This window comes from Microtus oregoni, unplaced genomic scaffold (assembly GCF_018167655.1).
Source record: "Microtus oregoni isolate MIOR12 unplaced genomic scaffold, Mior012 000007F_ref0000211, whole genome shotgun sequence".
NCBI lineage: Eukaryota > Metazoa > Chordata > Mammalia > Rodentia > Cricetidae > Microtus > Microtus oregoni.
In genome coordinates this window covers 18,240,376-18,312,464 of record NW_024543066.1, presented here as the reverse complement: position 1 = coordinate 18,312,464, position 72,089 = coordinate 18,240,376, and the positions used below count along the sequence as shown (strand labels likewise).

Below are 72,089 nucleotides of genomic sequence, written 5' to 3'. Positions count from 1 at the left end.
TCTGCTGGTGGGCTATCTCAATGAAGATGAACTCTCACCTGCTACAGGCTGGGAAGAGGGAACAGAAACTGACCAAGTGTCTGGAGAACAAGAAACAAAGTTACAGATCTCAGCACTGCAGACCGACTTTCTTTTTCACCGCCAGCCCCAAATGATGACGTGGAAACTTCTTATTCATTATGAAAGCTTGGCCTTTAGCTTAGGCTTGTCTCAGCCAGCTCTTAGAACTTAAATGAACCCATCTGTATTCATCTGCATTCTTCCACATGGCTGTTTACCTCTCTTCCATCCTGTACCTCCTGTTTCCTCTCCATGACCTCTTGAGTCTCTCTCCTGGGCCGAGATTCATCTCTCCCCCTTTCCCTCTCTCTCCTGGAAGTTCGGCCTATACCTCCTGCTTAGCTATTGGCCATTTGGCTGTTTATTAAAGCAATCACAGTGACATATCGTTATAAGTATAATCAGATATCTTGAAACATTCTCCCTCAACACAGCATCATCTTAGCTTGCTAACCAAAATGAGCCAACTGAAGGACCTTACTGTGCCCCGTGTATCAAAACCTCAAAATGTCAAGAGCAAAAACTAGAACATTTGGCAAATGACTTCTTTAACCTTGTGCTTTTCCTCTTCCAATCAGAAACCCATTCACCAAGCCTATGGGGGCTGCTAAATCTATGAAAATCATAAGTAAGCTGTGTGTAATAGGTAAGAGGCTTAGATGTTACTTAATAAGCCAGTATTAGCTCCTTCAAAGACATACAAAGTTGCACACGATCAAACTCTTTACAACATTTTTCATTGACAAAAAAAAATCCCTAATCTTTTTAAAAAATTATTTGGAAATCATATGTATTTCTCTCAGGATATGCTCTTTAATATATTATTGCATTTCTCAAAATTTTACATCAGACTAGATTTACCATGTGCACGGCATATGGCAAGCAGAAGAGAGGTTGTGACTATCCAAGTCTGGGTTGGAAGGCTGCACATAATGAATGATGTATGAACTGCTTTATTTCTCTGTAATCCTCAAACTAGTCTGAATTCTGGCTCCTGGTAGTTGCTGTTACCCTCCAGGTAAAGTCTGGATGTTCCAAGTGATGGCCTAAGTCCTTTTCATCTGACACAAGTAACCTAGGTGTCCTTTGCAGTAGTGCCTCAGTAAGTTGGGGATACACATCACCCCAAGTGGAAGGCACCTCAGTGGGTTGGGGATACGTATCACCCCAAGTGGATGGCACCTCAGTGGGTTGGGGATACACATCACCCCAAGTGGATGGCAGTCAACAACCTTTTTTGGAACAAGCCACATTCACTACCTTTGAATTCCACATATCACACACACACACACACACACACACACACACACACACACACACACACGGCGTGTGTGGGGGGGGTGCTGATGGGACAGCTTGGGCTCTCTTAAGTTAATGGCATGGAACCTAAGTGGGAAATTGTGTCTCAGACCCTGAAAGCTCACTCTAGACACAGCCCTCTCTAAGGCATGGTCCTCAGTGTCTCCTGGCTCTGTAAACACAGACATTTGGTGTATTCTGCTTTCCTTCTGGCAAATATTAATTGAACAACCTCTGACAACTGCTGGATTCTTTTCAAGCTGAACTGAGACTGTGCCTCTGTTTCTCACCTACACGGTTCTACATCCTAACTCCTAATTCTAGAGACCCATCAGTCGAGGGAGAAATAGGAGGTTCCATCGGGCCACAGAAAAGTTCCTGTCTATGAGGTTCAGTGCTGATCAGATACTAGCCACAAAGCCTTCTACCACTGACCTTTCAACTAATTGGTTCCTTTGCCTGATGAGGAAATACTACAGGGTGCTTCTTCAGGCTGTTGCCATCCACTGACTTATAACCAGGCCCATTGAACCAAGCAACCAAACCTAGACTTGAAAGAGGAATGAGGGTGAATAAGGGTCCCTGCACTGAAAATGGCCCAAGACTACCAACTTAACCTTACCACTAAGACTATTAATTCTCTGGAAGCAGAAGCTGCCTATGACATCAGAGCTCCAGGGTACATACCACACAGCAGAAACCTCATGAATATTAATTAAATTAATAGGAGGATGGGTGGTTGCAGCATGAGTTCTTCTTAAGCTTCTCATTTGTACTGGCTGCTTTTTCCATGTCAATGTGGACGCAAGCAAGAGTCATCAGAGAGGAAGAAGCCTCAGTTCAGAAAATGCCTCCTTGAGATCCAGCTAAAGGGCATTTTCTCATTTAGTGACCAATGGGGGAGGGCCTCATCCACGGTGAGTGACCCCATCCCTGCGCTACTGGTCCTGGATTCTATAAGAAAGCAGGCTGAGCAAGCCACGGAAAGCAAGCCAGTAAGCAGCATCCCTCCACAGTCTTTGCATGAGCTCCTGCCTCCAGGATCCTGCCCTGTTTGAGTTCCTCTCCTGACTTCCCTCAGTGATGAGCAGCAAGACTCAAGTGTAAGCCAAATAAACTCTTTCCTTCCCAATTCGCTTTTTGGTCAAGGCAATTTGTCCGAGCAATAGAAATCCTAAGACATCATTCTACAAGGGAAAGGACCACTTGTGAGCCAAACCAATATACGCATGCACATAAATTATAACAAAACAAAACCGCGTGCCGTTTTGTCAAAAGGCAGTTGTATGTAATTCAAGGCAACTTACAATTTTAAACTTCAAGGCTGCCTGTCTAGAGGGGTTCCTCAGCAGGGACTTCAAGACCCCTGCTGTGGAGGAAAGGTCTGTGTCCCCCTAATGCCCTATCTGCCTCCAGCAGCTTCTGTACTCTGCCCTGTACAGGTCTCAGCAAATAACACCTGCAGTCACCCTCCAAAGCGGCTGGGTCAAGGAGTCACACTTGAGGTCAGGGGGGCTGAAAGGGCAAGAAGAGGCACCTGACAGCACACTTCAGGTTCCTGGCCCGGGATGTATAAGTCCCCAGGAACTCGAGGTAAGAGCAGCCCTTCCAGTATCTCTTGTCTGGCACAGACTCAGGACTTTTCCACAGCCCCAGAGCGTGCGTGCACTCACCAAAAACCCCACCAGGTAGAGACAGAGCAGGAAGCGGCGGGAGCCCACTGCACCGGAAGCTGCTGTTGCCGTAGTTGAGGTCTCCAAGGCTAGCCCCTGCCCCGAGGCCCCGTGTCCACCGTGGAGCCCTAGCGCCATCCTCACACGCGCAGGGGGTGTGGACGACCCTGCCGATTGCAGGCCACGCCCCCGCGGTGGGCACGCTCAGGGTTGGCCACGCCCAGGGCGGAAGCGCTAGGTGTGCGCCTGCGCATAAGGAAGATAAGGAAGCTGTGGCGCTGGCAGGCTGCTCCTCTGCTGCTGCGCTTGGAACTGCAGGTAGCTTCATTGGACAGCGTTCACAAACGTTTGTGAAAAATGAATGATACCGTCTTTCCTTGATCCCTGATGGTGTAAGGCAGGAGGGGATGTGTCTTTTTGCTAGTAGTAAGTTTTCCTCCGTGGTAGCCCTCTTTGGCTTGAAGTAAGACCCAGGGCCTTACTTTCTGTTTGGCTTAACAAATTTGGAGCAAGTTAAGGTGGCTGTGGAAGTTTCGCTGTGCACTTGAAAAGCCATGGGTGGTAATGTAGACCGACTTCTAGATCCGTGAGACGTCTATACAGGATTAGACAACACTTTGTCACTCTGCAAGGAAAACGGGACAAAAAAAAAAGTGTTCTGAGTTGGGCTTACAGCCTCACGGAGTAACAATAGGCACAGGAAAAGCTCGAATTACGAATAATAAACGTACAATAGAGAAACAAAGTTATAGGACACGTGACATATGGAAGGGTGGGTCTTGGTGTGCAGACCCACAAGGTAGAGTCTGGAATGCCAGAGAGAGGCTCTTTGGAAGAAACTAAATTGTCCAAGCTGAGAAGAGTTGCAGCAAGATGGGTGTGACTTAAATATCCGAACACACATTTGAAGTAGTTGGGGCTTCAGTCACACCTAGAACCTAAGAGGCCTCAGCAGACCTTTGTGGTTTCATCTGAGAGCAATGAAAGGAACCAAGTGATTGTGTGGTATTAAATAGTGTACCGTGACAGGAAGTAAACTGTTAACCATTCTTAGTACCTCTTATTTATTTATTTATTTATTTATTCATTTATTCTTTCTTTCATTCTTCTCTCATATGATACATCCCAAATGCACCCTCTTTTCCTTCCACTCCTTCCAGTTCCCTACCTCCCCTCCCTTCTCCCTGTGATCCATTGTTTCTCCATTTTCCCTCAGGAAAGAGCAGGCCTCCCAGTGATTTCAACTGAACATGAGTAGCCCCACTTCGTGTGTGTGTGTGTGTGTGTGTGTGTGTGTGTGTGTGTGTGTGAATATCAGGTAAAACTTGGCCTACGGGAATCCTTGGCTATGGCTGACTGGCTGTGGGATCTGTGGGGATGAAAATGTCTAAATTTTGTCAGTGAAGAAACCTAGAATTAGTAGTTCCAAGTCTGACTGATTCCCCACGATCGAAAAAAATCATACCTGGAATCACTCAACTACCTCAAATCAAAACAGAGTCTTCTGGTTGGAGAGACCAGCCAGGGTCTTGTAGCATTCACATGACTCCAGACCATAAACCTTCTCACTTAAAACTCACAGCCCCTTAGTAGTGTGACTTTGTCAGTTACCTCTCCACCATCACAGCAGAGTGCCTGGGAGAACTATGAATGAGAACCGATTCCTTAGGCTCATAGTTTGGGATGTTTTAGTGATCAAAGGCAGGGATCTGGGTTCAGAGGGCACTGGCATAAGTGTCCAGGTTCTTGTGTCCCAGGACAAAGGTTTGCACAGGAACACATAATTACAAATAGAAACAGAGAACATTTATTGAGGAAGGAAAAAGGAGTGGCCTAGAGATGTGGAGAAAAGCCTATGCTCAGAAGCACCGGGCCATGAGGTTTGTGGACTCACGATTGTTGACACGGTGTGTACCTCACCCACATTTTTATGGCGTGGGCTTTTCTCATTCAAGCTGTTTGCTGTATGTAACCAAGGTGGGAAGACTTTCCAATCTTTTTTTCTGGTCAACTGGCTCCTTTCATCTGGTCCTCTTGGTGTGGCTCTTTCAGTTCCCGTTCTCCTGACACTCTAGTCCAAGTTCTGTTGACCCTGTCGCTCAGGTCATCAGAGCAGAGTGTGATTGAGCAAAAGTGAGCAAGGAGAGTGCTAAGGTCCCACAGTCTCACAGGGGGCCTTCCAGGGACATGCAGGAGGCAAACTACAGCACCAGCAGGGAAGTGTGTCAACAAGAATGCTCTGCTTCCATGGAAATTACTTGGCACCGGCTTTGAATTGGCGCTTGTTCCTAAGGACTCAGGGTGCTGTTGGGCTCCAGCCACCATGGTAGATCCCCAGTTCCATTTTCTCAGATGCAGAAGTCTTCTTGAAGTCACAGACTACGTAATGTAGTTGACTTCTGGCTTAATTTCATTATGTAAAAACGATACAAAGCCTCTAGTCTTCTTTCTCTTGCTGTAGTAAACATGACTGAAAGCATGGGGTGGAAAGGATATTTCCGTTTATAGTACATCATATAGGGCGGCGATTCTCAACCTGTGGGTCTCAACCTCTTCGGGGGCCACATATGAGATATCCGGCATATCAGAGATTCACACTACAATTCATAACAGTAGCAAAATTACAGTTATGAAGTAGCAGCAAAATAATTTCCTGGCCGGGGGTGGTCACCACAACATGTACTAAGGGGTTGCAGCCTAAGCATGGTTGAGACGGTTGAGAAGCACTGCCCTGGAGGAAGCCTGTGCAGTAATTCAAGCCACTCTTATTATCTGGGCTGCATAATTCAGTAACAAATAATACTCTTTACAGTGCTGCTTAGTTCTTTTGTTAACCCCTGCGATGCGATGCACAGGGCAGTTCTCTGAGGTGTCCTGGCAAATACGCGCTTTCTTTAGTAGATCCATATTCTTTTGGATTGCTTGGATTCCTTCTCTAGCTTCTGGCGGGTCACTCAGTTTCTTGACTTAAAGCTGCATTGTCTAATCTTTCGTGTGTGTGCCCCATCTTCCACTGTCTCCCTCTTTTAAGGTGGTGTTTGATCACATTTAGGGCACACTGGATGACCCAGGTTAATCTGTACTAGTTAGGGTCAGCTGTCAACTTGACACATTTGAAGGGGTCTCAGTTGGAGGTTGCCCAGACCACATTGGCAGTCAGTGGGGGAATTATTGATTCTTTATGAATACCAGAACATCCATTCCACTATGGATGGTGCCATCCCTGGGTAGGTGATCTGGTCCTGGGCCGTAAGAGAAAGCAAGTTGAGAGCAAGTAGCATTCCCGTATGGTTCCCGCCTCTAGGTTTGTGCCTCAAATTCTTGCCTTGACTTCCCTAAATGGTAGGTTATAACATGAAAATATAAGATGAAATAAACCCTTTGATCAAATTGTCTTCGGTTCCCTCACCATCATCCAGAAGAGACTGTCCTTACTGTGTATAATAGTCATTTATGAAAGGCTCTGTAACAGAGGCAGATGGAGAAAACCTTCTTTAAAAAATGGAGTGTATCTTGTGTGGGGCATATAGAATGTGCTTTGGATTAGAGATCATTTGTAGTCTGTCTGCTACATAGCCACAATCCATGAGTTTGAACATGAAAGGGTGCAGTGAGTCCTTCGAGCTTTATAGCAAGCAATCTATTGGCAGACCGTGACTCTCCACCCTAACAGTGGTGAGCTCTGCTGGTTCCCAGGGTGGCAGAGCAAAGGTTGAACTGAATTAGAGGATAAGACCACAATCTGGACATTGACATAGTGGATAAGGTTATCCTATGGGCTGGTGTAATAGGTTCTAATCACAAAGAAGAAATTGAGTTCACATACAACCAGGGAAAAGGACTACATCTGGAGAATGGGCCTTGGGGAGGCTGGGAAGGGAAAGCACTTGCCTTGAAAACCCAAGGAATTCTCTCTCTCTCTCTCTCTCTCTCTCTCTCTCTCTCTCTCTCTCTCACACACACACACACACACACACACACACAGACTTTCTGAGTTTGTACACACACACACACACACACAGACTTTCTGAGTTTGTAACTTCTTGGTGATGAAGCAAAGATGGATGGTTCTCTGGGCTCACTCCTTAGTGAGTTCCAGGCCACTGAGAGTCTATGTCACAGGAAAGGATGGCCTCTGAGGAGTAGCATCCTAGGTTATCATCTGGTCTTCACACGTTTATGTGCACGTGTGTGACACACACACCCAGGAACATGCACACAGACATACAAACCTAATGAAAGCAGAAGTGTTGGAGAATCATGCCTTTCCTGAACAAAGGCCTGCATCACTCAATGAACTGAGTTCCATACAAGCATATGGAACTTTGTCTGAGGTCAACTGAAGAACAAGCTATGAAAGGAGCGATAGATATGCCCTCACATTTACTTACAGAAGTAATCATTGCTAACTTTCCCATTTTGTTTATTATACACACATGCTTATTTATAGATGTTAACGACCTTCCCCTTATGTCTTCTTCAAAATATAATTTTATACATATGTATTTGGAGTTTGACTTTAGTTTGGTGATGAGGTGAAAGACAATTCCAACTGACCAAATAAGATTTTAGCATGTGCTATAAAACATACTTAAAAAGAATTTGAGGTTTTTTAGCAAGTATGAGGTCTGCCTAGATCCTGTATTAAGAAAGCAGAACATGAAATAAAAGACATAACGAGATAATGCATTTGGCAGCTTCGTAGACCAAAGATGGCCAGTGGCGGTTATCAGTTGTCCTTGCCCTCCTGTGGTACTGCAGCTGGTACCCATCCCTTTCACCTTTGTACAGTGGTGTGGTGGTGAACTTGGCCAACAGGTGGCGCTGTGAGCAAGTGTCTGAGCAGGGTGTGCATCTAGCTCTCTGCTTCACCCAAGTGAGGCAGCCTTGAGAGCAGAGCCTTTAGTGATTCTTCGTCTCCAGTGGCTTTCAGTAGCACCATGCAGGCCACACAATTTACTGACATGCCAGCTATTTTCCCAGTTAGCTCCAGCCTCCAATTATGCCCAGAAAGTAGATCCAAGCGATTTCCACAGGCTTCCCGTCTTTGGTGGCTTCCCAGTGAGTTTGTCACTGCTCCTGATGAGTGAAATATGCAAGAGAAAGACAATGAATGAATAAATGAATGCCAAACAAACAAATTATAAATGTTTTAATCTGAAAGAAGAAATAGAAATAGAAATAGAAATAGCAAGTTCAAGGAAATCTGCAAAAACATTGCCCTAAAACTAACAAAGTAAGTGAGGTAAAGTTGCAGAGCACTGCATTGCAGCTTTAGGCATGGGTGCAATCGGAGTTCAAAACCACAGTGACAACTGGGTAGAGAGAAAGTGACAAAAACAAGCAATTCATGGGAGTGCATCACAGACAGCAAATGTTCAACTTTGCTGCTGCTCCTCGCAAAATTGGCAGTTTTGATGTTCATAGCTGCTCATGTGATGATTATTATACTGGGTGGTTTGTGTGTCAGCTTGACACAGCTGGAGTCACCAGAGAGGAGGAGCCTCACTGGGGAAATGCCTCCTTGAGATCCAGCTGTAAGGCATTTTATCAATTAGTGATCAATAGAGGAGGGCCCAGCCCTTCCTTTATGGGTGGTGCCATGCCTGGGCTGGAGGACCTGGGTTTTATAAAAAAAAAAAAAAAAAAAAGGCTGAGCAAGCCCCATGGGAAGCAAGCCAATATGCAGGACCCCTCCATAGCTTTCTGAATCAGCTCCTGCCTCCAGGATCCTGCCTTGTTTGAGATCCTGTCCTGGCTTCCTTCAGTGATGAGCAGCAAGGCTGAAGTGTGAGCCTGATAAACCTTTTCCTACAAACCTTTTTTTTTTTTTTTCAGTCATGGTGTTTTGTGACAACAATAGAAGCCCTGACTAACACAACTATACACCTTATAGCTGTGAAAGATGAGGCGATGTCTCTCCCCCTGTCAGGAAAGAAAGCCGACTTCCTGTTTAGAAGAGGATCCTGGATCCCCATGACAGTAAGCTGCTCAGTTGTGAGCCATCCATGGCATGCATAGCACCCACCGGAGGCTGCTGCATTACTGACAAGCCATGTGGAGGGATGCAGTACAAACAGAAGCGTTCATTCTTCTGGCTGCGCTGTGAAGAAGTCTCTTTTATCTCTGACCCTGTGGTCTCATGTTTTCTGCTGCCACCTATGACGTTATAGCAGGCTAGTTTTAACTGATTTTGTTTTATTTTTTGAGGCAGGATCTCCTGTAGCCCAGACTGGCCACTAACTCATCATCCTTCTGTTTTTACTTCTCAGGTATTAGGAAGGCAGACACTACCAGACCAGGATTTCTAACCTAGTTTTTAGTAATTATATGATCAAAATAAAGAGACTACAGGCACCTGTACACTGAGCCCTGCAAAATGTTGGAAAGAAATAATTTAAAAGACCAAAATAAATAATGTATGTAGAATTATGATGACAGAAGATTGAACATTATAATAGCCATTCTTCAGTTTTTGAAGTTTTTTTTTAATCATTTGCCTCTGTGTGTATGAACACATGAGTTTAAGTACCTGTGGATCCCATACGAAGGGGGTCAGATTCCCTGGAGCTGGAATTTCAGGCAGTTGAGAACCTCCTGACAAGGATACTGGAAAACAAACTTGGTCTCTCTCAAAAACTAGTTCAAGCTCTTAAAGGAGGAGCAGTCCCTCCAACGCCTACAGTAGCCATTATTGTTTAGAGCATACCACATCAACAACTTGTTTTTATTAAAGTTGAAAAGATTTTATCTAGATTTGGCAGGATCTGCCACTATTGGTGGGTATGTAGAGTGGCAAAACCAGCTTGGAAAGAAATTTGAAATTTCTTAAGAAGTTCAAGTTACACTAGCCCACTAGAGCATGTGGCTCTGAAGGGACATTGGCCACTTGAGCACGTGGCTCTGGCAGGCTTTGCCCTTCTCATTCCCATTGCCTTGCTGAAAACCATTAGATTACACTCCTAAAGCTAGCCACCAAGCTACTCCTTTATTTGGCCAATTCCTCCTCCCAAGACTGACTATCAAGATCTAGCTATCAAATGCAAAATCCAAGAATCAGAAGTCCCCTTTGACTCACCTAATTAACATGCCCAGTTAAAATTAAACTCCTCATCTAAAAAGAGTTTCCTTTTTTACCTTTATAAACCACCATTTCCCTATGAGCCACACCTGTCTCCTCTCTATCCAGAGGCTTTGTCTAGTCCCCCTATGACAAACAATCCTTTATCCCTCTCCATTGCCCTTTTTCTCTCCTCTCCCTTGTTCCCGTCCTCTTCTCCCTCTTCCTCTGTCTCCCATCTTTGTCCCTTATCTCTGCCTTTTGTGGAGCAAATAAATCTTTTTTGTGCTGAGAACATGCTCGTAGGCTATCTTGAACTGACATCAGGGTTCCCTACACTTACCTCATGACATACTACTATACCTTAATGTGTTTACTTTATCAAGGTGTGCACACAAAAGTGTGCACATAAACAAGGCTTCATGTAAACACATGTCCATACAATCCTTATCTGTATTAGGTCTATATTGGAAGCAACCGAACTATCCATCAGCAAGTGAATGGATGAACAAAGGTTGTAGACCTGTAAAACTGAGTGTTGTTAACAATAAAAATCATTAACTCTGAATTCCTGTAACAGCATGGATGTGTCAACATAGTTATACTGAGTAAAGAAGCCAGATCAAAAAGAATACATGTTCTCTGCTTCCGTTCATTTAAACAACAACAACAACAAAATTAAACAAAAAACCAGAGGGCTTCTGGACTCTGCTCTAGCACATTAAGAGCTTGGAAGTTCCATTTTCATTCCTGCAACAAAAGGAGGAAACAGGCACAATGAAGATAGGCAGCTTCTCGTAGCTTTATCAGAGAAGTGTGTCACAGGGCAATCCACCACCTGGAGATCTTGAGAAAGCCTGACAGGATTACAGCCAAGCTTTGTGGGAACAGAAGCTGCTGCAGTGACTGTGTAGCATGACTTCTTCCATGATGGTTTGATGAAGCACTGGAGGCTGAACCCAGTCAACTACCTAGGACCAGTGCGGTTCGGGATCTTGAGGACCTACTGCCGCCTCTTTACTAGACCAGCATAATTCCTGTGTGCATTCTAAATACTGACCCTTAAGTTCAGATAAGTGAAGCTCCCAACCCTCGCCAAAGAAGCTTCTTTTTGCAACAAAGATCATTAAAGAAAGCCACATCTGACTAAAATACAGATAACAACTGACCCAATAGTCTATCTATAGCCCAACTCCTGCTGAGGGGTCACTGAAGAAAGGGTGTGGAAAGACTTAGGAGCCAGAGGACCAGGGAATCTGCTGTGAGATTGTGTATCCTAGAACTGACAGGAAAGCCCTATGACACCTCATCATACTTCAAAAGTATGGCTTCCTGAACAACGACAATCATAACAGATATGCTAACATGGAATGGGGAGTTCTCAGCCCTGGACAAAGAACTACAGGCAACTAAGGGATGCTGAGAACAGGAGAAATGGTCTTCCCCAAAATGAGAACCCCATAGTCGGTTGTCTAACATGAAGTGCTCATCATTAAAATCATGTACATGGATGTGCAATCAACACTGAATAGACTCAGCAGTTATTCAAGAAGTGGCAGGCAGGAATTTGAGAGGGACTGTGATAGGGAAACATAGAATGCGTTGGAGGGAAGAAGAGGAATGGGGGGAAATGGTGCAATATTTTAAAAAGAAAGGAGGGAAGAAAGAGAGAGAGGGAGGGAAAGGAAATTATTAAGAGGCAGTGGGGAGGGAGCAAGTATGTATGCAGGGAAGGGGAGCTAGTGCATAGCATATAAATAGTTAAAGGGGAATAATGGAGCTGGAGGTGTTAAACTGGGTAAGGGAGAGCAGGGTAGAGGATGGAATAGAGAGAGGGACAACTAACACTAAAGATCTTTCAAAGAAGACATTATGACTTTAGAAGCTTCCTAAAATAAACATAAATATAGAAAGAGTTTAAATAAAATTACCTTATAAAAGGGCAACAGTTCCCTTACCACACACAACAGGCTAACAAATAAAAAAAATCCAGTGCCAGGAATGGGTGAGCTATTGGAATAACCCTCAATTCGACGGAGAATAGTATGAATTACTGAAGTGGATGTCTAGGACCCTTGCTGGAGTTGTGTTCAAATGTAAAAATCTCCCCTGATCCCAGCAAGCAATAGGCTGCAATATTCACTGATGACCAGCAGATGGCAGTGCTCAAGTCAAGGCTAGTCAATATCAGCAAGATTGACAGTTAAGGAATTGCTGAGCGATCCCTTCCAGATTCATGCCTGGTGTTAGAGATGCAGCAAGACAAAACCAGAGCCAGGGGTTTGCCTCTGAAAAGTTTATTTGTTGTTGTTTTATCATAACAATCAGTGAAGAGTACTTAAAATGCATATGATGTGGTCGGAGTAGGGCAGGGGAAACCAAGGTCTCCTTGCAAGTTCTTAGTCCCATTAATAAAAGAATTTTAAAATTTAATCAGAGAAATAGTCAAGGACAATTTAATTAAAATTTCAGAGGAAAACACTAAAACAAGCAAGCTGAAGTTTTCGGCATCTTCTGGAGCGGGGCTGGGTGTAGAGAAAAACCCTTTTAAGATAGGCATGGAGAAATTGCAAGAAAGCCCAAAGCAGTCTGAAGCCTTAAGCTGGTGTTTGAGAAAGATTAAGAAAGAAAAAGGGAAATGATGCTCACACTGAGTTCAGAGGACACCTGACTCCAGGTGAAGGACTTCACTGTGGACACATGGTTAGAAATACACACCGTCTATTAAAAAGTAAAAAGCACGCCAGAGAAGGGGAGCAGAGAATGTGAACACAGGAACCCAGAGAAACATTGGAGCATGAGGCATGCAGTCCTTCCAGGACCTTTCCAGGGCACTTCCCTCTTCCCCTTGTATTCTGATGGCTTTCTCATGCATACTCCTTTCTTTAAATGAAGCCCAGGGGACAAACTGTCTTTCTCTGCAAACTGATTTGCATCAAATAGTAACTTCAGTTTTTAGGCTCCAGTGCCTATTCTACCACAATGGAGAAGAGGAGGGTATTGCACAAGATGCCTTAACTGTGCCACTACTGTAGCCATTGACATATCCTGCCAGGCTAGTAATTGCTGTAGTTTGTAGAGTTCACAGTAAGGAGTAACAATAGCTGCTTTCTGCTTGGGCCCATAGGCCAGCAGGAAGCCATGCCAGCTGTTGTTACAAACCTGGCCAAGAACCCATGGCTAGGGAGCTCATGGGCCCTAGAGTGAGCATACTGCTGTTACAAAATGCAAGGAACTACCCTCTCGATTCTTATTTCTATATGAATAGATGAGCATATAGCTCTCAAACCGCATCAGGGAAGCTGCTTCTTGCAGTAAATGGCCGCAAACACAGAGACCCACAACCAGTTTCAGCGCTGAGAGTGACAGCAGTGTTCGACCCTAAAGGGAATATCTGTATCACAAACCCCTCCTCCCAAAGCTCGGGGATCACTGAGGAAGAAACCAGTAGGCCAGTAGGAAGACTGTAAGAGCCGGAGGTGGTGGGTGACTGAATGCAAGGAGACAGTGTCTGTGGACACACTGGGGGGCACTTGTACATATGAGCTCTCAGCCATTGGGACAGCATGCATAATCCTTCAGCAAGGAGAGAGAGTTTCCTTCCTGTCATGCAAGGATCCCTGTGGTCACATGACCCCACCTGGCTAAGGGAGCATATTGACAGATCAGGCAGCAACTGCAGTGTCTGTGTTTATGTTTACTTGGTCACACTTCAACTGGATGCGTGTAAAGTGTAGAAAAAAATCAAAGCAGATATTTGAAGCAGTCATGATCTAAGGATGCTTAAAGGAACAAGTCACTGGCTTAGAAAAAACAAGACTGGGATGGGTGAAGAGACTATGGTTTAAGGGTGAAAGAAATAATGAAAGGATGCTTATTATCATTAATTGTTATTCTTTCAGTTCTGCTGCCATGCCTATAAATGATTTTTTGATGCCATTTGAACAGATGAGTTATGAACCTAAACCAAGCCTAGGTTTCCTCTTCCCTGGATGTCCACAAGTAATTAAGAAATAAATTACAAATCCCATTGTTTTTGAGAGCTCTTTGTGGCTCCTGGGAGTGGTGATCAACATTTTCAGCGGCCTCTCACGTTTCTCGAGGTTGTGGTGCCCATTTTAGACTAGGAGGGACCTGTTCAGACACTCAAGAGGAGGCCAGAACCCAATGGCTTCCTTGTGGTTCCTTGTTCTCTCCACTTGTATGGATTACCCAACAGCGAGGATGATAATCCCAGCCTGCTCCAGCCTGGTTAGTCTCTTTATAGTCAGGGGAAGGTCAGCTATTTTTTGATCCCCACGGGAGAAGAAAGCTTCTCAATCAGTATCTTAAAATAGCCAGCCATTCTCAGCTGCTGGGTTGGAGCCCCTCCAGGGAGAGCAAAGGGACAGGGTGGAAATGAGAAGCCTCCACAGCTCGAGCGAGGACCTACTCCTGAGGTCTTGCCGACTCAAGAGTGGCATTCTTTCTTTGCTGTTGTTATTGAGAAGTTGACTATTTACAATTTGTTCTTTTATTTGAAAGGAAACTAGTCAATTGGAAAATGAGACTAAATGTTGCCATTTTCTTTGGGGCCCTCTTCGGAGCCTTGGGGGTTTTGCTGTTTTTGGTCGCTTTTGGATCGGATTATTGGCTTCTCGCGACTGAAGTGGGCAGGTGTTCAGGTGAACAGAATGTGCGTTTCTTCTTCAAAATTTCTCCATTGAGGGCAGCCTTGGGCACTGTCTTGAAGAGAAGTCGGGGGTGGGGTATCTATTTCTTCATAGGGAGCTCTGTAGGGATCTAGTGGTCATCATTATTGGAGATCACAGATATTAAGGCACAGCAGACTTGATTATACTCTTGGGGTTGACTGCAGGACACTTGTTTTCTGTGTAGATAGAGAACATCACTTTTCACCACGAAGGATTCTTCTGGAGGTGCTGGTTCAGTGGCATCGTGGAAGAGAACAACTCCAACATCTGGAAGTTCTGGTACAGTAAGTGCAGCCAGCCTTGTTCTACCCCCTTTATCTGAGACAAAAGCAAGCAACTTCTTATTTAGTACCTGTCCCATTCAAGTGCATTGGATTCCTAAGTGTGCAGTCACTGTACGATGTCACCAAAAGGGTCACGAACAGAATCCTTTACAGGAGAAATGTCTCTAGCGATAACTTCTCTTCCTTCATAAAAGGAAGAGTCTGAATACATATAATAAAACAGGAGTGCCTGCTGTTTCTCTGCCCATATTTAACATATACTGCCTCTAATTTAAAAAAAAAAAGCAGATTTTGTCCATGGTAGTTTCTTTTCAAGTGTCTATTATTGGTATGTTTCAAATCAGTGTTTTGGAAACTCATTTGGCTATAAACTGAAATTTCAAATACAAAAGCCCAGAAATAGAGGTATTATTTTATATTCATAGCTTAAAAGTTTTTTTAATCTATTTTTTTATAATGAAACTTAATTACCAGTGGTAGCAGATGAAAGCCGCCTTAGTTGGGCTTCACCCAAGTTTGTAGGCAATATCAAGAAATGCTTTCCTTTTATGTCTGTGTTCTTCTAGGGAAATGTAAAGTTCCCGTTTGAAGTCCAGGAACTTGAAGAGTATGGTGCTTTTCTTGAACTGTGCTTCTTCTGCTGTATTTATCTTCGAGAAACAATTCATTGGCTATAACTAGCAGCCTCTTTATTATCTTCTAAATGAAAGAACTAGTCAGCCTAAAGTCAGCCTAAAGCCTAGGGAGGATTGAGATTATTGTCTTATTTTCGAATCCTCCTGTCACCCCCCTTGCTCTTTTTGTGTCCTGCAACTTGTCACCAGATTGTTTAGGTCTCCCGTGACTTCATACCTTTCTTAGATAGTCTGTCATCTTGACCCCTGTTAGAATACAGACTCAGACTTTGAAATCTAAATACACATGGAACAATTGACGCTTTCATAGGCTTTAAAAGTGATTCTTGTGGTTTCCGCAAATGCGGATATTTTGTTTGAATTCTTAATTTTAATGTTCCCTCATTTGTATCGTTTCCCTAACATTGGGGGTGTAGAGGAGATTGTCTGTTCGTCTGAACTAGTCAAGGTCAAACCTAACTTTACTACATTTCTGAGACAACCGTGTTTTAATATCTCCTGTGTGCCAGGCATCGTGTTGGTAGGAAGAATCTGTGAAAACAGATACAGCACTTTGCCTGTAGTCTAGGTCTCGTGGGAACTCGTGTTCCTCCCATTGAATTCTAGTTGTTTTTGAAAACCCTCCTTCCAAGTTCCCCATGCTTTCCAGCAGAGTGTGCGTCTCTGGCAGCTCTCTGGGCTTGTCGGTAGGTAGCAGTTTTCTTTTGCTTCTGTGTCCCTGGTTCCTGGGTTCCCATTCCATTAGGCATGAGTCATCTCTGAATCTTCAGTAATGGACAACATTCCTGTGCCTTTCTCCCTAGCCAATCAGCCGCCATCCAAGAACTGCACACACGCGTACCTGTCTCCGTACCCCTTCATGAGGGGTGAGCACAACTCTACCTCCTACGATTCTGCTATTAGTAAGTATCCCTGAGCCCTGGCTGCAAAAGTTTTACAAACAATTAAAAATAATATGACATCTGTGATTATAATGCGTCATCTGATATTAACTTGCTAAATATAAAGCATTAATATTTTAACACACCATTTGTACATTTAATTAGAATACAGCTTTGATTTAAAATTGGAGCTATTGTGGTTCACTCAAGATTCAGGCTAATCATTTAAAATGTGGTTTTGAACTGGAAGACAGTGATGTTTACCAGGAAGAGCTGCTTGCTACATAGGTATTTTAGTATACATCCTACTTAAATTTTCTTCTGTAATTGTTGTAATTGTTGAAATGTGATTATACTACCTTGTTCATAGAAAGTGACTTAATTCTGTTGGGAATGTTTGACCATCAACAGAATTAACTGGAAATCATATTAAAAACATTGTTTTTGATAATCAAATGAAGGATGGGTACCAACTATCAGTACTTGGAAGTGTCAAATGTACTGTTCTGAAAAGGAATCCTAATTTGTGTAATGTTTTGTATTAAATAATATTAACCACAGTTCTATAGAGCAGAACCAATTACATATCTATCTCTTCCTGTATGCTTGGTGGATTGGTTCCAGAAACTCCCATAGAAATCTAATTCCTAAGGTATTGAAATCTCACATATAGTGTGGTATATAATTTGCTTATAACCTGGTCACTTCAGTCTTTATACTTTAGGCCATGTCTATATTTTTTATAATAACCAATAAATATTCAACTGCTATTTAAATACTTGCTATGCTGTATCATTTATTGACTGACAAGAATAAGATGTGTGGGCATGGTTGGTAGGGGCATATTGCTTTTCTGAGTATTTACAGCTCACAACTTGAGGAAGGAGATATATATATATATATATATATATATATATATATATATCCTTAATATAACTTAAAATAACTTAGGGTCATTACATTATTATGAGTATCATCATTATCATTAACAGGTTAAGATCGTTCAGTGAGAGAGGCATTACAGACACCATCTATTCAAAACTTATGAACCTTAAGGACATACTGGAGAATAGAAGGATAAAGTATCATCATATGTACAAAATAATTAGGCTGGAGATGGAGAGTAAATGCATGTCATGGAAATCCCACTGCAATTATGCTTAGAATTATTATGTAGCACCACGTGTAATTATTGTGCCAGTAATTTGGATCCAGTGACAAAATTATATCCAACTTTTAAAAAAATCACCAAACTCTTGCTTGGCATCCATATGTAACTCTGTATCCACTTTAAGCAAATTTATTGAACACTGAGTAAGAATGGCTAAGTTGAACAATGATATGTTCTAGAACAGAAATAAGATATACGTTTCAAGCCGGGCGGTGGTGGCGCACGCCTTTAATCCCAGCACTCGGGAGGCAGAGGCAGGCGGATCTCTGTGAGTTCGAGACCAGCCTGGTCTACAAGAGCTAGTTCCAGGATAGGCTCCAAAACCACAGAGAAACCCTGTCTCAAAAAACCAAAAAAAAAAAAAAAAAGATATACGTTTCATTTCTTCTCGTAATGATGAACAAGAGAATGGCTTAGATTTCCTGAACAGCAGCCAACCTGACTTTTGTGTTTGTGTTTCCTAGTTGATGAGACTTGTCTTCCCCAGACCCCACAGCTATTTTGTAGGCAGCTCTATGTAGCTTCAGAATTACCAGGTATTACAGTCATTTTCAGTAAATTGAAGGAGGTATTGTTTATAAAATTTGAAACATCATGGCCTGGAAAATTGTTAATATGAGTTTCCACTCACCCGAGCTTTTGGAAGGACACTTGGTCAGTGTTGCCTTGTGTGTGCGGCGCATGCTCGCACAGCAGGCCGTTGGCGGAACCAACACCAAGACCTACGTCTCTGACTTCTGTTTCGCTGCAGTTAGATAGAACCACAGTGGTAAGCACAGCTGCTTAGGGTGATGAGCCATGAGACTGCGTTTGGTAGCACTCCTCTGTACTCGGGAGGCAGAGGAACTCTAGACTAGTCTGATTGACACAGCCAGTCCCCATCTCAGAGGGACAAAAAGAGAATCAAATGAGCAGCAGTAAGAATGTGTGCTTGCTTCTTCTTCCTCTGACCTGAACCTGTGTATACATTTGGCTCTAATTCAGTGTTTCCTTTAAATACTTTTTAGCTCTCAAAGACATAGTCTGAGAATCATTCATTCTCAAATTTATGTAACAGAACAATTGCCCACGCTTAGTGAGGTTGGCTTAATTCTCAGTGTTTGAAACAGGCTCGTGAATTTCGAAGTCCATTTAATAGCCTGTTGGAGATCTGCCAAGGTTTAGGTTTTCTGGCTGTTTCATGCTTACAGTCATCCTGGTTCACTTATTTGTATCATCTGGTGATGATTCAGTTCTGATTGTATTGTTATTTCCCTACATTGGTGTCCCCGTAGTCTCCGGCACCCCTCCCCATAGCTAAGAGTTTGTTATTATGCTTGGTGTCATCACTTCCCTCTGCTTCTTCTAGCTCCACACTAGCACAGAGCAGAGTAGTCTACTTTATTTTCTATTTTCATTTTTGTTCATATTGATGTCTCTAGAAATCAATGCTTCATAGCTGGGAAATGCTTATAATTTTGTGGAGAATTATTACTCTATATCAAACTCACATTTAGAAGTTGGCGGCTCGGCTCGGTGGTAGAGCATATTCCTAGTGTGTACAATCATAGATGAATTGATCAAATACTTTCAGTAATAAACCACTTTCTTTTCAGGTGAAAAAAATTAAAACTGAATAACAGACTTGGTTTTCTTCTTTTTCGTTGTTGCTGGAGCTGTATATATTCTAGGCTCACACACTGCCACAGGGCTACACATGGGCTCCCTTTCCTACCTCCTTCCTTCCCATCTCTCCCTCCTCTCCTTCCATCTCATCTCTCTCTGTCCCTCCCTCCTTTAGTCCCTTCCTTCTTTCCTGTCTTCCCTCCTTCTCCTCTGTTTTTATTCTCTCTTTCTGTGTCTGTCTATCTGTATACCCTGTGGTTTCTATTTATTTATTATTTTACATATCAACCACAGTTTCCCCTCCCTCTTCTCCTCCCGTTCCCTTCCCCCATTTCCCTTCTACCCCCTCCCATCCAGTCCTCTTTCTCCTTTCAGAGGGGGGTAAGGCCTCCCACGAGAGTCAACAAAGCATGGCATATCAAGTGAAGACAGGATCTCTGCAATAACAGTCAGAGCTCTCAACTGCTGAGCCATCTCTCCAGCCCATTTTTACCTAGTGATTTCTCAAAAATGTAAGCATTTGCTGCTGCCTGTAGATGAAAAACAGTTATATGTCTGTAAAGTTTATCATCATTTTAGTAATTCTTCAGATTATAGTTCCAGGTCTTTGAGTGGTGGATCAAAATATGGAAACAGGTTTTCTTTGTTTCTGCTGTTAGGTTGTGTGGCCAGGTGCCTGCCCACTAGTACTGAACACCAAATGACTTCAATTAAGGAACTGTGATAGGGACAGAACACGAGGACTGAGAAAAGGGGGCATGTTTAGAAGTGGAAGAGGTGTCCTCAGTTTGAGATAAGATGTTATTTGAGTTGGTGGTGGAACCATTTGGAAGTAAGTAGCTCGAAATACCAAGTCCGTTCCTAAAATGTATTGATTAGCACAGCAGTTAGTGGTGAGAAAGGCCTGGAGAGAGTTCTGATATTATGAGCAATCTTTCAGAAAATAATCACAGGCAGGATGTTTAAGTTGTACATAGGGCAAGAAGCAAAAAGGACAAACAAGAGAAAATGAGGGGACATCAGAATTGCAGACACATTTGCAGTCAGTGCAGTGCCTTGTTCGAGGGGCCAGCAAGTGGGGCGAGCAAAGGGGCATGATCCTTAATGAAGAAATCAGAATGAAAGGGGGGCAAGAGGCACAGGAAAGAACTGGATCAGGAGCTAATAATGCAGTTGCTCTAGTGACCATAGCAGCCCCTTTCCACCAAGGGTTCTGCTGTAGATGCCCATCAAGACTGCTGTTTCTGAGCCCTTCTTCCCGTCAACCTGCCTGCCCTGCTGGTTCCACCCTGGATGCCCAGACCTCTGCTCTACAGTGCATGCTGGCTCGTTGCCCATTCTGGGACTGAACTTGAGGCTCTTTTTCTGGTATTGACCTTCTCACCCCCTCTGGGGAACTCATTTCCAGTTCCTGTACATTTTATCACCTCCTAATCCACCTGAGAGCCAAGTCCCACTCTGTGCTTGCCCTTCCTTTTTCTTCTCCCAAGGGACAGTTTAAGAAGCCTTGCCCCTCATAAAAGGGTGGGGCCACAGAGTGCTGGGAATGCCGAGGCTCCCAGGGATTGGTAGGGGATGTGCAGTGGGAAAGTTGAGAGCCCTGCAGTTAGCTAACACTGCGACTTGGAATAGCCACCACAAGAACAGGATGACCGAGGGACTTTACAAAAGCAACCACACACACACACAAACTCACTTTACTGCACAGCACGCAACAGAATGCTATTTAGAAATAAACATCCTGGCATTTGGCTCTTTGATCTAGCACAGGAATGAATTCGAGATATGAATAAGGTAAATGCTTCAAGTATTTAGGAGACACAGTGGCAAATCCTTGGGATCTAACTCTCTCATCAGGATGTATCTTCCATCCTCCACTTGTAGGTCCACTTTCTGGAGTGTTTATTTATTAATTTTCTGCATGTTCATAGATGTCAAATACGGATAATTTCCTAAACTTAAGTATTTTAAACACTTCAGACTTAGCTAAGTAGAAAAAGATCTGTACTGCATAGAATAGAAAGTGTATCTAGTCAGGTTTCTCCCATAAGGCCAAGACCATAGTATTTGGAAATATGTTAATGTCAACTTGATTTTCTACTATGCATAAAAGCATCTGGCCCCACACAGCCATGATCACAGATTCATCATATATTTCAAGGGTTTCTGCAGTACCTGATTAACAGTGGTCTTTCGGTGTAAGCCCCGCGCCCTGCCCCAAACATAGGCTCCCAGTGGTTCTGGTGTGAGTACCACCCCTACAACGCCACACTGAGCTTCTCCACTACCCATCCTTGAAGATAGCATCAGTTCTGCACATCCATGACCCAGCATCAAATTTGTAGTTAAAAATTATTCTCTGAGAGGAAGCTATTTTGTATTATCTGTGGTTTATTCATGAGTTCCTTGGACTGGGAGGTTGCTTTTGGGAGATAAGACTGGAGTCACAGCAGTGTAGTGTGGCTTTCTTTCGGGAGGACAGGCTCCAGGCTCTATATGTATCTGCAGAAATGGCTGCAGCACTCACAAGTGGAATCCCCTTCTCAAGATGAGCGGCACAGTTGGGTTTTTCAATCTTGGCATCTTTGCATTGTGGCCTGGCTGATTTTTTGCTCTGGGGACTATCCGGCACCTTGCTCAATGGTCTATAATGGGAAGCCTGACTTCCACCTACTAGATTCCAGTAGGGACCCCCTCACTTGTGACTATTACAAATTGTCTCTAGATATTGACAAGTATCCTGGGCAATGGAGATGGGGTTGGCACACACACACAAAATGTCCCCTGACAAGATCACTGGGGACTCTTACGCATCCGTTCCCAAAACTTCCAGCCCAAGACATAAGCTTTTTGGAATCATACTTGTTCCTCAATAAAGTAGGAACATTGGTTCCAGGACCAATCAATCCCATGAACATCAACATTCATGGCTACTCATGTCCTTTATATAAAATCATGTCTTTTTTTCCCAAAGAAATGAGTACATCATTCCATATTCTTTAAATGATTTCCTAGTGACTTATAGTTCTGATGGATATGACAGCTTTATCAGTAGGCGCTATGCTGTGTTGTCTGGAAAGAATGACTAGATTGTTTTGTGTCTACACTGGACATTTATAATTTTGTTCTTATTCATATTTTCTTAAAATTATTGCTTCTTTCCTAAATATTTTGATCCAAGGTTGAATCCTTTGCGCATCCTATCTGCATGCTGCCTGGTTGCACACAGTCCCCAGCCCACCACCACATGGTAATGGCTACTCCCCTTTTGTCTTCCTTCATCACAATATGCAGCCCCAAGGGGAACAGGGAGCTTGCCTAGGCCTCTTGTCTTTAAATATCATTGCTTTGGCTTCCAGTTTGAAGCCTTTTCTTTGAAGCCAGTATCAAAGTATTAACTGGAACATTTTTTTTTTAATTACTAAGTGTCTATAGTATCCCTTGCACTATTCTGAATGCTTCAGGATAAGCCTGAAATTTTTGCCCTCATAAATGTATCTATAAGGCAAAGCTAAATTAGAAACTAAAAACCAAAGTAGAATTATCCAGAACAGAGCTCTGATGGACGTAAATGGTTGTGGAGGTGATTGGGGTGGACAGTTTCTAAGCAATAGGAAAGGGAGGGCTCGGCTGGAATAGGTTCTGTTGGGCGGCTGAAATGTCTCATGGCCTAATTGCCTCCTTTGAGGACTAGATACAGGCTGTACAGAGAGAGTGTCACATAGGAACTGGCATGTGGCCAGCTTCCGTGGGAGTTACAAGACCAGCTTCTAACCAATGCCCAGTCTCTGGCCCCATGCTTGAACTAAGAGCTACAGCAGTTTCTTTTACAAACTGGTTTGTCAAACGGCCGTAAAAATAGAAACCACTTCATGCAGCTGTGAGTAAATTAAATAGAGATGCTAGCTTAAGTACTTAGCAAAACAGTTGGCCATATCATTATTCAATAAATGTCAGTTCTTCCTGTGACGCTGCCCCTGTTCGGAATTCACGGAATAGGACACCACAGAGGCACTCATCGTGGCTTCTCCCTAGTGGAATGTTTCCTGTCCTGTGTCTCACATGTGTGTGTCCACATCAGGCATTTGGTAGAGTTTTCAGATAGAGTAAATTTTTCTTGTCATCACGATCGCCATTCTGCTAGTAGCTTCATCTTTTAACAGCATGCCCTGTGTCCTGGCTAAAATTTGGCTTTCTTTATCTGGTAATATTGGTTGAAATTCATTCAACAAATGTTTGTTGAGCACATGTTATTATGTGCCAGACATTTTTTGTGTAGGTTCTGGTGGTTTTGGAGCAAAGCAACAAGAACAAAAGAAATATTTATCATTCTAGTGTGGGGAGGTGTAGTCAGGAGAAAGCTTCTGAGAAAGTTATCTCTGTGCGGAGATGGGAAGAAAGCCCATGAATGGCCTGTAGCCAGAAAAATGCATTTCAGAAAGGAGAAACAGGACCCAGGGAACAGTGTGCCTGATGCACAGAGAACAAGATAGAGCCAGCTGGATGGGAGTGAGTGAGGGCATCATAGAGAGACCAATGCTGGGTGGAGTGGGAGAGTGGGCATAGAGAGGATGCTTGCTTCAGAAGAAGGAGTGAAAGCATAGATCTGACTTACAAGGACTTTGCAGTTCTATAAACAGTTGAAAGATGTAGCTGAAGTCAGGGCTCTAGTTAGGAAGTTTTCTATATTTTATAACACTAGGGACAGAATATTAAGATGTGAACATATGCCTAATTCTTGTAGAGTCCTATGTTGATTATTTAACAAACATTAAATACTTCTGTTAAATGAACATCTCATAAGAAGAAAACGAAGCCAAATAAAACATCATCATGAACAACATCAAAAACCTATGTGTGTCTGAAAAGCTATGTAACTTAAAATGTCAGTCTATGATGATGGGTCTTGGTTATATTTTAGAATTTAATTATGTTATTTTTAGAGTTTCATGTAGCTCAGGTGGGCCTCAAACTCCCTATGAAGCTGAGAATGACCTTGAACTCCTCATCTCCCTCCTTCCATCTGTGCAGTGTTGGGATTGCAGGTGTATGCCACTATTTTATTATAGGATATCTTCAGATATTTACAAAGAAATAGTATATATAGGCTGCTATTGCCCAGGCTCAATACTCATTGTATTTGTTCCCTCTCTAGGAAGAATCCACTGTACTTGTCCTAGTTACTTTTCTATTGCTGTGATAAAAATACCATGAGCAAGGCTACTTATAAAAGCAAGTGTTTAATTTGGGGCTTATGGTTTCACAGGGTTAGAGTCCATGACGACAGAGCAAAAGTGTAGCCGCAGGAACAACTGAAAGCTAATTAATGTCTTGTATGCAGATTGGAGGCAGAGAGACTTAACTCAGACCCACCCTGAGTCTTTTGAAAACCTCAAAGCCCACCCCTAGTGGCACACCTCCTTCCAAAGGCCACACCTCTTAATCCTTCCCAAACAGTTCCCCCAACTGCGGACCAAGCATTCCAACATGAGCCTGTGGAGGCCTCTCTTACTCAAATGGGCACAGTACTATTTTAGATCAAATTCTAAGCATTGTGTCTTTTTCTATGATAAGCATATCGGTGCACATTTTACAGAGTCTAAGCTCCCACAGGTGATCCTGAGGATAACACAGAGGCTGCCTCTTTCTTTCAACTTGACTTCCTTCTTCATCAGCATCTTCTGCTGGAATAGTGCAAATCCAGTCCAGGAAACTGACATAGATAGGTAGACTTGGTGTGTCCCTATCAATATTTATCACACAAGTAGATGTGCATGGTGTGATCACCACCCACAATCCCCAGGCAGGATCAGGGAGTCTTTATGAGTTTCTTCACCCTGAACTCCTTCAGTCTTCTATCTTTCGCCATCCCAGCCCTTAGCTTTCCCTAATGCTAATGTGCTATATCACTATGTTTTATCAGTTCAGTATTATTAAAGGGAGTGATATAGTATATAACCTTAAACTTGCTTCATTTATTTAATGCTCATGCCCTTGACATTCCTCCAGTTATTGCATGCATCAATAGTTCACTACTTTTGGTTGCTAAGTACTTTGTTTATTCAATACCCAACTTCAAGGCATTTGAGATATTTAGAGTTTGGGTGATTAAAAAGAATGTGTATTATTTTGCACACATGAACACTTTTAACCTAGTAGTACAATGACCACGAAGTAAGTGAAAGTTTATATATATAATTTTGTTTTGACTATAGAGATTCAGAATACTGTCCAGGCTGGCCTCAAACTCAATATTATTTTGTCCCAGCCTCTCCAGTGCCATGATCTCAGGTGCACACCACAGCTGGTGAGTGTTCAGGTGTCTCAGAAGCTACCAAACTCTTTGCCTGTACAGCTGTACCATTTCACAAGCTCAGAAGCAGTATGGGGTGAAACGGGTATCTACATGCCCATCAACACGTTGTCACTAGTTTTGACTTTGAACATTCTAATAGCCACAGAATCCTTTCTGTCCCTAACTGTCGTGTGCCCAGTGTTCCATATTCTGGAATTCACTGCCCACAAGTCCTCAGTAGTAAGCTGTCTCTGTGTTTTTCCCCATTTCCAGCTGGATTATTTGCCTTTTGCCATTGGATGTTGGAACTATTTTTATTGTCTTAAATATGAATTATTATATAGACTTTATAAATATTTTCCATTGTTTTAATGGGATTTATAGGAACATCTATAAAAGTGATAGATTGTGATGAAGCTTATCTTATTGATTTAATTGCAAAGACCATGCTTCTTGTGTCAATGTTTAAGGGCTGTTCCCTAGTCTTTAGGTCTTGAAGAACTTCGTGTTTTCTTTTAATAGTAGAATATTTTCAAACTTGCAATTAAGTCATAATATATTTTGAGCTGATGTCTGGGTGCTATGTGGGGCTGATTATTTGACAGAGTGTAAACAATTGTTTCAGCTCTCTTTGTTAGGAATGCTGTAGAGTGGTTTCATAATTGTAGAAAAATGAGTCGAAAGTACAGAATTTCTCTTTTTTCATTTACACAGTATCTCCTTTTACAATATTTACGTCATTAGTAATTAAAACCTATAATTTTCACTAAGGTTTACCTTTTACATTTATGTATTCTGTGAGGTTGAGCAAATGTACTATAACACACACCATCATTACGGTGTGACATAGTTGTTTTACAGTTCTGTAAACTCCTTGTGCTCTGGACTAAAGTCCTATATCCCAGAACCCCAACACAGACATTTACTGTAGACTTATTTATAGTAGTATTAAACTTTCTTTTTATTTATGTGTATGCATTGTAAATATGCCACATATACATGTGTTTGCACCCTTGAAGAGACAAGAAAAGGAAGTAGGATCCCATGGAGCTAAATTTACAGGTGGTTGTGACCAACTCAACAAAGGGGCTGGGAACTAAACTTGGATTTTCAGGAGGAACAGCAAACATTCCTAACTACTGAGCTTTGTTTTGGCCCATGGTGGCTTTCAATTGACCTGTTTGTATACCTTAAAGGTCACTACTCAATATCTAAAAGAAATACGTTGCCATAGATGTCAATGACAGTTGTCTCTCAAGTTTCACATATATTAAGAGTTACAGGCAATAAGTTACTTTAAAAATTATTTATCGCCAGGCGGTGGTGGCGCACGCCTTTAATCCCAGCACTCGGGAGGCAGAGGCAGGCGGATCTCTGTGAGTTCGAGGCCAGCCTGGTCTACAAGAGCTAGTTCCAGGACAGGAACCAAAAAGCTACAGAGAAACCCTGTCTCAAAAATTATTTCTCAAGAGGAGAAATAATAGGTATTGTACTTGTTCATATTTTTATGATTGGTCTTTTTTTTTTTTGGTAGAGCACTGTTGTTTTATTTTTATTTAGAAGATTCCCTTTGTGTTTTTAAGCAATTCTGCTGGTGACAGATTTTACTATTTTTAGTTATCTGATAGTGTTGTGGTGTCTCTCTCATTGCCTAATGCTCTCCTCATTTTGGGTGTTAAGTCTGAAGTTCCCAGCTCTTACCTTTCGGGGTTTGACGGACATGCCCAGTACTCCAAGCCCTCTTACCTGTGATAAATTCGGTGCTGCCATTTTTCTGACTGTGTAAGGAGCTATCCTCCTTAACCGTTTGGGTATGCTTTTCTTTGCCTCCTGCCAAGCGCCAGAAGTTTGATACATTTGCTGCTGCTGTTACAGTTTCTCTGTGAATCTCTTTGGCTTTATGCTGCTTGGGCTTAGCCTGGCTACTTTGATCTATACATTTACATCTTCTGGTGACTTCGAAACATTCAGCAATCATTTCTTTGGATGTCTTTTTCACCCTGGTCTTGTTTCATTTGACCTTTGAGACACAGAAGCCATGCATCCTTCATATTTTGTCATAATTCTACAGCTCTTTTAGTCTCTGATCATCTTTGTAAGTCTGTCTCCAGTCTAGTGCAGATAGGAGGATTTCTGTTTCTGCATTCAAAGTGTGTTTCCTTTCCTCTCTTCTTCCTGATATTTAACACATTTGTTAGTTGTTCTTGTATCAGTTATTTGAGATTACTCAGTTTTCATTTAAAAATGCTCATTGTATCTTCCAGTTTTTATTTGGTTCGGGGATTTTCAAATTTGTTCCTGAAGTGTTTCCATAACAACAGCTTCAAAGCCGTCATCAGATACCAAGCCTCTGCACTGTGGCTTTGGTGTCTGAGGACTCTGCTTTTCATTAATGTTGCAATTTCCCTGATCGTCGCTTTACTGAAGATGTTTTAAGTAGGAACTGAATCAATTAGTGATTGGGCTATTATATAATCATGGACCTGTTTAAAATTGTAACTTAAGTCAGGTTTTCTTGATACTACTCATGGAGTTGGCTCTAAGTGTCTCCCTCCATAACCTATGACAGCTGTATGTGTATGTGCCTTTTTCCAATGACAGATAGTGAGGATCTGGGCTCACATTTGCTTCCTCTGATGCTGTCCAGGCTGGATTAAGCCACATTACAATGCCATCCATAGCCTTCACACACAAGGGTAGGGCTTGGGAAAAGTGGGAGCAGAATGGTGAATGCTCTGTCTCTCCAGGAGCCTCCTCTAACTCCATCCTGGGAGGAAAGGTTCGGCTTCATCTCTGCTTCTGATGGTGAGAAGTCTGGCACCCCACACGCTCTCCACTGTTATTATGCAGGGTGGTCTCACTGCCATTTGGAGGGCATAAATGCCCAGACTTCGACACTGAGTGGATGAGCTAAGATAACCTCTCTCCCATGCTGTTTGGTGGAAGTGCTTCTTGAGCTTCTCTGCTTTTCCTCTCGCATTTGGCCAGAGTCAAAGGCCTGTTTTGGATGAGATGCACAATTGATTGTCTAGTCTTTTCAGTTTTCACCTATCTGTGCTCCTTCTTAATTCCAATTCTTGGACACACAGGACAACGAGAAAGCCCTGGTGACCCATCACTGTGCTGCTCCTTGAATCCAAAGGTCCCTAGCTGCTTGTTTTCTGCTGTCTAACTTTGTGTGTCTTTCTAACACTCATTTTATGTGTGATATCCAGGCTGTTTAGTTGTGCTTGGCAAAAGAATGAAACAAGTGTGTTTACTCATCTTCCTGGAGCCAGAAGGTCTCTCTAGTTGGTTATATTGTGCGGAGACAGCTGGCAGGATTTCCTGATGGATTAGATGTGGGGTGTGACAGAAGGGACATGGAATGATAACTCTTTTTTGTCCTTAGCAACTAGGAAGGTGGAGATACAAGTGCTGGAGATGAGGAAGGCTGGGCAGGCTTTGCAAGCATTTGAGCATGTTAAATGACTGTTATGTCAGCTTTGGGATTGGAGTCTGGGGTTGAAGGCAGGAAATGCCTATTTAGCAATCACTCTATGGAGGTAGCTTTAAAGCTTCAAAATAAGAGGAAGCTCTTTGTAAAATGAGGACAGAGGGACAGGTCAGTGCAGGGACAACACCAAGATGTTCCATTGATGAAATCAGAGTGAGGAGCAGGGACCAGCCCAGGGAACTGATAGTGGGCACCGTGGAGCTTAGCATCTTGTGGGCAACAGCAAAGACTGTTTAGTGAAATGTCTTACCACTTGTATTTCTCTTAGTCAGGCCCACTATTCTAACTGGACTCTTAGCCCAGAGACCCAGTTCTGGCAGTTCTAATGAGCCACCAACAGCCACCGAGTCCCCAAAGGCCAATGGAGAAGATGATGAAGACAGAAAGGTAGTTTCTCAGTGTAGGAGAAAAGCAGAAGAGTCATGATGAAGCCCATCTTTCTGAAGGACTAACCAAGTCCTAGGATGATGTTGGGAGGGTCAGGGGCTGGCAGAACTGGTCATCTTGGTAAGACAACAGTCTGCCTGATTGTGATGCCAGGGTGGGGCAGAGGGTGGCTTGCTTCAGTAAGAAAGTCACAGCTACCTGGTGAGGAGTTTTGATTTGTTACAGGATATTTCTCTATCAATTTAAGTGACTGTCGGACAGAATTACTCAAAGAAAAGAACCAGCCAGCCAGGCAGGATGGAGATGCCTGGTCTCCAGGTTCAGGGCAATCACTGGAGACTCTGCATACTGCCCATGATCTGGATCAGGACATCAGAAAACTGGCAATTGAAACTGTTGATTATAATGAACCATCAAGTTTTGGAAATAACTTATTTGTATTGGCCTTGAAGGTAGAGGTTTAGCATCCTTAATGCATGCTCATTAGGGGGCTAACATGCCTATATACCTAGGTGCGCAGGACTCTGCCTCGGAGTCTAAGGGGGCAAAAGAGACAGACACAAAGTGGAGACAGAAAAGCATTGCTGCCCACTGTGGGTCACTTGGCTCCAATGAAGAGTTAGTGCTTTTTATAAGGAATGGCCTTCGAGCCTCTAAGTCCTATTGTAGTTTCACAAAACATAATAAACATGAGTACTGCTGGGATTCCAGGGCCAACATTAGGAACTTGACCCTGTGAAACTAGCAAAAATGCCGAAAGCAAAAACGTCAAAGTGACACCGTCTGACTTTTTTAGTAGTCAGTTACTTAAGCTCTTCTTTATTTGATCTGCTTATAGAAGCCTGTTAGCACTGGTAATGTATGAAAAGTCACCACAACAAGGTTTTAGTTTTTATTTTTAAAACTTTCTTGCTTTTTTTTTTATAATTTGTTTTTCAAGACAGGGTTTCTTTGTGGAGCCCCATCTGTCCTGGAACTTACTCTGTACACCAAGCTGGCCTCAAACTCCCAAAGATCTGTCTGCCTCTGCCTCCCAAGTGCTGGGTGGGATTAAAGACCTCTGTTTCCTTTCCAATTATAATTCTTTTTTTTTTTTGGTTTTTCGAGACAGGGTTTCTCTGTAGCTTTGGTGCCTGTCCTGGGGAACTAGCTCTTGTAGACCAGGCTGGCCTCGAACTCACAGAGATCCGCCTGCCTCTGCCTCCCGAGTGCTGGGATTAAAGGCGTGTGCCACCACCGCCCGGCTCCAATTATAATTTTGTAGAGCAGTGGGAACAAGGAAAAAGCATGGAGCTAACATTCCATGCAATGCTCATGCCAGCCCACCTGCTGTGCCTCTGTGTGTTGCATACGAGGCTTGGTTGCCTTAAGGTAGCACTTGAAACAGCCATTTGGAAACCAAAGAAATAAGGATTAAATTTTTCCATCCAATGATGTTGCTGAATTATTAACTTCTTCCATTTCCGTTACTTGCTTCATAGTCAATACCAACACAAACAAGTTCTACTTCCCAAAAGATTAGGTAATAGGTAACTTTGTTCCAAGAATGAATGAAAGTGGCTGAAGAACATAGATTCAGCTTGTTCTGGACACTGTGTTATACCCTAGAAGGGGATTGCATGCACATTTATAGAACTAAAGAAAGTAATAAATCAAGGCACTTATCAAATAGATCAATAGGACATTGGATAATAAGGTTATAGAAGAATTCACGTTTCAGATAATAATAGTGACATTGTTAACTTTTGGATTGGTGAAAACTAATGATCTGCTAAATGTATATATTAAAAATGGTTTTTACATAATAGTAGAGAGAGTGTTAGATTAGATACAGAGGCAGGCAATATATGGCTACTATGGAAAGTCCATGGAAGATCTGGCTACCCATGTGTGGTATTCTAACTCTCCACAGTCTGAGGTATCTGTAGAAACTTCATTGTGGGTGTGGCTCAAAAAATAGGAAACTTCAGTTTTCTATAGCATTGTAAGGAAGACCATTGGTGTGTTCCTCATACTGATGTAGACTTTCAAACAAAACATGCTAATTCATTTAGAAGATTCAAGAAGGTCTCAAGTTTTCCCTCTTAGTTTTGGGGTAGTGAGTCAGTGTCTCTCTGTCTTCACAATTAGTTTGGGGGAGCTGAGAGGAAAACGAAGCTGAGATATGAAAACATGTATTTAATAATAGTCTTTCCTTATCTAGAGTGGGTTTTCAAGTATTTTTCAAGTCCTTGCCTTTCAAGTCCGTCCATGGCAAAGGCTATGTCTGCATCCAGTCTTTTGCTTTAGTGCTGTTCATGGCCTGCGGGATATTTTTGGAAGTCAGCTTGTTAATTTGTTTCCAGAGCAGCAACAGTTGTTCCACCATCAGAGGGTGTTTGCTCTAACAGCTCCTGTTGTCCAGCAGATAGGGAAGGAAGCCTTCCAAGACTGTGTCCTTTTGCAGCAGCTGAGTGCGTTAGGCAAGCTCCCCTGCAAAAGTGCAGGGAGAAGCTGGGGGAGCCTTGGGCTGGATCTTTGCAGTGGTTTCCTCAGTACAGATGGGCAAGTGGAGACAGCTGCTTCTTTCCAGTAGAGATTTGGGGATTCTGTGCATACAGATCTTTACAAAAAGGTGTGTTGACAGTGAACTTGCTGGGACTCAATAGAGAACAGCTGGGGGTGACCGCTGAGGGTGATGCTTCAACCTCTTTATGAGAAGAAACAGGAGACCAGGGAGGCTGACTTCTGAAGAGCGCATGACAAGTAGCATCAGGACAGCCAGTGAGAAAGAGGAGAGGGAGGCAAAGCTACCACTGCGTATTTCCATCGCATCCCTTGGGCTCCACACCGCAAAGGGGGCAGATAGATCCCTGGCAGGTTCTTCTGATTGAGGTTCGTAAATGCTGACTTTGAAGTCCAGGAGCATGCCCCTTACTCAGTAGGGCAAGTGTGAATCTGCAAGTTCACTGCAGGGGTCACAGCGAAGCATTTCTTTGGCCCCTTGAAGGTTTGCTGATAGGGGCTGACCAAAGATTTTTTTTTTAATTTATTTATTTATTAAAGATTTCTGCCTCCTCCCTGCCACCGCCTCCCATTTCCCTCCCCCTCCCTCCCTCCCCCATCAAGTCCCCCTCCCTCTCAGCTCGAAGAGCAATCAGGGTTCCCTGACCTGTGGGAAGTCCAAGGACCACCCACCTCCATCCAGGTCTAGTAAGGTGAGCATCCAAACTGCCTAGGCTCCCCCAAAGCCAGTACGTGCAGTAGGATCAAAAACCCATTGCCATTGTTCTTGAGTTCTCAGTAGTCCTCATTGTCCGCTATGTTCAGCAAGTCCGGTTTTATCCCATGCTTTTTCAGACCCAGGCCAGCTGGCCTTAGTGGGTTCCCGATAGGGTTGACCAAAGATTAAGTGGAAGAAAAGATGTCAATATTGAGCACATGGATAAAAGTGAGCGAGCAAAATGGGCAATTCCCCACAAGCCCGGCAAGATTTAGAAATTTCCATATGCTTTCTCTGCAAAGGACGAGAGAATGGGGGATCGAGGTGAATTCCAGGGGAGGAGAAGTAGATGGTTTTTAGACAATTCCAGTGGTTGGAGAAGCATCCCATAGCTGGGAACAAAAGTTGGCTGAGCCTGCATAATAGACACCGAATTACAAATGTTGATGGGGCCTAAATACAGGGCTGCTCTATATGAATACAGTCTATCCAAGTACATGGCCAGATCTATGATTTCTTCTTGTAGTAAGAGCTCAGAGCAATGAAAATTCTAGTAAATGGCTTTGCTCCTTGGGGGCTGCACACATTTAACAGACAGGGAAATATCACAGAGTCCCCCACAGTGGCAGGTGCTGCTCTCTCTTAGTCCATTTTTTAAAAAATGAACAACTTACCAGAACCCTATATATTAGGATGACACACCCCAGACTGATGGAGGAAGGTCATTGGTTAATTAAATAAAGAAACTGCTTGCCCTGATAGGTTAGAACATAGGTGGGTGGAGTAAACAGAACAGAATGCTGGGAAGAAGAGGAAGTGAGCTCAGAGACCCCATGCTCCCCTCTCCCGGGCAGCCGCGATAGCTCTGCTCTCTGAGGTAGATGCAATAAACTCCGACCCAGGATGGACGTAGGCTAGACTCTTCCTGATAAGCGCACCTCGTGGTGCTACATAGATTATTAGGAATGGGTTAAGAGGTTGAAACTAATGGGCCAGGCAATGTTTAAAAGAATACAATTTGTGTGTTGTTATTTCGGGTAAAGCTAGCCGGTCGCGGGAACTGGGTGGTGGAACACAGCCCGAAGCTCCTACTACACCAGACCCATTCACTGTGTGTACACACTGTAAGAAAGTTGGCCCCAGAGTAGACGCGGATGTCCCAGATGTCCCAACTGTCATGTTTGTTCTAGGGGCCACTTGTCTTCTGTCACCTTTCCTAAGATCTGCTCCTTGCACACATGGCTCACAGCCAAACCCACCCACTCCTGTTTCTGCAGTGACCCGCCTCTTTCAGGGATATCAGCTGGTGGACGCATGCCACAGGTGCTGGCAGAAGGCCACCTCAGCAGCCAATGCCTCGCCTGCTTGTGCTTTTACTTCTGGGAATCTGTGGTCCTTCCTCTTCAGCTTCGGCTCCTTGGGAATGCCTTTGGCTCATCTCACTTTCTCCATGAGACAATCTCATTTCTGTGAAGTACCGTCAGGTTTTGGTGCCTATCTAAAAATTCTTAACCTCCAAGGGCAAAGAGGATGTGAGGTTTTGCCTTTTTCTTATTTATTTTTCTGATGTAAAACCAAACTGTTTCCTTGATGGTTTTGACAACAATGCATTAAGGGGCTCTGTAGATAGGATTTAGAGAGTCAATTCATGATTTTTATTTTTATTTTTTAAAAAAAATCTTTTCTGGAAGGAAAATCATAAAACTTGAGAAAGAACTGTTACTTATAAGAATTAATATACGATATCAGGAGCATCATTAAGTATCTCTTGTCCCCCCCCCCCACTGAAACCTTTCCCTAGCTTCAAACTTGCCAGTGTCCTGCACTTTTATACCAAAGCCACTGGCAGGTACTGCTGTATTCTCCCCTCTATTCCCATCTCCCTTGTTTCTGCTGTCTCAGGACTGCCTTTCTTCCTGGCCGTTTCTGCCCTCTCCTCCCCTCAAACCCACTTTCCCCAAGAAGCCTTGAACAATGTGCTAAGATGGGGCCCCCTTTCTATAATCTGTGTGATATACCAACAACCTGTCACCCCTAACCTTGGCACAGCTGATCACCGACTGCCATCTTGTTGAGCATTTCTCTACATTTTCTGCATTTTCAATGATACAATGCAATGCCAGTAATTGATTACCTGCCACAGCAGCTGACATACGATAGAATTTAAATTTGGTGACTGAAAAAATGGGATTCCATTGAGCGGCTGATTACTCCTTTTGTTGTGTATCTTATGACACACATAGAAGAAAACAGCAAAGCATTTTAACACCGTGTAATTCTTAAAGTATTTTCTCTTTGGGTGTATGGTAGAAACACCTTTGAGTCAGATACCAAGAAGAAAATTATTTATTTATAATAGCGTTCCTTAATGGAGGGCGTCGACATTGCCTAAAAAGATGTGATTTTCAGGATGTTAGAGATTTGCAGAATCAAGTCATCTGGAGGAGGAAAATCAGGATGCCAAGATCCCAGGACTCTTAGAATAGAGTCCTCCATACTGATCCTCTGATGGTAGGATCTGCTCAACAGTTCGGGGCAAGGAGATTACCATTTTGTGTTTAAAAAAATGTGGAGTAAAGTAGTTTTATAAACATTTCCTTCATGGATTGCTATTAAGGCCACAGGGTCTTCTTAAATGTCAGTCAGATATGTTTTGTTTGTTGGATGCAAAGGAGATCAGTCAGATGAGTGGGAAACTTGGCCTGCCTTAGGCATTCAGAGTGGGGCAGGAATCATGGCAGGAGGTCCTAGAAAGCTCCATGCCCTGGATTTATAGTGACGCACTGCTGTGTGTGGAGACAAGGAAATGTGGAGACAGAAGCCATGGCTTTAAGACCCAGGTGTTAGCATCTGTTCTCTTGACCCCTCAGCTATGCCTCTACATGACTCTGTTTCATCCCAGTGCAAATTCAGTCACTGTGACAAAGAAGTCTAGACAGTATATTTATTTCCCTTTGAACTAATTAACTTCACTCTATTCCATGAGCACTGCATATCCCATTAATCTTGAGACTGCAATGAAGACGAGCTGAAGAGCTAATGATCACTTTCTCATTCATATTTTATTGAGCATCTATTTCATGTCAAGCCAAAGCTTCTGTTTGAGTTAGAAAGATGAGAGGGTCCAGTGTTGGTTCTGGAAGGAGTTCACTGTCTAGCGGTGGGAGAGAGTGTCCTCATAGAGATACTTGAGGGCAGAGTATTCATTCTAGAGACTGGCATATGTCAAGAACATTAGTGAGCCCTCGGTCAGGTGTTCTGCTTCAGGTTACAGTGCCAGAAAATAGGAAACACTATTGTCACACATTAAGGAAGGAAGCAGACAAGGAGAGGCCAGGAAGTTGAGTCATGGGTCATGAGGTTTGTGACTGAGAATGGGCATTCTATTTGTTGAATCTGTCTACTTCCCTTCTTGGCCTACTCATTGGTTTTATGAACAGGCCAGGGCGTAACTTGCTGTGTCTCTTCAAAGAGAGAAGGGTGGTGGTCAGATTCTAGGGGGTAGGTAGTGCCTTCAGTCAGCCGCCATAACAAACATGATAGCCAGGGTAGCTGAAGAAGCAGGGGATTGTTTGTTGCTGCTGTTGTGGAGGGAGGGAGTCAGGATGAGGTGTGGCTGGGTTCCAGAGAGAGCTCTTATGGTTGACTGTCTTCTTATACTGTCCTTGCTTGACAGAGAGGGACCAGCTATATTTTCCTCATTCTATAAAGCCACTGATTCCATTAGAAGACCCCAACCTTATGATCGCATCCAAACCCATTTCCTTTCTGAAGGCCCCTTATCTTCCAATGATCTCTCCCTGGATCTGGGCTTAGACCTTAGACCTTCTTCAGCACACGGGTAAGGGACATGAAAGACAGAGGTCTGGGCTTAGACCTTAGACCTTCTTCAGCGCACAGGTAAGGGACAGGAAAGACAGGGACGTGCAGCCCATCACAAGGAGGAAGACTGTTGACTAGAGAGAGCTTTGCAAAGTCCTTGAAGCCTGATGAAAACACTGCCCCTCCTTTGAGCGGAAGGGTAAGTCCAGGGCACTCACGTGGTCTCTTGGATTGGACATCACAGGACTTTGTACACACTGTCTTATTCTTCCCTGCCCTGGATGACAGATCTCTGGATGTGGCTGCTACCAAGCTGTACTGTAGTATCCCAGACGCTCCTTGACTTACAAGGAGCTGTACTAATGAGGCCAACATATGTTGAAAGTCTTTGAAATATACTAGCCTGCTCACCATCGTAGTTCAGAAATATGGCCAGCTGTAGTTACTGGTTGATTTCTCTCTGTGACAACAGACCAGATAGGGAACTGTAGCTGGCTCAGGCTTCATACAATCACTAGAGATAATCCATAGCACTAGCCTAGGGAAGGATCAGTTCAGATTCTGGTATATATTAATGGCAGAGGATTTAGCACCTGGTTAAATTAGGAAAATTTCAAGTGGGACCATTGTAAATTGGGGACCAGACATTCCCATGATTGTAGCTACTGCTGTTACTGTCTTCAGCACTGCAAAGCCCTCTGTCCCAGCATCAGAGAAGGCTCCATTTCCACCCTCAGTCTCCTTAGGAGGCATTGGTGGGATAATAGGAATGAATGCATTCACACCTGAATACTCTCTACCCTTCTGGAAGAAACACAATCTTCCCTGAGCCAGAATGAAGGGGAAGCCCTGCCCCTCCTGCCAGCGTGCTCACTCTTTGGCACTTTGGCTAGCTTCACAGCAGGGCAGTGAATAATTTCACCAGGTTTCTCGCTGCATCTTTGGTCCTGGGATAGTCCATTGATAGTGAAGAGTGGCGGCTTAAGCTGGGTCAGTCCACAGATGTGGACACGTTGTACAGACTGTCCTCCCGCCTTGGGGCAGACGCTCCTGTATTTTTAGTCCCATTTGTCCCTGCCAAGACAAGCTGTTCAAGGACAGGATTACTAGCCTACAGGACAAGCATCTTGCCTCAGGCTGCAGCAACACGTGTTGAGTACTTGTTTGTGCTGGAGGGAGGTGGAGCTATGGAATTTGTTTTGACTTTGGTGACAGCATTTATGCTCCAGAAGTTGTGGGGAACAGGTTTCACTGGACTAGCCCTGTGTCTCTCTGAGATAATAAGGCAAGGTTTGAAGAGTGTGTACCGGATATCTGTGAGCTACAGATAAAATATTTCTAACTGAATAGGTGTGTGCAAGAAACACTACAGAGCTGAAATTGTGGTCATTTGGATTGACTTCTCCCTCCGTCCTTTGGACGAAAGAAGTTTCATTATCTAAATTATAAAATGTCAAGAAGATACTTGTAACTTGACAGGATTAACTGTGTGTGTGTGTATGTGTAAAAGATAACGAGGATGTTCATTTTTCTTGCTGGTTTCTCATTACCAGTACCACAGTAATATCACTGTCTAATTCATTGCTACTCCCATGGTTCAGCTGTAGGGCAGCCCCTCATGAACCCCCACTTGTAGTGCTACAATAACTTGTTCTGTCATTTTTTCCTATTAGTTCAAAGATGATTGTATTTCAGTACCAATTTCTTTGATAATTGATGAATGATTTTTAGGGACTCTCTAGCCCTGGAAAGACATAGGCCCAAGTCTTTGGAATGTCATTAAACGTTTTACCACCCTTCCTGGTCCCTCATTTTCTTATTCTACCAGAACGGCATCTGTGCGAGATGATCCCTCCTGCAACTCCTTTGGAATTCTCCCCTCCTCCACTTAGAATGAGCCCTGGCCCCCAAATGATACTTCCTGAAACGGCAAGGCAAACATTAAGGCCAAACCCGGTGTGTTTTCTCTTGCTGTTGCCCAGCTTTGAAATGACACTGTGGTATACAGTAAAGCCTGCCTCCATGGAAGCACTTATCACTGTGTTACATGAGTCTGCTTCCCCAGGTTTCATGAACTTGTGAATGAAAGGATTGGGTCTTACTTTGTTGTAGGCAGCCTTCAGCATGCAATTGCTAAATCAGGTGGTTTCTGGTTATCAGCAACCTCGGGGCCATTCTTGGGGGTTTCTGATGGGTGTGAATGCTTGGAATGGAATTTACTCTAAAACAACTCACAATTAAAACTTGGGGCTGATTTTGCCAACCATCATTTATGTTAATGAGGTGTTAGTGCCTTTTTATTGTATTCGTAATGGAAAATAAGTACCTGGAATTTTGTTTTTCTCTTTACATAGGAATTCAGAATTTATGCTAATTGTGCTGTTACATTCCCGGCTGTGGTAACTTACATATCTGCACAGATACACCCATAAGCTCATGCACACTCACAAGCATACATACCCAGATACTCATGCACACACACAGACACACATGTCTATACTCCCACATGAACACATACAGAATCAATTGTCCATGTTTAGTGATCTTCACTGCCCTGTTCTTTGGGTTAATTTTTATGATTCCTTCCTAACAAATTCTTAATAAATATTTTCCTATGACTCCTACTTATGACAGTTTGGAATGTGTCTCTAGTTCTACAAGGTGTGTATAACTTGGGGTTTGTTGAGATTTGAGGGTGCAGTGGCTGATGCTCTTTCTGGTATGTGTTATGAACAGCAGGGAGCCATTATGAGTAGCCTACAGCCTTGTTAACAAACTAGACAGTCTCTAATGAGGTAGTGACTCTTTTGCTCTCTGAATCACAGCAGAGTGCTCTCCCAATGAAAACTAAAGATGCCACACAAAAGGGAATATATAGATACGAATAGGAACATTAGAGAGAGCATGATTAGGTTCAATCAGGACTGATGGGTTTTAATGCAGATCTTCTAGAGTGAAGGGGAGAATTGTGTTTCTTGACTACTGAACATTTTGCCATCCTGACTCCAGTTACAAGATATATATCACAGCGGGCCTGAAAGCTATGGCCAAGGGGTCAGCATTGAACAGGCAGAGGAAAGCTAACATTTTCACCCCTGCAATCAGAGCTTAGCCACTCCCAAACAACAGCAGCCTTTCCTCCCACCAAACTGTGATGGCCTCTCTTTTCAGCTTTCTGTTATCCTGCCCTTTGTTTCTTAAGATTCCACTTGATTGACATTCTTATTCCTTGCAGGCAGGGTTGAGAAACATGCGTTTTATTTCCCAATAAAGATTCTATGTTTTCCTTAAGAAAATAGTAATTTGACTAATATGTCTCCCTGAGATCACCCCCATTTGCACTGAAGAGAACTCGCTTTAGCATTTTTGCCTTAGGGAAATGATGGATTTGTTTAATAGATTGGTAATTAGCCAGCTCAGAAATGATCATTAGGATGCCTTTTCATTTGATTACTGTAAATCACCAGACCCATGGGCCATTAATCACTGGCTGCACGTGGTACCTCCGCCCTGCCTGTCCTTGAGGAAAAGACTCCTACACAACTTCATGTGGACACTTTCTCCTTAGTAATACAAATATTTACTAAGAGCCACATTCCATACATGTCTGATATGAAGTTTCTTTTTTTCTGATACAATTTTTCTTAATGGTGTAACTTTTATTATAATAAGAATAGTTTCCATGAGCGCCGCAGTCTAAATAGAAGTCAGGTTTTGGTTTGTTTTGTGGTTTTGGTTTTGGTTATCAGGAGCTCATCATTGTACAAATACCACCTTAGTGAGGCGAGGCAGTGTTTATGCGTCACAGGGTTGTGTGCAGCCCTTTTGTGTGGCCCTTGGATGGCTGGTGTGAATCACTGATCTGTGATCACACCGGGCAGAGCCTTAAGTATTCCTACATCCTAAATGGAAAACGAGGCCAGAGAAATGAATTCCCGTGGCACATTTAGAATTTGCGTCGTACAAATGCTGAACAAGAAGCATTACTTACAGCGTGTCAAGAGGGGCACGGCACAGCCTGGTTTCCTGCTGAGGATTCCTGGTCAAGGTCACCCTGGTCCCCTGTGTGAGACTCTGCACAGCCACACCGGTTTGATATTAGACTAGTGAAGATCAAACTCCCCTGCGGGACAGCCTGCTCCACTGAGGGCTAACCTTGTCTTCTTTGTTTTTGGTTTCCAGTTTACCGCGGCTTCTGGGCAGTCCTGCTGCTTCTGGGGGTAGTGGCCGCCTTGACTGCGAGCTTTCTTATCATCTGTGCGGCCCCCTTTGCCAGTCACTTTCTCTATAAAGCTGGAGGAGGCTCCTACATTGCCGCAGGTAGGTGCAGCACCCAAAGCCTGAGTTCTAGCCATGTGCCCTGTATTCCCACCGTCAGTTATAGACATAGGTCCAGAATTCAGACTTTTATGAATGGTAATACAGTGATGTTCAGATACCATAATTCTTCACTATGTGCTGGCCACTTTCTATAGCCTTCCCATTTCCATGAGCTGGCAGCCTTTGCCTATTGAATCCCTGGTAGACAAATGTAAGCACCAAAGCTAATGAATTGCCTTGCTGTAAGGGATATAGTCTACAGTTTTTCATCTGTAACGTACCTTCTATATCCATCCCATAACATACAAATGGAAGGCTGATATTGACAATGGCAAATTTCTAGAGGGTAGAATTTCTAGTTCATTGCTGTGACGAAACACCATGACTAAATGCAACTTGGGAAGGAAAGAAAGTCATTTCACTTACACTTTCACGTGGAGATCCATTACTGAAGGAGGTCAGGGCAGGAAGTCAAGGTAGGAACTGAAGTGGAGACCATGGACGAGAGCTGCTGACTGACTGCCTTGCTCCTGTTTGCTCAGCCTGTTTGCTTGTGACACCCAGGACCACCAGAAGAGTTATCACCATTCACGCTGGGCAGGGCCCTCCTCCCTACCAAGCACTAGTTAAGAAAATGCCTCACAGACTGACATATAGGCCAATCTTATGGAGGAATCTTATCAATTCTGGTTTTCTTTTCTCAGGTAACTAGCTTATGTCAAGCTAACAAAAAACAAAACTCAAAATAAACAAAACAGCCACCACAAACACAATGGGACAGACAGACTTGAGTGTGACTTATCAAACTCACTATGCTGTGCTCTCCTGTGACATCCTGAGAATGGAGTGTTTCTAGGTGAGACCATAGTGAAGGTTACAGGAAAAGTACTGGTGGACACTTTGCTGTCTTTAGGACCATTGCATGACAGCACATGGTGCTGTCTTTCCAGTTTCAACCAGTGACCAGTTAGCAATACCCTTTTTATATAACACAGTGCTTAGCGCTTCCTAATCAAGATAATGATCAAACATGGCTCCTCTCCTAAAGCAGCATCACTCCGAGGAGCAGCCTGTTTAACTGGTTCTGTTCTGATGCCTTCCTTGAGATGGATGCATCTGCTAGAGTTCATGCCCATTTAGTCTTTCCCCATCTTTAACTAAGGTATAACCTACATACCACTCATTGTATCATTTTTGATTGTGCAATTCAGTGGAATTTTTAGTACAATCATGGACTTGTGCAAACATCAGAACCATGTGATTTCAGAATATTTTAATCATATTGCAAAGGAACCCCATCATCCCTCTTTCTCCCCTCTACAGGAAATTACTAACCTCCTACCTGTTTCTACGTATTTGCTTTTTGGGGTGTTTTATGTAAAGGACATCACATGCTTTTTGGAGGAAATACCATCTTCCTTCAAGCTGGTACCATGCCTATCCTGGAAGCTACTGAAGTAGGTGTTTACGGCAATAGATCCATGGACTCTTAACTTTCTTGATGGCACAATTATAAATCCTGTATGCATGATTTTGCAGGAACAGGAAGTAACATTGCATGAAACAGAGCGTCACAGTTCATCGTATCATTTGGGACAGGCAAAGTCACGTGTTCAGAGACAACTAACGTTAACTCTCCACTAGACATTTCTACCACCAAATGCGGTCTATAAGCAATCATGGTGTCAACAACTCAAGGATTAGCCTTGAACACTATCGACAGAGGAGCATTAAAGCCTCACCCCTATCTGTCATTACCATCTTACAATATTTTCCTTTCGCAGCCACACGCCATCTTACAGAGAACCATGGACTGCTTTTCTTTCCCTAGATTCATCAGCCAGGGAAGCTTTCCTTGTACTATGTTGTGTGCACAGTGCCATATGCTGTAATTTCCAGAACCCCACTGAGTCTCGCTTCTAATAATTTATTTGGTTAGATTTCATAAGTTTCAATACTGAAGAAGTATCAGTCTACAGACTGAGGCTTCCAGATTCCTGTTCTTTCTAGGGCTGGTCTGACCATTGCCTCCTTGAGTTTCTCCTGCTTGCTCTGCTCCACGGTTGTCCTCTGCCAGGCACTTCGAACAGTTGCAGCTTGGTCCTCGTGCACAGTGGCCAGTTTTCCAGTGCCACAAACAGGACCGAGCACTTTATTTATTTGGGCAGATAAGTCTTAGGGAAGGGCACAGACGAATTCCAATCAGCAGCTCTGCCGTGTGTGCACATACAAAGGGTCTTTGTCATCAGCAGAAGCCCCTGCGGGGCATCTGTGCTTGGCAGAGGGACACTGAAGTTGCAGCTGTCAGTGGGAGCAAAGGGTTGGTCCATGGTATGCTCTACATTCTGCCAAGTCAGGGCGGGGCTCAGAGAGCAGGTGGAGCCTCACCCTGGGCAGATCCTCCCCTGGGCAGGCCAGGAGATATGTTTCCTGAGGAGGTGCAGCTCTGAATAAACTCTGTAGTATCGGCCAGGTTGCTGTAGCCCTGAGTCTATGCCTCAGTGATACACATACTTGAGAAACCCTTAGAAAACTGATGAAGGTCTCTGATGAAGAGAAGATGAGTGTCTTCCTCTCTCTGCATATCAACATGGAGGGAAACAGGAGAAATTAGAATGAGCATGCACGGAGATCTAAACATTTAGTTACATGGAGAGAGGAGTAGTCCTAACCCCAGCACTAGCATACTGTAACCAGAGCAGCTATTGCTATGCATGAGCAAGACATGGAAAGACAAGACCTGGACAGCCTATAGCAAAGGCAGGAAGGAGGTGTAAGCCATCATAACTAGAAGGCGGGAACTGAAGATGTGGCTCAGCTGGTTAACATCACTAGCTGCTGTTCCCGATGACCTGGGTTGGATTCCCAGCACCCATATGGCTGTTCACAATCATCTGTAACACAGACGTACATGCGAGAAAAATATCATCCATACAAAATAAAAACAGGGCTGGAGAGATGGCTCAGTGGTTAAGAGCACTGGCTGCTCTTCCAAAGGTCCTGAGTTCAATTCCCAGCAACCACATGGTGGCTCACAACCATCTGTAATGAGATCTGGCACCCTCCTCTGGCTTGTGGGGCAGAATGTTGTATACATAATAAATAAATAAAAATAAATCTTTAAAAAAAACAAATACATTTAAAGTTAAAACCACAAACTGTTTCACCAGCTAGTGAGAATAAGCGGGCTCTCTTGCCATTGTACAGTAACCTCCCTTGTCCTGAGTAGCGCCTTGGCTGACTGGCTGAGTTTTCATGCTTGTGGTAGAAGAAGAATTTGGTAGAGTAGCAAGAAGCTAAGTTCTGCTTGAACTCCTGCTGGCCTCTTGGGTTGTCACCATCTTGTTAATCAAAGGATGATTGGGCGATTTGAACGGATGGAAGCAAGAGATGCGCCTGCTATGAGAATCTAGCTTCTGCACGCAGATGGAGGCAGAGCTTACTTTGTGTACTAATTGCCTATTCTGCCCCATTCTGACCTCAGAGTGCTCTTTTGCTCCAGAACAGCTATTTCCTGGGCTAGTATTGCTCATCAGGGGCATGTGCAGAGTGAACTAGCATGAAGTATGTAAATCTCCCACCATGTGGGACAAATAGCCGGAATCCCTGTCTTCAGTGGCTTGCTGTGGCCCCTCCTGCTCTGGAAGAATTGCCGTGAGAAAGTGTTGGGATGTGAATCATTCTAGAAATGTAGTGTCAGCAAAGGTTGGCTTGAAAGACAGCAGGGTTCCGGCCTTTTTTCCTCCAGCAGATCAAGGTTATTGCGAGAGCTTCCCAAACTCTCTCTGAGATCAGATTTATCTCTGCATGTGACAGGAGCATTCACAGCAACCTCACCCCGGAGACTTCTCCTGGGTGCGTGGAGAAACAGCCAGCAGAAGCCGGTCTGTTTTCACACAGAGGCTCTTTTCCCCTCTGGCTGAGACTGAACATAAGATTCACACAGGGTATGCTGTGCACACCTTGTTCTGGCCATACTCTTCCCTATAAAGAACAGGAGAGAAGTGTGTGGAGAGGCCCCCATCAGAGCAGGAGGTGACAGAGGTGACAGAGACCCAGAGCAGGAAGGGATTAGGAAGGAAAGGCTGACAGGCAGGCAAGGGTAATAGTCTCCAGCTGCACCTGCTGCCCAAGTGCCTGTCTTATGAAAGTTCCTGGCTCTGAGAAGTGCATATGTCTGACAAGCACAGGGGACTCCGTGTGAGCAGAACAGTTGGGAACAAAGACATGGCTATGGTGGCTTTGCTAAAGTCACTTTCAGACTGTCTTTCCTACCAGCTAGAAGCTGCACTTTCCATGGGGGAGTGGAGTGTTTCTACAGCCCTGGCTCCTTTTTCCCTCCAAATGCTGCTGTGCTGGGGGCAGGTGTGGAAAGTGCGCTTGGGAGAAACCGTGTGTACTGACATGTATCTGCTGTGCAGCCCTGGAGCAGAAGTGACCCTCTAGTTGGTCATCCGCAGAGCAACAGTTTGGATGTTCCTAGAGCTCCGAGGAGACCATGAAGACCTTGCCACCTTTGCGCTCCACGGAGAGATGTGTTTATGGTGCCTTCAGTTCCGTTATGTGGGCCCGGACCGAGCTGTGCTTTCTGAGGATGATACTATTGCCATGCAGGGAAGCTTTTTTCAAATTGCCCTGTCTGCTATCCTGGGTCTGACCTTTTGCACAAAAGCTGTGTGTTAGCTTGCCCAATCCTATAAGTGGAAATCTGCAAAGATTTTTATTTCAAAAATATTTTTAAATGTTACAAGTAGACTCCAGATGCTTTGGTGAGAAGAGGCGAAATACAGGTGGTACTTCAGGGAGCTGCACCTCCACCTACCACAGAGCTCTCCTCTGTCCACGTTGGGGACAGCTGAGGTCATGGCTTAGTTTCTGTCCTGGCACATCTAGCCCTTAAGAGGCCAGTGCAATATGAAGTTGGGAGGATTCTTGATGGAAAACCTTGAACTTCAAGTTGAAATAATGCCTCCCATAGCTCCAGAAAAGTGGCACTGTTCTGAGAACCACAGCTCAGGCACCCCCACTTGTTTCAAGCCGCATACCATTGCGTTCTATAGTGAATCACTTATCTCAGGGGGCTGCAGATGTGTGAAATAGCAAGGCTTTTGCTGGTCTTTAACTAGTGTGTCGTGTCTAGAATCAGGCTTGTTTCCATATGCCTTCTTCTTCTTTCCAGGCCGTGGGTATCCCTTGCATCTGCCTACTCTGGACAGTCAGAGATCTCATTTCTCCGCAGATACCCTGTATCGTTCCAGGTTTCCCCTCAACAGTCCCTTTGCTGAGAAACAACGTCAGTTAATGGTCAAGGAATATCGTGTTTGTTTCCTCACTAACTTTTGAACTTCTTGTACTTTTTCCTCTTGTGAAGTTCTCCCGGGAGATGGGGTGAGGTAGGGAGAAACACATTTTCGTGTAGACTTGCTGGGACACCCATATCGACCTGTGCTAGGAGCCTGCACTGCAGCGAATTTCCCTTCCTCTGCTGAGAGGGCTGTTGGGGAGGGCGTGAGGTTCAACAAGCTGGAAATGTGAGCGGGAAAACATCCTTCAGACCGTTGAGTCCTAGTCTGCACTGGTTTATGTTTTCGAAAATCCAAAGGGAGGCTTTGGGGAGACTGGTGCCATCTGCTGGACAGTTCTGAAAAGACACTAGAGGTAAAGACTGACTCAGAGCTGGAAGGAACCAGGAGTGGATTCTCTGGCTTCCAGATCTGTTCTGAAACAGTAGGGTCACATGATACTTTCTGATACTAGAGCACGAGATACAACATCTGCTAGCCATTAGCGGAAGCTCATGACAAACCTGATGGTGATGCCGATGGTGATGAAGAGGACGCTGATGACTGTGATGATGCTAATGCTTCTTAAGAACGACATGTTCCCAGCACAGTGCTGGTCTCTGGGCCTCATTTCATTCCCCATGACCTCTATCTTATCTGTGCTCTCATATGATCTCCACTTTACCAGTGAAGTAACAGAGGGAGACGTGAGACGCATGCTCAGGGTTACTCGGTGGGGGAAAGCTTTCCAGCCAGTGATGGTGATGAGAGCCAGGGTGGCCAGAATCCAGACTCGTGCCTTTCAAACATATCCTGAAACTCAGCGATTGTGAATTAAAATCCCCCTTAGGGTTGAATGAAACTTGGCTTTTCAGGTGAGACTGTCATTGTCCGTCGATTATCTGCATTTGGATGGAACGTGCTTTCCGGAAGTTAGATGAGTTGTATGGCACTTGGCATAAGAGTAACCATAACCTTCCCCTGCACAAGAAGATGCACACAGACCTTAGCAGAATCTTGAAAAAGCCAGAGATCCAAAGAGCCCTCCAAGTACCACGCAAGAAGGTTCAACATAGAGTCTTGAAGAAGAATCCATTGAAGAACCTGAGAATCATCTTGAAGCTAAACCCTTATGCAAAGACTGCGAAGGAACACCATTCTCCACCAGGCCAGGGATCACAAACTCCGGGGGAAGAAACTGGAGGCAGCGGTGGCAGCAGCAGCACTGGCAGCCAAATCAGAAAAGGGGACTGCAGACAAGAAGCCTGCAGAAAGTCAGAAGAAAAAGAAGCCTGTGGATGTCAAGAAGCAGAAGAAGCCTGCAGGGGAAAAAGGCTGCAGCTACCAAGAAACCAGCAGCTGAGTTAATCCCTGTTAATTCCTGTTTCTCAATGGCATTCATTGTTTTGAACACATGAATTAGCTTAATGCTAAAAATTATGATGAGTGTTTGAGAAACCCTGTATGTAGTATGTAGGATCAGCTAACCAGATAAAGTCCTGACTCCAGACAAGGAAAGGAAAGAGGCAGCTAAGGTATTTGGAAAGTGGTAGGCGGGGGTGTGCAATGGCGAACGTCAGTTAAACAGAATGGTATATTGTTTGTCACTGCAAGAGCCATTAGGATGGACTCAACAGACTGCAGAAACAGCAGTGGAAAAGTCTAAGAAAACAAATGGAGGAAACTCAGGAGTGCTGGACAAAATGCATTAGTTGTTTTAAACGTCTGATACAGGATGCATAAAAAGAGCATCATTTGAGTCTAAAAGAAAACAGTAGTCTATTAGTGTAAAGAACAACCAATCATTACAAAACACAATCTAACATATTTTAAAGGACATTTAGCTTGTTTGCCCAGAAAGACCGTCATGGTTTTAATGAATGCAATATTCATGAAATTACTTTGAAAGTGCATTAGAATATAATGAGAAGTATTACTGTTTCACAAATGGATAATTGGCAGATTTCCCCTTTCCTTTTTTTCTAACATACAGAGTATAAAATAGATGCGTTGAACTTGGCAGTAGAACTAACTGTGAGGTGGGTCAGCTTGCACGAGTCCCTGTTGTGGAAATGTATAGATGCCTCAGGCACTGACATTTTCCAGGTACCTGAGACATCACGTGTTACATCATATGACAACAGGCTTATCAATATTGTGGCATCTTAAGATGATAATATTTAGTATGCTAATGTTAAACTTAACATGCTGACATGAGGGGACTATGAGATCCTTCTAGATGGGTTCCACTCGCCTTCCAAAGTCTACATGAAGCCACAGCGAGACACCAATAACCTTGTGAGAGGATCCATTTAAAATGTGTAGGTTTAAATGACACTTGTTCACACTGTCTATGAGGGATTCAGTGAATCTTTCAGGTCGCACAGTTCCATACCCATTGTTCAGCAGGACCATAAATACTAATGGCCTTTGAGACCAACCTTTGATTTTTTTTTCCTATTGGGAGCTATTAATTGATTTTGAACCTTAGAAAACAGGTATCATAAAAATTAATTGCAAACAAATTTGGGCTTTTGCACTATCCAACCACATTTAATTTAATAATTTAATAATCATTTTATTTAAAAAAACAAATGACTTCCTAGATATCAGCTTTGGTTTCTATTCCACTAAAGCCAGCATGGTGAGTGGGTTTGAAATGTGGCTTTCTCTGTTACTTGAGCCTGTTGGCATTCACGTTCTATAAATAAACCCTAGACTGTAAACAGATAGAGGGTTCATGTAAGTAGTGTTGTCCCGTGGAGACATTCCTCTCAGCATCTACCAGGTCCCTGAGTGATTGCTCCTGCAGAGCCACAGTGCGCTACCAAAGGGGTGGACATCTTCTCTGATGGATCCACACGTTGCTTCCCCCTCTCCATCCATATTTCTCCCAGCAACATGGCCACAGGTTTGCCCCATTTTCCCCTTCAAGGCATTTCATATTTCTTTGGTTGACATCTTCAATGTTACACTGCAATTGCGAGTTCTTTCACCCACTTACCCCCATTATCATTTTTGTAGCTGTCCCATTCATTTCTTTCATAGCAAGGGATCTGACCCTGGACCACGAACCTATTTACTCATGTCACACGAGTCTCCATCCAACCAGAGCTAGCTCTTTGACTTTCAGAGCCTCGGAATTTTTTTGAAGAGCACAGGCCTGTGGGTTTTTGGAATGGTGTTGCATTTGTTGCCCTTTCATGGATGGAACAGGCTCTGCATTTTGATGCAGCACCAAGTCCATCCAGTGACCCCTCCTCCATCACCTTGACGTAGCTAGCCCTGATGATGTTAAAACTTTGAGCATTTTGAACAGCATGGCATTAGGCAGGTTTCCTTAGCAACGTTTACCCTCTGCGGAAGGTATGAGCCTGTGGGGACAGTCATCGTTTCACCTGCACTTCTCAGTTCTGCCATCTACCTGTTAACGACTGTGAATTCCCTCTGCTTTCAATTTCACCCCAACATGACAGAAACCATTCTTGCCTTCTATTCTTTTCATATAGCTCCAATTAGAATCGATGATCTGTTTGTTTGATTAGTTTAGTTATATATACCTGACTCCCTTCTTGAGCACAGACCTTGTAGGGTCCTGTGACTAACTCTTACTTCATTAGCAGTTAACTCATCGTGGTATGGTGTGAATCCCTTCACCCATGGTTCGCCCTCATCTCCCATCCCCACTTACCATTTGTAATTCAATGGGTACAGAGTATGGAATATTTTGCCCCGTAGGTATGATAGAAGCGTAAACTGATTTCATATAAATTAAGTGGCCTGTATTATCAATTAATGAACAGATTAAGGAATGAAATAAATGAGTAATTTTTTAATGTTTTCATGATGCATTTTCTCTTCAAATAACAGCATTGTTTAAGTATAAGTTATTTCTTGTTAATAATCATCTACATTACTTCTCACAATGTACTTTTTAACATTCACAATCTAGTAATGGCCTTTGAAAGATATATATAGGGTGACTGGTTTTTTTCACAAAAGCAATTTCATTTTCTAATAAGAATATCTGAAAACATGATAGAAGGAAGATCAAAACCATATCAACAAATAACATGGAGATTTGTACTGTTTTCAGTAGGCAAAGGATATTATGCAAATGCCCAAACCCTTATACTAACAGAGAATACTGTGCACACATTTGCTGTAGAAATGTTTTGAAGGCAGAGTCACTGCCTAGCCCATGGTACAGCCATACTCTTGTCAGCATCTCAGGTAAAGCCTGGTCAAGAATTTGCTCACCAACTACGTCTCTGCAGTTTCTCTGATGTAGTCATTACTCACTGATAGTTGCCCCACCTGTGGGCCAGTGTATGCTCTTACAATTTAGATCGTAGTGTGATGATCCCCTCTTATTAGAGGAAACATTGGTTGATTTCTCATTGATCTGTGACTGGGATGGTCATTATGAGAAGGTCTAAGCTTGGATACCAGTGCACTTAGACATAGTTACAAACCTTTCTTTTGTGTCTAATCCTAAAGATTCTTCCTGTCCATGGTGGCCTGGTAGTGGTACATCACCCTCAGTGTTGTAAGCCAACAATGAATGTGCTAAGTGTGTTGTATAGCTGGGCTCTTAAAAGCTTCTCTCTTCTATCAGTATGCTGTTACTTCTGCCCTTAGTAGTAGAAATGCAGTTAGCTTTCAGATATGTAGCAGTCAAAACACGAACATCTTATACTTATCACCATTTGTATCTGGAGTTTTCTCCAAATAAAGTGATTTAAGGGTTAGCCACCAGCCTACTGCTCTCCTGTCAGTGGTAGACCTTTGGGAGACAGGGCCTCGTGGAAGAAAGCTAGGTCGTAGTGACATGCTGTTGAAGAGACATCGGGACCCTGGCCTTTTCCTCTCTCTGTGCTTCTTCGCCCTTCTCAAATAAACAGTGTCCTCAGCCAAGTGCTTCCACTGTGATGTTTTTCCTTGTTCAAGGCCCCAAAGTCACAGATGCCACAAGGGAAAACCTCTGAAACTGTGAGCCAAACTAAGCACTTTCTGTTTCAGTGACTTCAGGCAATGCTAATTGTTCATTCCATCCACTAAGTCAATAACCATAACTGTAACTGTCATGCTTGATTTGACCTTTTGGACAACAGCCAATGCCCCCAAGTTCTAGGACTGGTCCAAATCCTTCAGGGTGTACAGTTTGTGTGGAGCAAGTTACTGGCTAGCGTATCAGAAACCAGCGATGTCATCAAAAGCTATTGATGTCATCAGAAGCCATTGATGTGCTTTTGCCTGGTAGTTATAGTAACAGCTTCATCTGAGATTAAAGGCATGGGCCACCACCGCCTGGCTCTTTCTCGGACTATTTTGTCAACAACATTCTTTCCTTGTTCTTTCAAGACAATGAGTCCATCGTGTGTGTGTGTGTGTGTGTGTGTGTGTATGTGTGTGTGAGAGAGAGAGAGAGAGAGAGAGAGAGAGAGAGAGAGAGAGAGGATGTCTTTAGTGGATATATAATGTAATCAAATATATATAATGTAATGAATGGAACGGGGGGGGATGCTGGAGAGATGTCTCTCTGGTTAAGAGCACTGGTTATTCTCCTGATTTTCACAACCCACATGGTAGCTCATACTTACTTGTAACTCCAGTCCTAGGGGATTAAACACCCTCTTCTGGCCTTCTCAAGCTATACATGCAGTCAGAATGCCAATGTGCATAAAATAAACATAAAGACTGAAAAAATTGCACATACATTTGTCCTTGCGCATTTTGCACATTCAAGCGGTGGTGACTGTCTTTGCTTGGTACGCATATAGCTTTTGTTTCTGTGGCCATGTTGGTTGCAGCTCTATAGAGTTAGCTGGGTTTCCATGGTGTAGCAAGAAGTTGAAAAGCCTGGGCTGAACACCATTAGTTGTGTCCGTACACTTACTGCCCTGGTACTATTCCCACTGACCCACTGCATGCATTGAAAGAAGTAATAATGGGTTACAGTGCTTGCTTCCAAGCTTTATATACTTTATAAAGTATCTAAATGTCAAATACAAATGTCCACAGACTCAGCATAGTGCCTGGCAAACAGTAAGCACTTAATAAATGCATACCAACCGTGGCTGTTGTCTCTTATGCTAATACAGTGGTCCACAGAATACTTTAAAATATGAAGGTCTGCAGTGGTTCTCAACCTTCCTGTCACGGTGGCACTTTTATACAGTTCCTCATGCTATGCTGACCCGCAGCCATATGTTGCTACTTCATAACTGTAATTTTGCTACTGCAATAAATCATAATGTAAATGTCTGTGCTTTCCAATGGTCTTAGGCAACCCCTGTGAAAGGGTCGTCGGATGCCCCCCAAAGGGGTTGGGACCCATTGAGAGCTGCTGCTTCAGCTCATAGGGAGTGGCTCAGATGATGCCTGATTCAGCTCAGAGTTGAGGCGTTCACCCTTAAACAAGTGAATACTTTAGGGCAATTTGCGGGGGTGGTCCCTCCAGGAAGTTGAATGGTCTTCTCTCTTCCTCAGGTGTCCTGTTCTCCCTGGTGGTGATGCTGTATGTCATCTGGGTCCAGGCGGTGGCTGACATGGAAAGTTACAAAGCCATGAAAATGAAAGACTGCTGGGAATTCACGCCCTCGGTTCTGTACGGCTGGTCGTTTTTTCTGGCCCCGGCCGGCATCCTTTTTTCTCTGCTAGCCGGGTTACTGTTTCTCGTCGTCGGGCGGCACATTCAGCTGCATCACTAAGTTGAGCCAGTCCGGCGTTCAGAGCACCGTACCTCCCGTTCCCTCTTCCCCTTCTGTGCTGGTGATGGTAATCAGCATAAAATCAGTTGATGTACACAGAGAGTTTTTATTTCTTGATGAATCATTTTACTTGTGATTTCCCTTCATGAGGAAGTCCTTGGACTTCTCCAGAACCCACAGCTGTCTGTGCTGGTGAGGAATTAGTTCCCTAGGGAACAGGTAGGGGGTGGGCCCATTGTAGAGTGTGGAGTAAGGGCAGGGTGCAAATGCGATCGTCCACAGCAAGCCAAGCTTAGCTTGACCGTCTCCTTGGCATTCACATCTCTGCTGCTTTATTTTTTAATAAGGAGAATAATTAAGACTGGAACACAAATGTTAGATGACTGCTTCCGTTTCTTCTCCACCTACATGCCCGGGAGCAGACACATACACATCCACTGACTTCTGTGAGCAAGTGATTCATTATCTAAAAATAGCTAGCTGTTGTTCTTGCTCTCGGAGCCTGAGTTCAAATGGGCCACAACTGTGGTACCAAATGTACTTATTCGAGTTTATCACCACCTGCGTCATCTGAGTTTTCTTTTTTAATTATGCATGCCTACAGAAAGCTCACACTGTTAGAAAGCAGCAGATCCCTGGGGCAGAGTGTATCCAGTGTAGATTGGAAGTGTGGAAGTTACAGGGGGCTAACCCGGGACTGTAATATGGTTTGAAATCTGTAAAAGCCACGTGCCTCCTCTGAGCACATCATTCTATTTGATATTTTAAAATTCCCATTTAAAACTTAAATTGCTAAGATGTTCAGCACGTTTAAATTTATTGAGGGGACGTGCTCTTAATATTCCCCAGCCATAAAGCTTCCAGATACTTCCTTGTGAGGATTATAATAGCCTGACTTTATGAAGACCATGGCATATTAACTTTCCCCGACATTTTACAGGATCCAGTTCTTCCGATCATTTGGTTCCCATATTGTCCCTCCATTTCTCCTTTGCAGAGTATGCATTAACACTCGCAGACCCAGATTCCCCTAACCTCCTGCAAGAAAAGGGTTTTGTGGGGAAATATGATTCTTTATTATACACTAGCACAGACATTTCGCATATCAAAGAGGTTCATTTGCCAGAGTTGTTGATTGAAATCAACCCCATCTGAGTGGCTTCCTTTGGCTGGAACTTGCATTCTGGAAGTTTCCATCAAGGAGGGATTTGGTATTAGTGATGAACAGAGAAATACACAGCACCTGAAATTTGCTGGGGACCCAGCGATGCCTTCTGCAATTGTAGCAAGAAGGAAACACAACACTGAGGCAGGGGGATGACCACCGGGAAGGTGCTCTAGGAAGGAGGGGTTAGCTCTTCTGGCCTGTTGTAGGTACAGTAGTGATGCTGCCTCAACCTTCTCCTCAGCCGGCTTTATACACAGAGGGAGAACTGGAGGAGTAGCGGGAGCCTGAGGTATCTATTTACCCATGAGGGCGGTTAGTGACCAGACTTGCCTGAAATAGAAGCTCCAGGGGTCTAGCATGTCTTGCAAGTCACTTCAAGGGCATCAGTGCACTTCTGGGCTACTTTCCTTCGTCATCTTCTGTTTCCTTTTGATATCGCTCCATTTACTTCCTTGCTTTCTTTGGCTTGGTTATCAGAAAAATAATTCTGAGTTCTGTTATGCATATTGCCCGTGATATTAAGCCATGGCATGGGATTACGTTTTCCAGACGATGCTTAGATGTATCTGGTTCATTTGTGTCATCTGAACATACAATTCTTTTTTGTAGAACTTTGGAAGGGAACCTTTTTCCGGACTGTATGCCATTTAAATTTCACATGCAAGCTGTTTCTAGTAAAAGTTTGAATATTTATAAACTTCAGATGGTTGCCCTTCTTTCCTAATTCACTTATGTGGCTACTGTGTGTTTATCATAAGGCAATTGGCCAAAGAGCTGATGGGTCTGACAGTTCCTACAGATCCACCCAGCAGAAGTCCTTCTGAGCTGTATCGTGACACTCGCCCCGATGCGGAGTACCATTTTCAACTACGTAAGAAGTGGACGGGATGCGGGTGAGTGGTGTTTCCTGGCTTGATATGGAAACGCGTGTAACAGCTTCCCTGCTTCCTGGGGGCACTGTATTCAGATTGCCCATGCTGTGTCTGTTTCTGTTTGGGGTACACTAGCTCATTTTGGAAGCAGTCAAGGGAAAGGTTAAAATTTCTTAAGAGTGTTGATTTTTGTACTGGCTTTTCCATTTAACAAATCAGATGCCTCTTGAGTGACTTGGGTGAAAAGAGTCAGGAGGGCAGTGAGGAATGGCTTGCAGTTTCTGACAGCTATGATGGCCCTGTTTGTTGGACCTTCTCAGTGAGCTGAGGTCCATCAGTGGCAGATCACACGTGAATTGAAGCCACCTATGCAACTGAAGGGTGGCGTTCTGCTTCGGTAAAGCTGTCTAAAATCAGGCACTATCTGGTGTGCTCTCCGTGGTCATTTTCCCCACGAATCTGTAAATACCGTGCTGAGTTTGAAGGTTCAATTCACGTGCGAAAGAATCCAGTAGAGAAAATAGCGCCATTGCCAATTACCATTAAAATGCACAGGTGTGTATGTGTGGGGGGAGTGGGGGAGGGAGAGGGCAGACAGAGACAAAGAGACAGAGACCTAGAGAAGAGGGGAGGCAGAGAGACTCAGACACAGGCAAAGAGTGTTGTGATGATAGGGATGGGTGCAGTCAGTGTGTGTGAGCTGGGCTGGCTTTGCAGGGTTACAGTGATGCCATCATCTCCAGATGCCACCTTATTAGTATCACTCAACTGATGATGATATCCAACTAGTCATTCTTTGGTTTGTATTATCACGAAAGTTACCAAGCTTGACTTGTAAAGGAACTTAGAAAGCCAGAGGCAAACTCAGATAGCTGATCGATAGCCGAACCAGAGCCTGCAGGTGAGGGAAATCGTGAGAAAACACCAGTAGTGTTGGGAGCCATAGTAAAGAGCAAAGTCACCCCCCTCCCCAGTTTGCTTTTGGTGGGCCTCAGTGGGAATGGGAGGCTCACTAACAGAGCTGGATAGAAAACTGAATTTTCCTTAACTGTTGGAGGAATGGAATCTGTGGAGACGCTTCACGGATGATCAAATATGGAGGGCAATTCCTGAAAGACCTTGGGAAGATGCTGTCTTCCATGTTCAAAGTCAGGGATGGCAGAGAAATAGTTTGTGTCTTCCGTATTATAATGCACAGGTACACTAAGCAATGACTCCTTTAAACCAGTTGGCAGGAGAAAGGGGATAGAGAGGAAAACTTGTAGTCAAGGGTATCCATAGACAAGAGCAGTGTTACCCTCTGTCATCCCAGCTTCTCAGAGCAGAGGCAGATGGATCTCAGTGTTCAAGGCCTGCTTACACCACCAGTCTGGGCACCATAGCAATATCCTGCTTTAGATAACAAGGAAAAGGAGGGCTGGGATATAGCTTAGTGCTAGAGGTCTTGCCCAGAGTGTTCCAAATCCTGATCAATCCCTAGATACTGCCGAAAGGGATTAGAAGTTACTGCACTGGTTGACAGAAGCCAGAGCCCTGGGTCCTTCTTCAGCATTACTTTCCCTTTGGGGCATGCATGGTGGCAAATACCAGAGAAATTCTGAAAACACAGCGGAACGCGCTGGCCTCCCGTTTCTTTCTCCCGTGGCTCTGCTAAGCCAGCTGGGTTCTGTGACCTCATTGTCTGACCACCTGCCTTTTGGACGGCATGACTGAAGGTGATAAAACCGTGTCTGGGACTCGAATTCCAATCTTGAGTTTTTCAGAAGGCTTTGGGGGGATGAATTTTGAAAAACATTACACCTGTGCATAGAACCTAATAGATTTACTACTTCCATCTGTTTCTGTCAATTATATAATTTAGTTTTTATATAGAAAAATTGAGTTATGCAACATTTAACTATAGTTCTATGATGTATTTAGGAAGTGTCTTTATAAGTCACTGGCTAGAATGGCTGCATCTTCCTGGTTAAATGGGAAGATGACTGGTCTCCTGCTTCACCCATGTGACAAGCAGACCAAATTGGCTCCAGAGAGCAGGCAGGTGGAATGCGTCAGCCTGCATTGATCCCGGCATTATGTTGCTCATGACAGAGGGCGACTCACTAGGATAAGAGAAGAGCGGACACATAGAGGCCATATTACTCTTCTGCATCCCTGCATCCAGCAGTTATTGTGACTTAAATCAGTGAGCATGTGACAGTCTCTCCTTACCTGACAGCTCCTCCCTTCCTCCCTCTCTCCCCTTCCTTCCCTTCCTTTTTTTTCTCCCTCGCTTTGAATTTCTTATTCCATTAATTCTCAACCGAGGCTGCAAATGTTGAAACACTACGCCAATGCCTCAGGTTGTCTTGGCATTAAAACTTCCTAAACACATAGGTATTTAAACTGAGCATCTTAGAAAGAATAACATACCAAGAATCGTGTACTTGCCGTGTATGTTAGTGTGACCTATAGAGGGACAATAAAAAATATTAATACAGTGTCTCACTTTACAAAAAGACTAGGAAAGGTTTTCTAAAGGAAAAGTATTTGTAAACATCTTAGAAAGGGTTAACTATAAAGTTGGGTTAATTTGTATGCATGTGAGTGTATACACACATATACATATATCTGCAACCTATTCATATTTGGGTGTGTATGTATGGCTTTATGTGTATGGATAAATATGTGTGGATTTGGATAAACCCAAGTGTGGGAGAACGTACACACAGAGAGACAAAGTTTTTTGGTGGCCAGAATATCAAGAAACCCAGAGTTTGCCATGAGTCCTGAGCCACCAACAGGGCCTGTGCACAGCCTGCGGATATGACACTGCAGGGATTGCGGTGTGAAAAAATCCCTGGTGGCTGGAGAGGTTGCAGCAGCGCTGCAGATGGGAGGCAGCAGTGGGAAGCGATGAGCCAGTCAGGGTAGGTGCAGGCAGTACCCACGTTGGTCGGCAGATGTGGGAGAACGTGAATAAAGTAATCCCACATTAATGCAGAGTTGAGTATAATAAGGGATTCTTTATTTATGGGGGACTCACAGATCACAGTCCTCTGCACAAATGGGTAACGGAAACTGAATCAAGACAAGAGGGGAGAGAGGGAGAGAGAGAGGGAGAGAGAGAGGGGGAGAGAGAGAGAGAGAGAGAGAGAGAGAGAGAGAGAGGAGAGAAAGGAGAGAAAGGAGAGAGAGAGAGAAAGGAGAGAGAGAGAGAAAGGAGAGAGAGCAAGCCAGTGCATACCTTTTTGATACCCAAGACCATGCCCAACCTGGTTCAGCCGAGGTTTCCCAGCACCCAAGTATATAGGATTCATACAAGGGCTATAGAAAAGTAATTAGAAAGTGTCACAGAAGATTCAGTATTCAAATGCTGCAGTGCCTAAAACATTCCATCTTCCTTAGGAAGTTAAATGCTCCTTGACTTGCTTTTCTCTAGAAGCGTTTAAGAAGAAATTGTGACTTTACTTCTGAAGTTTGGAGTTTCGCTTGCATCTAAACAGATCACAGTGGCTCCCACTGGTGTTATGAGAGGTCTCAGCTTCCTACTGAGGACAATCTGAAGACATACCTGTAAATCTCATGGGGCTGGGGTGAGAGGTCGAGGTCAGCCTGGGTCACCTGGAGAGCCCCTAATGAAAGCTCTCAAAATGAAAAGGAAAAATGAAAAGAAAAGCAAGAGAACAATTGAAAGACTTGCTGCAGCACTGCAAGTACTAGGGAGAGCCTGTGCCTGGAATTCTGTGATATGCAAGTGGCCCATTTGTGATCTAGGAAAATACTCGAGACATAAGAGAAAACACAGCTTATTTAAAGGGGGTGATAAGGTAAAAAAAATATGAAGGAGGATTTAAAATATGGACTTAAGTTGGATTCGCAGAACTTCTGATATATCTTAATCCATGTCTTACTCATTTGGAGCCGTGCTGGGGTGAACCAGGGCCTCACACATGCAGGAGACACCTCCAAGTCTTGCCTTCACCCCATCTATACCTAGGAGGCAGTACAGGGGGAAGGCTGCTTTTCTGCTCTCTTTGTGACTGCCCATATGGCCACTGGGGGCTGTACTCTGTCGTGTTGCAGTCTCTAACAGTGACAAGTCTCCAGCAGTTACAGTTTCTAACACTTCCCAGTCCACAGGTAGCTGGATACCCTGCGTGAATGTGTTTGCTCGATTGCTTTATTACGGTGTTGTTTTCATCATGAAACATTCGACTTTAATGCCCATATTTCAATATCTAAAGCTCTCTCAAATATAGTTTCCAAGGTGACTGCCTAATCCACACAATAGGACATAGGAGAAAAATGTTAATCAAATCTTTTAATTCTCCAAGCTGTTTTGCTTTACAAAAGTAATCCATATTCATAGATAGTCAGTGAAAAGGAACAGGAAAGCAGTGACAAATGACACCGTCCTCTGCCGCTAGGAGCCAGGAGCAGTTCTAATAGGCAACCAGGAGGTTTTGCAGAGTAAGTTTTGTAGACTTGTGTGTGTGTTAAGTATTTTGTGCATGCTTTTATGTTATGTGTGTTATGTGTATGTGTGTTTTTAAAAAATATTTTAGGGTTTTTAAAGCTTCATTTATTTTATTATATATACAATGTTCTGCCTGCACATATGCCTGCAGGCCAGAAGAGAGCACCAGATCTCATTATAGATGGCTGTGAGCTACCATGTGGTTACTCGGAATTGAACTCAGGACCTCTGGAAGAGCAACCAGGGCTCTTAACCTCTGAGTCATCTCTCCAGCCATATTTGTGTGTTTTACGTGTGTATGTTGTATGCATTATGTATTTTTTTCATGTAAGGCTATCTTTCTCATGTATCTGTCTGTGTACCACATGTGTGCCTGATAACCAAATGAAGGCATCATATACCCTGGGACTGGAGTTGCAGTTGATTGTGAGACACATTTTGGGTGCTAGGAATAGCACCTGGGTCTTCTGGAAGAGCAGCCAGTGATCTTACCTGCTGAGCCAGATCTCCAGTCCCAGTTCTACTTTTCACTCGATACTCTAGCTTTAACATTTTGTGTCATTAAATATATTTCAAAGAGTACTTAACGCTTTCCAACCATGACCAAGCCATACTCCTGAGCACATTCTGGCTGCCCTGAGTTTAGCCTTGTCCTTGGAGAGCTCATGTTTTCAGTCACATTGCTGCTGTACCTGTGCACGACAAAGGAAACAACGGGCTGTGCCCGAGGAGACCGTGAGTTAGACAGGCGTGGGCATAAAAATGCTTTCTAAATCTCCACAGAATGAAAGTTAAAACATGGTTAAAAATGACTATCAATCAGATTGTGAGCAGTGTGTTGGTGGCTGCGACATTGATTACTTTGGCTCTTTTCTTGGAGAGAGGAAACAGAAAAGGTGTGTAACTTCTCAAAGCCACATGGGGGGGGATAGGGAGAGGGAAGGATAGGTGGTAAGTTTCTAGGTGTTTGCAGGACATGCTTTTTCTATGTGTTCTCTGTAATTGCGAAAGGAGACGGCTTTGGACATTTTAAGTGAAAGAAAGGCTTCTCGGGGTTACATTAGATTAGTTGCATGAATGAAAAGCAAAGTTGCACAGAGTGAGTTCCTCTTAAATCCCTGACTCATGGCGATTCAGCATTGTGATGTGAAACACTGGGTGGTACAGGGTAGTGAGCCATCTCAGTCCATCTGTGCGGCATGACCAATGACCAACTGAATCATTAATATGAGACAGGAGGGGATCTAAAGCCACCTGAACCACATCTACTGTGAGACGATATAGAAACCCAGTTACTTAGAAAGCAGGCCTTGCCTGTAGCAATATTCGCTAGAAGCAATGGCATTAAGAGAAGAATGGCTTTTCCGTTGGGACCGCCCAGGGACAGCCCATGCTCAAGCAAGGCACTGAGCTGCCCCGCAGTCTTCCAAGCAATGCTACTCAAAGCTCCAGTGAGGTGTCGCTTTAAATGACCATGTGTCTGTAACTGCAGATCTGGTTCTTACTTTTCAGCTACATCTTTTCCCGGAACATCCTCTGTCCCTCATTCCCACCATTATTGTGGGAACATCTGTGTATGCCATGGCCTCTCCTGACTCAGATTGTCTGGGAAACAGAGGAGGACCCACTAAACTTCAAGACTGGGTGACTATAATCATATGATATCTGCCCTGTAAAAATAGACCTCAAAAGAAGAGGAATCACCCAAGATATGTATTTGGATAGACTTGTGAGACAGAATTCCAAATGGGATCACAGCTATTAAAAATGGGGGATCCACTTGAATAAAGGGGAAACACCGGGATAATGACAAGTAACTCTACAATCCATCAGCAGCCCTCGCCCCCTGTTATGTGGCTTCACTTTGAAGCTTGTCCTTTATTTGCCACTCATAGTCGGTCACCAGACATGGCATGACTTAAAACACGGTGCAGCTTACTCTGGCTGTGCCAGTTACCTGTGTTGCGGCTGGCACATGGCTGATCTCAACAGAAAGCATCGCGCTGGGTCCTGGTCTCTGAAATTAAAGGCACAGTCTCTGTGATCGCCGTCTTTCTTTATGCAGGACTTCTTTTGGGAAGAGCACCTTGTTCACATCACAGGGGAAGTCTGTCTGTCGGCTGCCATTCTGATGTATTATTGGGAAATTAGCTTTCCCTCCCTCTGCATTTGCTTAAGAATTTACAAATCACAGCGAAGGAGAAGAAATGCTAAATAGAATGTAATGCCCTGCCAAGAGGAGACAGGGCATTCTCAAATGACTTCAAAAGTTTCCCCAGCTTCCCAACCCTTTAGGCTGAGTTTCTGTGCTTCCTCAACGCCAAGCTTTGCATTTCTCCCTGTCCCCCATTTCTTCCCAAAGGCCGATGGACTCATTGATGTTGGAAGATTATTTCTTGAAAAGAAACCACAATTGCCCCTGCTTAAGAAGCAGATGGGAGATTGGAAAGTAGGAGCTAGTGTTGAGTAAAGAAGAATGGATTTGAACCTCGCCTTCATTATCACACATTATGGTGGGATGCCACAGAATGCCTAAGAAAGACAGGAGGGCACTTGCCTGTAAGCCCAGCTCTTCGGAGGTTCAGTGATTTCCAGGCCAGCCTGGGCTACAAAAGTCTTTGATTTTGAAACACTGAATCTAATCTGTGTTGTTCTTATGCACATGGGCACAGGAGTCATTCTTTGGGACTTGGACAGCCTCCCATTTATCACATTCCCAAAAGAAAGTGACTTTCACTCCTTCAGCAGCCTTCTGGCCACCGGCAGCTCCTCAACTAGGAGTGGAATCTGGGAAGCTCCCCTAACCCCTTGTTGGTTTTATTAGCTGTCTTGGTCTTGGGCTGGTAAGCTTTTTGTGCCCATGGAGATTTTTTTTTTTAAATTTTTTCCTGGAATCTGGTTTCTGGAATAAAGCTTGCTTCTAGATTATTAGACTTTGGTGGTCTGCCCCCATCTTAGCACAACCCCCCTGGGCCCAACAAAAATCTGTGCCAGGCATGCACTAACTCAGAGACGTCCCAAAGGCCCCCAAACCACACAGGCCCTTGCCATTGCTCCTGGCTGACCTGTCCTTTTAAGGGCCCTGGCAAGCAAATCACCCAACCCCACCCCCTCCCGCCCACAAGGAGAAAGCAGAGATGAGGAGCAGCTGGGGCTCTGAGCAGGCAGTCCTCATTGCTCTTTCTGGAGGGCCGATGGAGTACTGATATCCTCACAGAACTTGGTTCAAATGTCCTTCTTGGGGAAATATACTGATAACATCACAGAGCTGGTAGATACATTTCCTGAGGAACACACATCCCTCCTTGCCCTCCACCTCCTCCCACCCAAAGGCTGCATAGCCAGTACACTAATTGCACCAGGGTTCCTGATCCAAGAACAATGAGAATAAAGATGAGCTACACAGGCAAGTTCTTTCCGTCTCTTGGCAGCGTCCCTTCTTCATCTCCTTCCCTGGCACCGGTATAAACTGGGGACGTATCCAAAGGTGGTTGAGCTAACTGCAGAATCCTGAAAGATACACCCACAGTAGGCACGGTAGAAGCAGAAAAAGATGCAGGGCGTGCCTGGACAGGCAGAGCTTAGAACATAGGGGTTAGTAAGCCACCCAGCAACAGCACAGAAGAGGCCTGTGAACACCAGGGGGTGGTCCCGAGTTCTGTGGGTGTCTTTATGAGACCCACTTCCAGGTTCCAGGCAGCAGCGGCAGCTTGGTCACTTCCTCTCTCTTGTGTTTTTGTGGGACTCCAATTTTAATGCGTGGCATTTGTCCCCATACAACCGCATGTAGGGTGCCTCCCTTCTTGACAGCTCCTAGAGTCAGACGAGAACAGAGAGGGATGAAGCTCCGAGGCCGTTAACTTCAGGAGCAGAGATGCTGAAGGTAAGCACGGATGCTCGCAGTGCTGCTGTGTATCACCAAGGTGAGCCAGAAACTCGGGATTCGCTCTGTTCTGACTAAAGGCTTATCTGTCTTGAGGCAGATTTGCCTTCAATCATTCTCTCATTCCTCGTCATGGTCCCGGAGATGCCTTATCCATGTCGCTGGTTTCACCTAAACCTTTACCTATTACTCTCAATACCATAATCCCTAGACTTAATAATCAATCAATTTGGGACAAGCATTTCATGCTGTGGGCCATTTTTACTCAATGAAGTCACACCTTAGCATTCAGAAGTGTGTGAAATCACAGGGGTAGTTTTCTGTATATGGGTATTAAGCATTCCTATATAGCTGTGGTCAAGGCCACGGCACCAGAGCCCATGTTGGATTTGTGAGCTAACTTAGGAAGTAAGCTTTGCTAACAACACAGGGGCTTTGGGTAAAGCACATGCTGGGCTTCATCCAGCTGACAAAATTTCCATGTAGAGACAGGATTCATTCAACCCATGCACGGTTTTCATGCAGCTGTGTAAAGAACAATGAAGGGTGCCCAGTACTTCTTGGTACCTTTGGGCCACAGAAGTTTCCAGCATGACCAATTTCAAACATGATGCATTCATCCAAGAAGAGCTGGGGCTAGTCCTTGACACAATGCTGCTTTTCCATAGGACTGGTCCTATGTTTTCCGAAGTACGCTATAAAGGGTAGTTGTGTATGCCAAAAAGATGCTCTAGACAGAGCTGAGAGCTACTAGGGATGAGGCGAGGCTCATGGGTAGAGTACACAGACTTGGGTTCAGTGTGCATCACCCTAAACAGGCATACATAAGCCACAGTAACAAAAATGGCTGAGGTGCTTTGATACATTTCCTGTCATCATAGTCCTGTCCCTCGTGATGGCAACAGAGGGACATCTAGGCTGATGAAACAGTCACACATTTCAATGCATTTTTTTTGCCTGTGCCTTCAGCTCTGTTCCCACATTGCCCACAAACCAAACTTATGCCAGCAATGAGGCACAAGGTCAGAAAGAACTGTCAATCTCAAAGACTCGCTCAGAGTTCTCCCAAGGTCTATACCCTGAAAAGACTCTTGATTTTGGTTTCTTTGGCCTATTCTGTTGAAATCACACATAGACATGGACTTGCCTGTGATTTGACAATTCTGCTTAAGGAAGGTCCCATCCAGCTGGACAAGGTGAGATGACAAAAGTGTCCTGTCATTGTGGGGAGGCCCTTGGAAGATGACACTTCATTAGAGAAATGAAAGAGGAAAGAGGAGGGGAGGAGGTGGCAGAGAAGGAGGAGGAGGAGAAGGAAGAGGAGGAGGAAGAAGATGAGTAGAAGGAACAAGAGGAGGTAGTGGTTCTGCATCAAGGATGCCAAAGCCGAAGGCAGTACCATATCAACTGTGTTCAAGTCCAGCCCTTTATGAAACGCCAGAAGAAGCTGGAAGCATTGCAAGCCGTGTTTATGATATCATTTGAGGGACAGCTGGGGTCAGTGTTAAACTTTAAACCATCAGATGCAGGGAGGCAGCTCTTGCATAACAATAAGCCCAGGCTGTCACATTGAAAGGAAAATAACCACATTTTCACCTTGGAAAATCTAGTCTAAATAGGACAGTAATTGTTTTTAGAAAGCTATTCAGTGACCCCCCCCCCTTCCTCCAAGAATGGCTCAGGAAGAAGGTAAACTTTTTATTATAATTTATACAATGTGGTAATTTTTTGAATAGTTTAGAATTTTTTTATAGACTGATAACAGATCCGACAAATTGCACACAGCCTCCTGCACTGGCAGGGAGACAAGCTTGGATGACCTGCTGGGCTTTCACATCTCGAATGTCTGCGAGTCTTTGAAACCCATCCCAGAGTTTAATTATGACAGCAATCTTTATTATTCTGCGCTCCTAACAGCACACTTCGTGGGAACAATGTGGGAAGCAAAGAGTGGGTGCCGGAGCAGTGTTTTTCACACAGAATGTGGGGAGCATGTGAGGACTTCGAGGGGGCGCTCCCCCTTGTAGGCTGTAGGCGAATGGAGGGCTGGGGAAAGTGGAAGGCGAACGGGGGAGAAGAGGGCTGCTCGCGGGGGCTCATCAGTTTCCCAGTCATTCTCTCACCGTCGGAGAGATAGCCCTCTCAGATATGCTTCTTGTTGGAAGCACAGCTGTGTTATTTTTGCACCTCCAGATATTGAGACAGCGACGTTAGCGTTCACTAACCTGTCTTCACTGCCTACCATAACCAATCCTGCTTTAGCCGCTTCCTGTATCAGTTGTGTGGGAGGATAGAGAATCTGATCAAGCATCATGTGTTTTCAAAGTTTCTAGGTAGGGAGTTGTGGTAAGGAGGGAGAGGGTCAAGGGGTCCAGACAACTTTGCATGGGTCCACCTTGCCAAAGTAAGAGAGTCTCTTTGGAGCGGAATGAACTTTAATGCTGTGTGATGGCACCCCCATCCTGCTCTCCCCAGTCTCGTCTCCCCCATCCTGTACAAGATCAGATTCAGAATCCCGCAGTGAACTAAGTCGCAGGGTCCCCTTAGTCTTCTCTAATCTGCGGCAATCTACCCATCTTCCCTTGGCTTTCGCGACCTTGACAGTTTTTGAGAGTACTAGTCAAGTGATTGCCAATCATATCTTGTTTCCGCTTGATGCCTTCTGATGCTTTGGGAGGTTGGAGCAATGGATGTAGGGAAGGGCTTCAGTAGAGGTACCATAAACATCTCAGGGAATCATGTCAGAGGGCTCCCAATGAAAATACATTATCTACCAACCTTGATGACACGGATCTACAGATGACTGGGGAACCTGCCAAGCTGATGACATACAACTTATCCCATTTATGTGAAAGGGCCAGATTCAGAGAAGGGACCTCCTGTTATTAGGTTAGTGGGCATATAAATTGATTGGCAGACATGGTCATTAAGCAAATACCCAGTGCTTTGAGTTATTAATTAGACTTGCATTTTCCATTTCCTGCTTTATCAAGACATGTAGAATAGGTCTACAAGTATGTCTGGGTATAACATGACTCAGCAGATTATTTCCCAAGCCTGTTTTATCTTGACACCAACTAAAGGAGGAAAATGACCCACCAATGAGTTTCACGTCCGTAGTCTATGGAAGGGAAGAAATAAATGTTTCGTTGCCATGTGTGAATCTGACTGCGTTTTAGTTTAGAACTAGAGCGTGGGAGTACAGGTGCTATGTAACTGAGATGTAGCAATACTACGAGCACCCCCAGTCTCGTGACCACCTCAGTTACACTTTCTCATTTGAGTGGGCACAGATGAATCTTGGGAGGTGGTTGAGTTAGAGATACTATGATCGCTATAAGTGGGAAAAAAAAGAAAGAGAAAGGAAGGAAGGGAAGGGAAGGAAAGGGAAAGGAAAGGGAAAGTGCAGGAAGAAAACCAGGAAGAGAGAAGGAAGGAGAAAAGAAAAGGAAGAAAGAAAAGGAGAAGAAAGAAAAGCAGGCTGGATCCAACTCTTTGGGTGGATGAGGGATGAGACAGGGGAATCACTTAACTCTGAAGACGGAGACCAGCCTGGACAACAGAGAAAGACTCCGTCTCAACTAGCAAATGATGTAAAATTAAGACCAGAAATCCTAGGGTGGATGGAGAGATGCTTCTGCAGCTCAGGGTAAATAGTGCTTTTCCTGAGGACCCACATTTGATCCTCATCCTCCACATGGAAGATCATGACTGTAACTGCAGTTTAATGGATCCCATGTCCTCTCCTGGCTTCCTGCATGTGCTGCAGTTACACACACGTGGGCAAAACACTCTCACACGGAGAATAATACATAAATCTCTACAAAGGAAAGGACAAATAAACAAATCCAAACAAACAACCATTGCTTAGGAAGGTTCAAAGACTCACCAAGACAAAGAGTGCAGAGCCACTGGGATGCGGGAGCCCAGATGTTTAGTTTACTGGCTTGTCTGTCAATTCGTGCCAGCAAGAGGAGCTAGGGCTCTTGTGGAAGAAAATGGTCCAATATGCAAGCAGGTGGCTTGAACTCAGAATTTATTACCAGGTTGTTACAAAAGCCAGGGATCCTTAGTGAATCACTCCAGCTTGCTGCTCGGTGGTTGTTTTCTCGGGAATAAGACGTTCCTGGGGTCTACTTCTAATTTAATGCAGAGATGAAAATTGCCCATCACCTGTTTCACCCGAGGTGTTATTGATGCCCAAATAGCATTTCTCAGATGAGGACCATTCTACTTGTCCCCTTCTTTGGAAACTCGGGGTAATAAGCGCAATCAGCAAACACACAAAGCGGCGTTGAAAGTTGGCGTGGGAAATGCTCGGTAATTGTAAAAACTCCTAGAAAAGCCAGCGAAAAACAGAGAGGAAAAAGCTTCACGGAAATGCCTCACATACTAGTAAGAATTGTGACATCGCTGTAAACTTAGCCCCAGAGGCCAGGATAATACAAGCAGTTGAAAATGTTAACTTAATCCTGCAAATAGTGTGGGCTGCATAGATGAGCAGCATCGGCAGCTGGGTGGGGCTTGCGATGGAAAGACAGTCTGGAGTGTGGGACGGACACTGTTCTGTGCATCAGTTGCAGGCTCACAGTAATACGGAGCAGAAGGTGGATGGTGTCGAAATCGCCCTTGTTCTTTCTGTCCGCACAGACATACCCCTCCGGTGACCCACATCCCCCACAAGGGCCACGCACTTGGCACAATCATCAGTTATCATTATCCAAACGCACAGTGACACTAGGCTTCGCGGTGGGTTGTGTAGTTTATTTTGAATGCGTTCACGATGGCGTCATGATAACACCATGCAGCATAGTCTTTCTGCTCTCAAGTCTCCTATTTTCTGCCCAGTTATTCTTCCACTCCTCATGTCAGGGCGATCTCTGGTTTAGTGTTCTAGATCATTCTCATCATTACCACCACCACCATCATCTCTCTTTTCAGAATGCTGTACAGCATATGTCCTTTTAAGATTCTTGTTTTATTTAGCTTAAATTGTTCTGTTTTGTGGTAGTAGGTGTCAGAATAAGGGGTCATACATGCTAGGCAAATGTTCTTTCTTACTCTTTTCATGGTCTGAGAGTAACTTTTTTTGTTTACTAGCAATGAATAATATTCTGTTTTCTGGATGACCCAAAGTTCTTTCTATCCATTGTCCTATTGAAAGACACCTTGACCATTAATAAAATTTGGCAGTCACAAATCACGTTCTAACAGACATCATAGTCAGGTGTTGGACGACATACATTTTCAGTTCCTGCGAATCAATAAACTATAGTGATTACTGGATCACAGTCTGAGACTAGGTTTAATTGTAGCTAGAAGTACTCTCTGTCCCACTGGTCCCCTTGGAGCAGTTTTTCTCCGCCCACCTGTTCCCGAAACCACTTATGGAACAATCATTCAGAGGCTCCATATCACTTACAAGTGTCTGATTGATGTCTCAGGCTTCTAACTGGCTAGCTCTAACTGATAAATTAACCCATTTCTATTACCCTGTGTGTTGCCACGAGACTGTGGCTCACCAGTGTGGCATGTTACCCCTTTGGTAACGTGGCTACATGGTATTTCATTTGACTTTGCATCTCTCCCCCGTCTCATTCTCGCTCTTGCTCTCTCTGTCAGGTTTTCTTTATTCTGCTAAGCCATAGGCTAAAACAGCTCTATTCATTAACCAATAAAAGCAACACGTATACAGAAGGGCATCCCGCATCATTTAATTTTGTTGTAATTGTTTAAATTGTCTTGCAAAATGGCAGTATCACTTTATACTCGGACCTGCAGGAGATAGGATGCCGTCCTTTTTCCCATCTTCACTGGAGTTTGATGGCGTCTGTGTTCAGGACTGGTTCAATTTAGTGGGCCTTGCGGGGGTAGCTCATTGGGCTAAACCTTCCCGAGTGCAGAATAGATTCAGACAGTGAGGCGGGGATCAAATAAGAGGTGTGATTTAGAAAAACACTTTTGGCACTCCACAGAGACTGACAGGATGGCATGGGTAACCTAAGTGTAGAAAACGCGAAAGCATTAGGAAGTCACCTCTGTTCAGGCACAAACACTTTGCCACTAAACCGAGTCACTGGCCAAAGAAAGCAGAGGGCAATGCATTTGGAATTTACATCATAGATGGAAAAACAGAGGGAGAGAGAGAGAGGCCGAGGTTGGTTAAGGAACCGCTGGTATTTCCAGGTAAGTGTAAAGGAAATTCTGTGTCTGTGTACATAGGTAGCCTGTAGCCTTTAATTGTGATGCCCCACAGGGCATGGAGTCTTTGGTGGAGTCAGGCTGGTGCTTTGATGTGACAAACAGATTCTCAAATACTTTTCAATAATTTGTATTTCTCCCTTGTGTTTGACCACGAGTTTGAGGCCAGTAAGGGTTCTTTTTGTCATTGTAGTTTGGTTGGTGTCACGTGGCATAAGCAGCGGATGCCACGTCCCTGTCTGACCGGCATCCCGAGGAGGATGGAAAAGATTTTTAAGCAGATACGTGGGATTTCTGTTGTTGACTTAAATGCACGGAAGACGAGAATACATAGCAGTTGCTACTACTGGACAGTCCATCTGGATCAGACTGTTCTCTTTGCCTTTAGCATCTTCATATGCTGCTAACTCTGAAGGCTTCTATGACTTTGTCTTTTCCCACTTTAAGTGACAAGCAATGGTTGTGTCTATGTATGGGACACAATTAGAAGGATTGTGAAATAATTAAACTGAGCTGCTTTAAAAATCTAGAAAGTTTTTACTGCTCCTCAGTACCTGTTATAAATGTTCAAAATGCTTCTTTTCGGCCGGGTGGTGGTGGCGCACACCTTTAATCCCAGCACTCGGGAGGCAGAGCCAGGCAAATCTCTGTTCTGTGAGTTCAAAGCCAGCCTGATCTACAAGAGCTAGTTCCAGGACAGGCTCTAAAGCTACAGAGAAAAAACCCTGTCTCAAAACTTTAAAAAAAAAGAAAGAAAGAAAAGAAAAAGAAAATAGTCGCCCAACCATGACCCACATGGGAGATCACAGGACCTCGGGGGTGAATGCTGAAACACCGTGGAAAGTCAAATGTCGCACAGAACAGTTCTAGTCGTAAGCCAGCTGACCCTGTCCTAGGAAGAGGCGTCACTGACTCACATCCCTGTTTAGAGAGATGTGTGTGGCCCTGGACTGCCCGTGGAAATCTCACTTTCAGCAGGGGACTTCTGAAGCCGGAATTGAAACTGCACCGGTGAAGCAAGCTTTTCTTGCAACAAAGCAGGGGGAGAGAGAGGTGGCGGGGGCCAGAGAAAGATCCTTAGGGAGTTGTAAACTGGAACAAGTCAAAGATTTGTTTTGAGGAAAAGCAGTCACTGCTGAGATTGGCATCAATTCATAATGATAGCTGGCTATTGAGTCATTAGAAGGAAACTTCTGACCTACAGCTTCTAAAGAACCAAACCCAAACCAAACCAAACCAAACCCAGTAAACACAGGTTGCAACTTTTAAAGTTGCCACAAGAGGGCGCGATGCACCTATGAGGAAATCTTCCCTTTGGAAAACTCAGGAAAAATTCTAAGGATTTAGAGCCCATTTCTAAGGATGATTGAGGTCTGGTCAACAGGAAAGGACCTGTAAGGAAGAGGTGTCAGGAAATAGAGACTTGTATCTTTGGAAGGCGTCGGGAGAGTGTGTGCCTCAGTGTTTACAGGGCCTTTAGAGTCTTTCCCCAACAGCAATAAAACCTCAGCTTTTATCGCACATCCTGAGAAGAACTTAGAGGCTAGTTGTTCCCATGTGACTCTCCCGTGGACAGATCCGGGCTTGGTAAAGTCTCTCTAGGTCTCCAAAGCCTCATGTGGGTAAGTAGGGGAGGAACTCAGGGAAGTAAGGGGTTTCTGAGTCTGGTAAGTGATTTTTAGGTCAGAGGTTTTGGAGAGGCCCTGAATATAAGGCTGTCTCAACATCAGAGTCTATGATAACAACAAAAACAAGCAACAAACAGAAACAATGTTACAACAACAGCAATAAAGGGGGGTGGATAAAAAAGGAATGGGGCTTTAGAGACATTCGGTGGACAGCTCCACACTCTGACTCTTTCTCGGAAACAAGATTGCACAGCACGAGCTACAAAACTGACTAGTCTTCACATTTTATTTCAGTGGTTTTCCCATCAATCCTCACAGCTAAAAATACATGCCACAAATTGCTGGATACCCTGCCTGGTGAAATCCACAAGCCTCCGTTTTTACCAAACATGTTGGCACTTTGTACAGAAGTCGTCGCGGGGGGGGGGGGGGGGGGGGGGGGGGGGGGGGGGGGGGGGGGGGGGACTCCTCGGTTTCAGTTTGCTAGTAAGTCCAGAATTTTGGAGGTCCACGGAGAAACAAACAAGGTGTCGGGATGTTCTGGAGAGACAATTCACTGCTCAGAGCTGGAGCAGAGTCCTAACTCTCTGAGGATGCCCTCCCTTTGAGGATTTCCTGCTCCCAATGTGGCTAGAACTCCACCCTAGGCCCTAAGGACCCGGAGTCTGGGTGCTTATCCTGTGAGAGCTCGGCATCGCCTGTCCAGTGTGTAAAGACAGTGGTGATGGCTGTACAACTTGAATATCACCCACCCACTTTGCAGCGACAGGAGCGCTCCTGTGGGGACCTGGACCAGAGCTGCGCCTTCATCCAGCAGGTGGCACTGTGGAACTTTTGAAATGGGGATGAAAGGCTGGTGCTCTAGGGAGCTGGGCCCCAAACAAAGGAGTATGAACCCAAACTGCACAAGGGTCATGCAGCAGTAATAGATGCAGATTTTAAAACCCGTCCCCCAGCTGGGTGTCATGTCGGAGGCCTAGAATCCTAGCGACTGTGAGT

At 44.1% G+C, this 72,089-nt stretch overlaps 2 protein-coding genes across 2 annotated transcripts in view; one reads left to right on the top strand and one right to left on the bottom strand.

Moving 5' to 3' along the window:
• Mfsd9 (major facilitator superfamily domain containing 9) overlaps positions 1–3,170 on the bottom strand; it is a 17,662-nt gene extending 14,492 nt beyond the window's left edge. Inside the window, exon 1 of the mRNA XM_041655994.1 lies at positions 3,033–3,170. Coding sequence (XP_041511928.1) covers positions 3,033–3,170 — 138 coding nt within the window. The remainder of the gene's footprint in view (positions 1–3,032) is intronic.
• Positions 3,171–14,478: 11,308 nt separating this feature from the next.
• Tmem182 (transmembrane protein 182) lies at positions 14,479–54,749 on the top strand. Its single transcript, XM_041656103.1, has 5 exons — positions 14,479–14,767; positions 14,971–15,070; positions 16,509–16,607; positions 40,747–40,884; positions 52,659–54,749. Exons 1-5 carry the CDS (start codon positions 14,636–14,638, stop codon positions 52,877–52,879), a joined length of 690 nt encoding a protein of 229 aa, XP_041512037.1. The 5' UTR covers positions 14,479–14,635; the 3' UTR covers positions 52,880–54,749.
• Positions 54,750–72,089: the final 17,340 nt, after the last annotated feature.

What these genes read in the sequence shown, in the direction of transcription:
- Tmem182 (XM_041656103.1), top strand. Translation starts at nt 14,636, where the DNA reads ATGAGACTAAATGTTGCCATTTTCTTTGGGGCCCTCTTCGGAGCCTTG. An exon ending in CTCCTACGATTCTGCTATTA is followed by an intron (nt 16,608 to 40,746) that starts GTAAGTATCCCT and finishes TTTGGTTTCCAG; the next exon opens with TTTACCGCGGCTTCTGGGCA. An exon ending in AGGCTCCTACATTGCCGCAG is followed by an intron (nt 40,885 to 52,658) that starts GTAGGTGCAGCA and finishes TCTCTTCCTCAG; the next exon opens with GTGTCCTGTTCTCCCTGGTG.